The 60,948-nt window shown below is 36.8% G+C and overlaps 4 protein-coding genes, 1 long non-coding RNA gene and 1 other non-coding gene across 8 annotated transcripts in view; 4 read left to right on the top strand and 2 right to left on the bottom strand.

Moving 5' to 3' along the window:
• The window catches only part of LOC120486064 (uncharacterized), a 13,897-nt gene extending 9,265 nt beyond the window's left edge, over positions 1-4,632 (bottom strand). Inside the window, exons 1-4 of the mRNA XM_089123725.1 lie at positions 4,322-4,632; positions 3,730-4,050; positions 2,838-2,909; positions 1,532-1,648 (exon numbers count right to left, since the gene is read on the bottom strand). Coding sequence (XP_088979851.1) covers positions 1,532-1,648; positions 2,838-2,909; positions 3,730-4,050; positions 4,322-4,382 — 571 coding nt within the window. The 5' untranslated portion in view covers positions 4,383-4,632. The remainder of the gene's footprint in view (positions 1-1,531; positions 1,649-2,837; positions 2,910-3,729; positions 4,051-4,321) is intronic.
• A 23,005-nt stretch (positions 4,633-27,637) lies between these two features.
• On the top strand, positions 27,638-36,512 carry ppp1r26 (protein phosphatase 1, regulatory subunit 26). 2 transcript variants are annotated; one of them, XM_039681760.2, is made up of 4 exons: positions 27,638-27,796; positions 29,618-33,091; positions 36,020-36,137; positions 36,356-36,512. In XM_039681760.2, exons 2-4 carry the CDS (start codon positions 29,682-29,684, stop codon positions 36,407-36,409), a joined length of 3,582 nt encoding a protein of 1,193 aa, XP_039537694.2. In that variant the 5' UTR covers positions 27,638-27,796; positions 29,618-29,681; the 3' UTR covers positions 36,410-36,512. The 2 variants fall into 2 exon arrangements, with proteins under 2 accessions (XP_039537694.2, XP_088979594.1); XM_089123468.1 differs by lacking the exons at positions 27,638-27,796; positions 36,020-36,137; positions 36,356-36,512 and adding an exon at positions 27,915-28,204 and having other exon boundaries at positions 29,618-35,150.
• Positions 36,513-37,010: 498 nt separating this feature from the next.
• On the top strand, positions 37,011-39,954 carry mrps2 (mitochondrial ribosomal protein S2). The gene is made up of 4 exons (XM_039681762.2): positions 37,011-37,071; positions 37,309-37,413; positions 38,153-38,282; positions 39,148-39,954. Exons 1-4 carry the CDS (start codon positions 37,047-37,049, stop codon positions 39,680-39,682), a joined length of 795 nt encoding a protein of 264 aa, XP_039537696.2. The 5' UTR covers positions 37,011-37,046; the 3' UTR covers positions 39,683-39,954.
• A 995-nt stretch (positions 39,955-40,949) lies between these two features.
• On the top strand, positions 40,950-45,377 carry LOC120486057 (uncharacterized). The gene is made up of 2 exons (XR_016147786.1): positions 40,950-42,068; positions 42,160-45,377. It is a non-coding gene; the product is annotated as an uncharacterized LOC120486057 (long non-coding RNA).
• Positions 41,924-42,053, top strand: LOC120486076 (small nucleolar RNA SNORA17). The gene has a single exon (XR_005624102.1). It is a non-coding gene; the product is annotated as a small nucleolar RNA SNORA17 (small nucleolar RNA).
• dipk1b (divergent protein kinase domain 1B) lies at positions 44,510-59,880 on the bottom strand. 2 transcript variants are annotated; one of them, XM_089123825.1, is made up of 6 exons: positions 59,662-59,880; positions 57,837-58,092; positions 52,572-52,706; positions 50,999-51,106; positions 50,441-50,617; positions 44,510-47,938 (listed from the first exon to the last, which is right to left on the bottom strand). In XM_089123825.1, the coding sequence occupies exons 3-6, from the start codon at positions 52,626-52,628 to the stop codon at positions 47,126-47,128; spliced, it is 1,155 nt and encodes a 384-aa protein (XP_088979951.1). In that variant the 5' UTR covers positions 52,629-52,706; positions 57,837-58,092; positions 59,662-59,880; the 3' UTR covers positions 44,510-47,125. The 2 variants fall into 2 exon arrangements, with proteins under 2 accessions (XP_088979951.1, XP_039537833.1); XM_039681899.2 differs by lacking the exons at positions 57,837-58,092; positions 59,662-59,880 and adding an exon at positions 56,125-57,010.
• Between the last annotated feature and the right edge of the window lie 1,068 nt (positions 59,881-60,948).

A 60,948-nucleotide genomic window follows, 5' to 3' on the forward strand; every position in this document is an offset into this window, starting at 1 on the left:
TGTAGTTTGCGTGCAGCGTGCTAGACAGAGTCTGTCGGCGATTTTTCTAAAGTCATGCAGTGTGAAACCTTCTGTCGCCGATCCATCGTCCAGTGTGAACACAGCAGCGACTGAATGCTGGCCAAGATAGTCATGCAGTGTGAAAAGAGCAGCGACCTGACTACTTTGAAAATCGTGCAGTCTGAAAGAGCCATTAGTTCTTTTACTTGGTCCTCCATGAGTGCGACCAAAGGAGAAACAACAAAGACCACGTCCCATCTTAGCGACCATCGGAGAAGACTGATAAATTAAACTTTTGCCGAATCCTGTAGGAAGGACGGCAAACACATCTTTCTGATCGACAAATGCCTTGATTGCAGTTCTCTGTTCATCTTTTAAAATGGATGCACTGTCGATTTCTTATACAACAGACACGATAGTGGAATCTATACACCTCAATTCTCCAGCTGCAGTCATCTTTGAGGGAAACCAGTTCAACCCAATCGCTCTTTGATAACGTGATGATTACGTTACTGCAACTGCAGATCATCTGTCCATCATCGTATAAAGCCCGCCTTTGCAATTTGATTGGCCCGACGATTACTGAACCGATCACAATTACTCCTCAATGGATCGAGTCCAGACCCAATTTCCCGACCAACAAAATGTTGTCTGCAGGGTTTGGGCTGGCATCCAGACTAACTGTCCGTGGGTGGGGATGCAAAAATGCGGAAGTACAATCTGAGTGTGGCGAACTGGACGGCCTAGGGACAGGAGAGAATGGCGTAAGGCCAGAGGTTCGATTGCTAACGAGCAACACTGTGAGCACACCGGTCTCGAATCTCTCATGGAGGAGCGGAGGCATAAAGGGGGAGCGACGGTGTAGATGATCAAGAGAGGAACAGGCCTGCTTTTGTTTCGATTTTTTCATATTTTGTTTTGGCAGCCAGCAGTCGTCTGTGAGGGGCTGCTGGCAGGTATTTTGTTTGTTTATTATAGTTTAAATAAAGTTTTATTTGATTGTTCTCCGGTCCCTGCCTCCTTATTCCCTGAACTTTGCTACACTGAAGTTTTTACGAAATCCCTGGAGCATTCAATACTCAGCAGAATGATGCATTTTGCATCATCTGGAGGACTTATCGCTGACGAATAAACAGGAATTTCATTTGCATATATCGTTATTATAACAATAGACTACTAAACAGGTTAAATATAGAAATTCTATTTGCTTGCCATAAGCAAAGTAACTGTGGGTGTAAAATAGTGATTTTAATTAATGTTAGTTTTTAAATGTAATCAAATGATTTATTTTTAATCATTTGTGCGTTATTCTTGCATCATCTGGGAATTGTTATCCTTGAAACTGTAGATTATGCATTTCATTAATCTAAATGTGAAGCATTTAGTCAATTTACAGTTTTCAAATACATATCTGCTCAAATCAAATGTTTCAATTTTGCGATTCTTCATTTTGGTTTGTTTGGTTAAAGACTAAACAAACAACTAAACTACGTTGTGAATTTTGTGCTGATACTGTATGTTGAACAGTTACCTGGTTTTGACACGGTTGCTGGTTTGTGGTCCCTGTTTAGGTAAAAGAACGCCATCAGCAGACAGACAAAGGGCAGACTTCTGAGTATATATATTATAACAACCTTACGTGAACTACCTGTGAGAAAAAAAAAAAGATCTTTTTAACAGTGGATCTTTTGAGGGAACTCTACAAAACTACAACTACATAAGAAAAGTAAGTAAACCTGAAGAAAAGAAAAAAAGAAATTCATTTAAAAAGATAAATAAATTTTACATTTTTTTTTCATATTCATATTTTAAGTAATAAAATAACTGTATATTTATATTTTTTGTCTAATGTGTATATGTGTATATGAAGAGTTCAGATGCAAAAGCCTCTAAATGCCATTTGAAATTTTCTTCAAGAATGTTAATTTTTATCAAGCTTGTATATTTAAGTTCAGTAATTTCACTTAAATGGCAATGAAGATTACCTATGAATTGCCATTTAAGTGAAATTACTGAATTTAAATATACAAGCTTGATAAAAATTATTATTTTAGAAGAAAATTTCAAATGGCACTTAGAGGCTTTTGCATCTGAACTCTTCATATATATACAGTATATATATATATATATATATATATATATATATATTTTAATCAGTATTCACATAACATCTTACACTTTATTCTGAGAGGATCCAAAATCATAGTTTGCATCTTTTGGATGTATTTCCAAAATCTTATAAAATATTATTTAAAGATAATTAATTCTGACACTTGACATTTAGCATTCTATTTTAAGAATGCATTATAAATGTAAAAAATATTGTTAATTTATTATTTATTATCTTTATTAGAAAGAGACAACACCGTTTACACCTGTATTTAGCGTCATCAATTTGTGACCCGAGAGACCAAAACAGATCTTAATACCACATCGCAAGGCGTCATATTCTGACGCTTTTGCCAACATCCAACGCACATGGCACCCTTTAGCGTCAATATAATAACACGCTTCGGTTATGGGTAGGTTTAGGTCTGGGGTAGAGTTAGGGATAGACCACTAGGAGGCGCGTTCTGGCCCATATATATCTGCGTCTCATATTGAAACTAAAGGGTGCCATGTGCGTTGTATGTATCCGCATTGGCAAAAGCGTCAGTATATGATGCCTTGGGATGAGAACGGGCTGTAATACCAGGTGCAAACAGGACCTGAGAGTGACAGGAGAGCATTGAGACGACAGTCACACCCTGACTCAAAACCAGATCCCCTGTGTGACCCATGACTCCACACAAACAGACAACATCTGCTGCCCCACAGAAAAAGAATCGTGTTATTGCCTGCTGTTACGAGATCCTCACTGGCTGCTGGGAGTCTGGTGGGAACCTGGACCATTATTGGTGGGTTGGAAGCTATATGAACAGTGTCAGTAAAAGAGCAGAAGAATTATATCATTTTCATTATGCAACAGTCCATAAATCTGATATTGCTTAATTGACGCAGCAGGAAGAAATGCATGTCTTCCAAAATGGTGGTCTTTTAACTGCAACGCTATTGTAACTGGGTGAAATTTGTGTGATACAATCTCAGTTGTTGAATGAATTCGAATCATGATTTATTCCAAAGAATGGTATTGTATTTCCGGAATCACTTTTTATACATAACTACACTCATTATTTTTATTTGAGGTTTTTTTTTTAGCATAGATCAGTTGTAAAAGGCTCTTTTGTGCTAAAATTCTTTCCAGGCTAGTTTTATTAGCAGCAGGGGATTTAAATAATAATGAATATTGTTGTGCTCAAAGTTTACACCTCCCTTGCAGAATTTGTACAAATGTTAATAATTTTAACAAAATAAAAGGGATCATAAAAATGGCATGTTATTTTTCATTTAGTACTGCCCTTCAGAAGCTACAGAAGACACTTCCTGACTGTTGAATGTATGGAAACTTGTTTTTAACAGGGTAATTCTTTTAATTCAGCTATTATTTCGTCTTGTGGACTGTGTATTAACATCTTTTATGTGAAATAGCGTATTCAGAACAGTACTAAAAAGACACAACATGCCATTTTTATGATCCGTCTTATTTTATTAAAATTAACAGTTTTGCAGATTCTGCGAAGTATGTCAACTTTTAAGAACAACTGTAACATAACTGTATACCTCTATAGTCTTGTAATGGTTTGGAATTTCTAGGACAATATTGTGACAATAAGACAATAAGAATCTTACCAGTCATTGTGTTTTGTAGTTGTCTGACCCTGACAGATAGATCTGTTCCATTTCCTTTTACCTTAAGCAGGACTGGAATGTCACGAGTCACTTCACAAACATAATGACCTGTTTGATTTTTAAGTATGTTTGTGAGGTGGAGCGTTGAACAGTTCTGTGTTTGATCATTTACTCCTGAAAGTTTGGTCTCATTGATGTACCAAGCAACTTTAACACTAGAATTGTGTATTGTCTTCCAGCAGCAGGAGATTTGAGCAGAATCTCCCTCATTCACAGGGATGTTAGATGGGGTCTGATTCACAGTCAGCTCCTCACTTGAACCTGTGAATAACAAATGATAAACAAGCCATAAACATTTTCTAATTTAGCAGACACTTTTATCCAAAAAAGCTGACAAATGAGGAAATATGTATGTGTTCGGACAATATTTATCAATATACTGTACATTTGATATGTATAAAACCTGTGGGCTGTACAGGGACATCTAGAGAAGCATACAATGAGATGTATACGCATCTCCAAATGTCCTTAACTACAAGATAAAAAAGACACAAGGATTTGAATAACTGTTTAGGCTGGATGAGGCTCTTACCTGATGTGAAGCAAATGTGGGAAAACATGAGAGCAAAGATGAGAGGGCAGGAAAACTTCATTTCTAAGCATTTGATCACAAATGCAAACTAACAAAAGCGCTGAAACACCCGCTCACATTAAAACACACCAACAGTCATTACTTCCTGGACTTGTATCTGTGCCCCAAGGTGTGATCTCCCCCTTCTCTTCTATCTTCTGGTAATCTGCAGTAACTGTAGAAGATCATTGTTGTAACATTTTCCAACGACACATTTTAATTGTTCTCAATATTCTCAAAATGGACCTTAACCTAATACTCCATACTCATTGCTGTGTAAACTCAATATGTGACTAGTTTGACAAATATAAAAAATAAAATTTTAAACATCAGGATGAAAAACAAATAACATCAACATGATGAACAATGTTCTACTCATTCTTGATAGAATCTCTAAACCCATCCTTTCTGAGAGCCTACTTTGCTCTGATTGGTCAGATCATCCAGTCTTATGTGATTGGTCTACTCTGCTCTGATTGGTCAGATACTCCAGTCTGTTGTGATTGGTCTACTCTGCTCTGATTGGTCAGATGGCCCAGTCTGTTGTGATTGGTCTACTCTGCTCTGGTTGGTCAGATGGCCCAGTCTGTTGTGATTGGTCTACTCTGCTCTGATTGGTCAGATGGTCCAGTCTGTTGTGATTGGTCTACTCTGCTCTGATTGGTCAGATACTCCAGTCTGTTGTGATTGGTCTACTCTGCTCTGATTGGTCAGATGGCCCAGTCTGTTGTGATTGGTCTACTCTGCTCTGGTTGGTCAGATGGCCCAGTCTGTTGTGATTGGTCTACTCTGCTCTGATTGGTCAGATGGTCCAGTCTGTTGTGATTGGTCTACTCTGCTCTGATTGGTCAGATACTCCAGTCTGTTGTGATTGGTCTACTCGGCTCTGATTGGTCAGATGGCCCAGTCTGTTGTGATTGGTCTACTCTGCTCTGATTGTTTTCAACATATAAATCTGAGTCCTCATCCTTTGGAAGTGCATGCAAAGTTCCACTTCCACATTGCAGTAATCATTCGTCCACAACACAAACCATACTAAAACTAGGACGTATAAAAGTAGACGTAGTTCGCTGGCAGCCAGTGAACAACATAAGCTGGCATTATGCAAATTTGTTACAAACCTACACAAGTTCAAACAGGAAGTAAAACTGGAATTACTAAAGACTCATTTCAGTTATTAGGCTACTTTTGTGACAGCAATTAGTCACTATGTGAAAGGCAAAAAGCAAGAAGCACTTTAATGTTGACCTTTTCAATGACTATTGAACATCTAAACGCATGCTGGGTATTTCGTTAAAGACATTATATTCTCCTGTCTCTTTGCTAACATTCTCCTGCTGACTTTGCGTGTTAATTAAGTGAGCTGCTGTGGTCTGAGCCCTTCAGCGCTGCTGTCTTCTCTGATGCACCTGTGATGCAGACTGATTGATTTCCGCTGGTTTGACCACTGCTGTACTTCTTAAAAGAAACAGCGGATGCAGTGATGTCCTGAATGATATGAGCTAGTCATTAGCCATTGAGATAAAGACACTGTGGACGATTAAAGCTGCAGTCAGCATTTAAACAACTACTTCTGCTAATCAAATCTGTACAACAGCTTTACACATTTGGGAATGCAAAACTGACACACCTCAAAATCTTCAAGATCTGAGCTCATAATGAACTTGGCAAAATAAACGCAAATCAAACGTTTTTAAAGATGGACTACACCTAAACTTCATCCATTTGATCTCACAAGTATATTGGCAGGAAGTGGTTACAACGACATCTTGATAAACAGGACAACCACAATGGCTTATGAAGAGAAAAGGGTCCACAGTGAGTGAAGATCAGAGCTGGGTGGGCTGGTGGTTTTGTGTTAGATATCTTTTAAATTGTTTCAAACTAGCCTGGTAAACCTTTGTGCGTGTTTTCTCTTGGTTTTGGTTAGGTTGATTTTCTGTTTTGTTTGCTTTTTCTGTTATTAGGTCAGTTTAATTATGTTGAAATTCTCCCATGAAGTTCTGTTGCTTTTTCCCCATTTATAAGTAAATATAATTTGGTTAAAACTTTAACTCTTGTTCTTGAAGTGCATTTAGAAACTATTTTTCCTCACCAGGTTGGACAAAGAGACAGAATTACATCCTCCCAAAGTACAGAGTGGGTGGTATGTATGATTTTGCACACCTGTACCCTGGGTAGGATAATTTTTTTATGCTCAAGTCAAATGTGTTCATACAGATGATAGATCATATCACACTTTACCATGGGAATCACTACAATGATTAACAGGAAGTCAAGTTAGAGTGACTAAACAGTAAAAAAGCTGTATGTAAGTCAGAAAGTTTTGGTAATGTTTTTGAAAGAAGTCTTTTATGCGGCTGTAAAACTGTGAAATTGTAAAAAATATTGTTTTCTAGTTAAATATATAATTTAAAAATGTAATTTATTCCTGTGATCAAAGCTGTATTTTCAGCATCATTACTCCAGGCTTCAGTCAAGTCAAGTCACCTTTATTTATAAAGCGCTTTAATACAGATTGTATCAAAGCAGCTTCACAGTGATAACATGAAAATAATACAACACAGATCAATAATATTGTTGAATGTTAAATGTCCCCAACTAAGCAAGCCAAAAACCAAGGCAACAGTGGCAAGGAACCAAAACTCCATCAGGGACAGAACGGAGAAAAAAAAACCTTGGAAGAAACCAGGCTCAGTTGGGGGCCAGTTCTCCTCTGGCCAACGAAGGAACAGTGGGTGATTCGGGCAGCATTACAAGTCAAATTGGATTGAAACATTAAGAGTATTTGTCCATTTGCATCTGTTTGGAAGTCGGAGTAATCACGCCGGTTTGGAGAAGAGTTGTCGAGGATTAGTGCCGATGACTGTCGTGTCGATGAGGCCGGCACTTAAAGGGTTAGTTCACCCAAAAATGAAAATTCTGTCAGTATTTACTCACCCTCATGTTGTTCCAACCCCGTAAGACCTTCGTTCATCTTCAGAACACAAATTAAGATATTTAAGATATTAAGATCACTCCTGCATACTAGTCCATAGGCTTCTTGAGGGACTGGCTCTTGCTGTCCCCGAAAAGTCATTAAAGACATCGTTAAAATAGTCCAAGTGACTACAGTGGCTCAATCTTAAGTTTATCAAACGACGAGAACACTTTTGTGCGCAAAAAAACAACAAAAATAACGACTTTATTTCAACTATTCACTTCCTTCTCCATGAGCCTGTATGTCAGTTAACGTAGTGTGATTGCGTAGAGCTACGTCACACGTAGGCTCACTATTGGCCGACGCTGGTCATGTGTGTGTGATGCGTGTGACGTACAATAACAGAAGCTTACGCTATTAACCTGACTCGCGCAGAGGGAGAAATAAACGAATAGTTGAAATAAAGTCGTTATTTTTGTTGTTTTTTGGCGCACAAAAGTGTTCTCGTCGTTTGATAAACTTAAGATTGAGCCCCTGTAGTCACTTGGACTATTTTAACGATGTCTTTAATGACTTTTCGAGGACAGCAAGAGCCAGTCCCTCAAGAAGCCTATGGACTGTATGCAGGAGCGATCTTAATATCTTAAATATCTTAATTTGTGTTCCGAAGATGAACGAAGGTCTTACGGGGTTGGAACAACATGAGGGTGAGTAAATACTGACAGAATTTTCATTTTTGGGTGAACTAACCCTTTAAGGATGAGTTGGGATGGGTCCAGGCGCAGGTCCACCATAGAGGGTCTCTCGGGATAAACAAAGAAGCTAATATTAGCGTAGACGCCATCGTTCTTTTCTTTTGATGTACCAAGTATATCAGGATTTACGGGACGTGTTCCCGGTTCCGGCTGATCTAAACTATGCAGCCTATTTTTGAATTTAGGAAGTCTATAGTGTGTTATGCTAGGCCAAACAGATGTGTTTTGAACTGACCGAGTGTGTCTGCTTCCTGGACAATGTTAGGAAGATTGTTCCAGAGTTTTGGTGCTAAAAAGGAAAAGGATCTACCACCAGCTGTTGATTTTGATATTCTAGATATTATCAACTGGCCGGAGTTTTGAGTTCGCAATAGACGTGAAGGACTATAATGCGATAAGAGCTCGCTCAAGTACTGCGGAGCTAAACCATTTAGTGCTTTATAAGTAATCAGCAATATTTTAAAAGTTATACTACGATGTTTAATAGGCAGCCAATGCAGTGTTGACAGAACCAGGCTAATATGGTCATACTGGTGACCACTGGCTAAATGGTTCAGTCACATGATCCTTCAGAAATCATTCTAATACAATGATTTGCTGCTCAAAAAATTATTATTTTTTGTATTACGAGTGTTGAAAAGAGTTGTGCTAAAAAAAAAAATTGTTGAAACAGTGATACATTTCCTTGTATATTCCCTAATAAATAGAAAGTTCAAAAGAACAACATCTATTTGAAATGAATGAATCCTTGCGAAATAACAATTTTAATTTCTTCCAAAGAAATCTATCAGTAATGTATGTAAATTGTGTGTACATATACAATTTAAAATGTGTCACAGTTTTTCCACAGAGTGCAATGTACCATGTTATATGAATATGATATTCTAGTAGTACCAAGGTATACACTAAATGTGTGTGTGCAGTGTTACCATCTGATACCGACTGTGGCTTTAAACATCTTAGTATTCTCAGGTGGAGAGAATCAAAACAGGATTGGTGATAGTTTTTATTAGCAAGAACACCTCTGCCTATATTGGGCTCATAATATAAAGTAAAAAAAAAAAATAAGGGCACAGACAAACTGAAATACCCTTAAAGACAAAGCTCAAAGAGGGCAAAAGGCACACTTCCTGAGGGGTTTTAAAGGCCAGCTACTGCCTCCCTTAACTGACTCCGCCCACATCAGTTAGCATATTAGTGGGTTGCGCATAAATAAATAAGGTAAAAACATCGAAAGGCTTAGCATAATTATGCTAATGCGTATACATCCAACGCACATGGCACCCTTTAGTGTCAATATAACACGCTTCGGTTATGGGTAGGTTTAGGTCTGGGGTAGGGTTAGGGTAAGACCACTAGGAGGCGCCTTCTGGCCCATATATATCTGTGTCTCACATTGACGATAAAGGGTGCCATGTGCGTTGGATGTATATGCATTGGTAAAAGCGTCAGTATATGATGCCTTGGGATGAGAACGGGCTGACTATGCATACCATGAGGCCATGGGAGAGGATTTATGAATGGCAGTGAAGCAACACAACTGATGCTGGTAGATTACATGACAATGACAACATGGTGAATGTAGTACATCTGGATTACATTCATACTACATATTCAGAACATACTTTCTTAGCCGTCGGAAAGTAATTACTTATTCAGAAGAGTGTGAGATTTTCGGACACAGCTCAACTTTAAGACAGATGATGAATTTAGAATTGCATACTAGCATACTACTCCTATTTATGTCACAGTCTTAGAAAGTTATTGTAAAAGTAGGAAGTAGTATACACGTACGCAGTTACATACTATATAGTACTGTATGTAAAAAACAGTGCGATCCGAGTAGTGTCCAAATTCAGTATTCCTAAAAGAGTAGGCTAAAAGATGACCCAAATGATGTACTACCTCATACTAAGTGCACATTCGATTGATAATCTACTAACCCATGAGGCCACAGGACAGGATTAATGAATGGCAGTGAATATATGAATATTTTATTCAAGTGAAAATATTATTTAACATCACTGAACCAACCTATATACATTAATTTATACCAACAAACTAATTTTTATGGATTAAATCAGAAATAGCTCTTGCAGGATACCTCTTTTTGCAGTGCTCGTTTTTCTGTAAAGCTGTTTTGAAACAATATGTATTGTGGGAATCCTATATAAATTTGATTTGACTTGAATTTTCATTTAAAATAACTGATTTTTCAATGCAATTTTTTTGGGCACCACTCAATCGCATTATCCTTTTCCTCTCAAACTCATACGCCTCATATCATAGTATGATTATTATTCCTTTCAATGTTTTTTTAAAATCCATCGGCAACAGCATCTTGACATGAAATCATCAATGCAGCTCCACACAGCGGTTTAACTTTTGATTTCTGACAGCACCAGAGCAGGAGACTCTGAGAAAAAGATGATGATCTCATCTTCAAGTCAAGAACCTTCCTCAAGCCGTATGCACCTGCTCTTCCACTGTCTCCTAGCAACCAGAGAGAGAGAGAGAGATTGATTCTTGAGCCTCTTTACGGGCATTGGGTGTCTGATCGTGGCAGTTAAATGGTGGCTAATTGAATTGTGTTTTTAGCTGAGCACTTTCAAGGGCGACGCTACATTTGCGCTCACGTCTCACAGCTTGAGCGTTCCCAAAAACATCCTCACAAGCACTTAAGCCAAAACCATTTAATTCAATTCAGCTCTATTCTGAGAGGCCTTATCGACATGAAAAATGATCATGTGTTACTATAATACTTGCAGACTTTCATTCAACAGAATGATGTAGCTGATTAGAGTTACAAAGCATTCATAATGTTTATCAATAGAAAGTGACCAAGCCAAAGAAATAAAATGCACAAATAAAACAGAACATTCCAGTAAACAGTTTTAGACATTGTATGCCCCTTTTTACACGTAATCTAAGGTTTAATTGGGTGTTCCCAGAATGTGTCTGTGAAGTTTCAGCAGAAAATACTACACAGATCCTTTATATTATTCCATGTTGTACATTTTTGAGTGGAAAGAAAACCATGCTGTTTTCATGCATGGTCTAAAAGGGTTGTCTCTATTCGCTTAATGAGTAATGGCTGTGTTTTGAGCTTTATGTGGAATAAACCAATCAGAGTCTCATCTCCCATTCCCTTTAAAAGCCAGTTGTGTTCGCGCCATCGCGTATTCGCTATTTACATGATGGAATTAAAGCATGCAAGCAGACCATCTACGGGACAAGCCGGATTCCACCACATCTTCATGTACACAATAATAATCTTTTCAATTGTAATCCTTTTATTTTTCATATTTAAAAAATGTTTGTGGCTCTGCGCGTCCCTGTGTGTTTAATAAGCAGAGTGTATGTGCATTGTGGACCCGCATATGCGCACATTACTAATGTTCCCTTAAAATAACAAAAAAAATTGGCTTTAAACCAGGTTTCAGTTGGTCAATGGCGCAGTCTATTTCAGTTGCCTCAAAATAGCAACACACCAACAATGCGCCTAAACACACCTCGTTCTTAGTCCAGCACAAACAAATAGGCGCAAATGCATTTGCTATTAATGAATAACGTGGAGCAGGACGTGAAAATGATGAACTGTGTCAGGCTGAAACTCGTAAAAATAAAAAACACTTGCGTCGCGCATGCATGGCGCTGCATTGCACCATGTGTATGATTGGGCCCTTTCAACTTTAGCTTTAGCAACTTTAGCTTTAATGATTTCGTACTTATGGTGCTGTTAAAGGAGTATAGTTCACTTAATAACTTTTGCTGATAATTTACTCACCCCCATGTCATCCAAGTCAAGATATCCATGACATTCTTTCTTCGGGCGAAAAGAAATTAAGGTTTTTGATGAAAACACTCCAGGATTTTTCTCCATATAATGCACTTTACTGTTAACCAAACGGTTCAAAGTCAAAAAGACACTTTCAGTGCAAACTGCAAACTGTTCAAAGGGCTTTACACGATTCCAGACGATGAATAAGGGTCTTATCAAGCGAAACGATCACTCATTAAAAAAAGTTTTATCAGCTCAAATGGTCGCCTTGCTCTGTTCTGTGATGCGTGTTCGAACTTGTGTATCAAAATGAACGAATCTTTTTCCGTGTCATTTGGTTCATTCAACGAACGAAATGAACGAATTGACTCGGCAAAAGATTGTTAATTTTTAGTAGATCCTCGTTAAAGTCAACATGAAATCAAACTACTGTAGACCTTACCTGGACTTATTCTGCACAATTCATAATTGTTTCATTGTAAAGAAAAAAAAATCATATTCATTCCACAAAATTACATCACGGTCAATCCAAGAAATTTCAATAAATTAATTTAGTCTAATTTAATGAAAATAAAATATATATTGAGTACACATTTAATACACATTCATTTAGGCACAATTCAAGTGCATGTTCTTATAAAAAAAATATTTACATTTTTAATAAAATAATAAATAACATTAAAATAATGACTTTCTCCGCAGATGTAATCAAGGCCATATGAGTGAAAATAATATTATTTAACATTATTAATAATACTGACCAACAATATCACAACCTAACTAATGTTAAATGCGATAATGCAAATTCCCATCCTACATTATTTCTCAATGAATATTCAGTTTCATTCAGAAATACCTCATAACACAGAAGATAAAAAGTGTTTTAAATGATGTTTCATGTTTAAATTGTGTAAAAAGTTGCTGTAAGGTCGATTGCACGTGTCTCTTCACCCGGTATAGTTGTTTCCATCTGCTTATAAATTATTCACAGAACTACAGGGGGAAACGTCTCCCTTGAAGGACATTGTGTAGAAAATAAATCCAACGTAAAAGGAAATGCATTTGTCCTTAATCCCCAATGTAAAAGTCCACAGAGATGTTTGTGTCAACACAAAACTTCAGTTATTTGGACAACATTAGTCTCACTATACTTTTAGTCTCACTACACATTAGTCTTAGTACACACTGACTAGATACACTACACTACTGAAATCATGACTGTTTGCATATGCATGTTGGTTGTTGCCTTTGTTTTGCTTGAGGTTCCCAAAGTGTAAACATTGGTCATTTCCGAGTTCCTTTACAGCTTTTGCCCTCTGAATGAACTTAGAATTTCCACATGTGATATGATTTACTCTCTGATATGAACACATTTACATTCATTTTCTCAGTCGCTCAATGTCTGTGCTATGGGGCAGAAATACTAAAGTAAAATGCTATTAGATATTAAATATCGTTAAGCGCGCATGCACAAACAGATGTTCCCACATGAGGTGATTTAGATCTCACTAAGTGCTTTTAGTGTCACAACATTAATCACTGTAGCTACAGCAACACACACATTATCCCATGACGCTTCCTGTAGCCATACTAAAACGGCATATTCAGCATCCACTAATATTCGTGGAAATGGAACAATATAATTGGCAGATATAGCTACACTTTTCTTGTAACCTGACCCACAAACACACACACACACACACACACACACACACACACACACACACACACACACACACACACACACACACACACACACACACACACACACACACACACACAAAGAATGGTCAATTTTGATACATTGGAATGGTGCACACATCTACAGAAGCAACATCTTTTGGGATTTAATCCTTCAGGAGTTTGACTTTAAACGTCCACGTTCACATTAACATTGAATTATTTGAACCTAGAGGAGAAGGAGCAAACCACTCATTTTATTATTATTAGCAGAAGAACATTACTATCATCACATGTGAGCGCCTGATAATGTCTTTATTGCTTTGAGATGCTCACTTGTCCTTCCTGCTTTTGTCACTGATTAAATTTTCCTCCCTCCCTCCCGTCAGGGGGTCTGCCTGTGGATGAGACCATAAAACCATATATTGATTCCCGGTAATGTGGAATTTTATATGGAATCATGAATTTAATGCGAAATATAATCAGTGAAACAAAAGAGGCTTGTTTTATCTTGCAGCTGAAAGGGGATTTTATTGTGTAAATGATTCCCTATTCAGAGCCATATAAGTCAAGGATAGGAGAACAGTGCCTCCTGTTGGCCAATCGGTTTACTCAACATACAGGTCCAGGTTTGCTTACTATAACACTACTATCTAGCTATTTCTGCAGTATATTGTATGTATGGCGTTCATAGTAGCCTGAATTTTCTTTATGCACAGAATGACCAACAACATTTGCTTAACAAATGTGCAATGCACTTGACTTGGCTTTCCATTTCCAGAGTGATAAATGGGCAATAATATTAGTTTAGGTAGAAATGCTAGATACACAGCCTACTATATGTCATGTACAATGTCATTCAAATGTTTATGTTTTTGTAGTTTTGTAAAGTCCTGTCGTCTCTTCTGCTCACTGACGCTGCATTTGTTTGATTAAAAATAGCCTACATTAAAAACAGTAAAATTGTGAAATATTATTCAAATAACAGTTTCCTTTTTGAAAAACATTTTAAAATGTAATTTATTTCTTTGATGCAAAGCTGAGTTGTCCGCATCATTCCCCCAGTCTTCAATGTCACATGATCCTTCAGGAACATTTCTTATTATCAGTGTTGAAAACAGTTGAGCTCCTTATTGCGTACTGTGATACATTTCTTTTAGGATTATTTGATAAATATAAAGTTTAAAAGAACAGCATTTATTTGGAATGTCTTTACTGTCACTTTTAATCAATTTAATGTCTCCTAGCTGAATAAAAGTATCCATTTGTTTTATAAAATCTTACTGACCCCAAATAGCCGCTGTGTACGTCCTATACTATCATACAGCATGAATTACTTTTAATAATATATATATTTACAGTTTCTCATTACATTTAAATAATCAAAATAGAGAACAAAACAGATCTTTACAAATGGAAGATCAACTTTGCATTGCATTGCAGTCATATGTCAAAGCAAGGAGGCATTTTAATTGTTTATTTATAAACAAGTGTTTTCTGTCAGTGTCGGCTCACTCGGATGGAAAGATGAAGTAGCTGACTTGCGATGAGAGAAATGCACTTTTCATACAGATTACATAAGCAGAGAGTCTGGTTTTTTTTTTGCTTTGAATTGGTTAAAAATAGACATTTCAATATAGATATATTTCTCAGGTCTGTAAAGTAGGCTACCTTAGGCTATACGCTGAGGTACGTTTCATTTATGAGACAAACTCTAGTTCACGCGCCGGCGCCTCCATGTCGTGATTTATCTCTGCTATTTACTTATTATTTATTAAATCCAGGTAGTTGGTTGATGAAACATTGATTAAAATTAAAATGCAATGAATACAAAACAACAGTTTTGTGCTTTCTGTTTGAGGTATCTGCATGTGAAAGTTTTAGTGCCGCTTCCAGTCTTTTTTCTTCATAATGTGAACACGAAAAATAAAATAAAATAATTATTTTATGTTCTGGGGAGAACCAACCCTTCTTCATTCGGTAGTATTACTTTTTTTTTCGGTAGTATTTACTGTTTGTGCAGTGTAATTCACAGAATTAGGTAAACTAAAACAATATTTTGCCACCTAAAAGTTGGTGTTTTGACAAAAGCCTCAGAAACTCAGGCACAACTCAGTCTGGTTATTATCATTTACGTCGGAACCGGTTCCCTATTGGCACCGCGTTTCGGTACCCAACCCTATCCACAATGCATCCGTCTGCGTTTTCAGTACCTTCGTCCATATTTTCAAAACGTTTCTGCCGGTGAAATCAAAAGCACTGGCACTGATCTGTGATTGGTCTGTTAGCGCATTAGGTCCAACCCCCTATGGGCGGGTTTGAAAGGGTGGGATCTAGTGCTTATCCACAAGTTTCCGAGGGGCTCCTGTAAAAAATAAAGTGGGTGAAACTTCCGGTGAGGCGGCGGAAGTAGCATTCCAATGGTATTTTGTGTGTTAGTTAGCGAAGAGGCTAGCTGTTTTTCAGAGAATTATTTTACTATTTAAAGACGCAAATCTTTATGAGAGATGTCGTTACGGAGCTCATGGACAACATGTGCTGTTCGCGGTTGTATGTATAAAAGGACTAAACTAATTCAGTGGCTTAAACGTGATTGTTTTAAACACAAGCTGAAAACGAAATCAGAGTGATCCTGCCAACGACTGTAGTTTCCATCACCTCCCAAAAGACGACGAATCTTCCTGTGTACATTTGTTTAAATTCGTAATATTCTATAAACTTTTATCAGCATGTGTTTGGCTGTTCGCTACTGATGTTGCACCTAAACTCAGGATCAAAGCCGGTGTTGACAGAATACCAAATGTGCCAGTAATGTATTCAAGCAGCACATTCATTTATAATTTTGAATAAACTCCAAAGCACAATGACTAAGTGTGTATTTTTTATTTTAATTGTTTGCCAGCTCGCACAACTGTCTGTCACCATGCCTTGATGAGTATTGATTATTAATAATGTTATTATAATACTCCCAATCAACTACTGCGGAGGGTAAAGGTACTGTTATTTCACCCTTTTTAATTTCGTTGAGGTTGTGTTCCCACATCGTTAGCTAGTTTGGATCGCTATAACTTGAATGACTGTCAACTGTTGAATGAACGAGTGTCAAGCATGTCAAATCGTGCTTTGTTTACTTCCAACCGGAAGTCGCACCCACTTTGGACGCAAGGCCTCATGGGGCGTAGGAAACTTGTGGATAGTCTTTACAGAAATCCCCCATCTTACACTTCCTCCTACAATGACGTAAAATGACGAACGTTTGCGTCATTGTAGGAGGAAGTGAAAAAGTTTCAGGGGAAAATGAGAAAGTGTTGCACGGTCATCAATAGTTTTCAAAAGTGTTCAATAGTGTGACTGGATTTCTAACAATGGAAATCTTAATACAAATAGGTGGAGTGTCCCTTTAAACATTGTCTTTACAAAATTTCTGGACCAGCAATTTCCAATTACAAGAGAAGCCTATGGAAGAGTGAGACAGCTCTCAGATTTAATCAAAAATATCTTAATTTGTGTTCAGAAGATGAATGAAAGTCTCACAGGGTTGGAACGACATGAGGGAGAGTCATTACTGACAGAATTTTCATTTTTGGATGAACCAAACCTTTAATTACAATATGCTTCTGAGAACATCAGTGAGTGATGACTTAAACCAATCAGTGAATTGTTTCTTTCTTTTGATTGGTTCATTGAAATAAACTATCCAAACAAACTGATGGACTGAAATAAATTATATTTCTCAGAACTAATCAAGTGTTCTTCATTGATGTGAAGCACGCATTGAAAACAACAGCTGAATCTTTTCTGCATCACATGAAGGAGCAGGATATAAAATCCCTCCTGCTGAAACTCTCAGTGTAATGACCGGATGTCTGTCCTCAGCGATACGCTCACTAAACTCTGTCCTGCTGCGACGCTCACACTGACCATCCTTTTCCTCACTTCCCTGCTGTGTGTGTGTGAGAGTTTTATTCTCTGATTTGAGGCAGAACAACAAGAAAACGTTATTGAATAGTTCTCTTGATACCAAAAGAAAGAAAAAAAATTAATACAGCTACTGTCCTTTACCAAGATGTGGGGCATTGCACAGTGACTGCAAATTTCTGTAAAAAAAAGATTAAAAAAGTTATTGCTTTGATAGAGACTGCAAATTGCAATACAAATAATATAATAATGTATTGATATAATAATTAAAATATTCTTAAACAACCAAGCAGGAATGTTTTTACAAATCTATTTCAAATTATTTTCTCATATTTTTTTTATGGATATTAATATTTAATTTTACTGCAACACCCATATTTTAAATGCTTGATGTGCTTCTTTTAATAAATCCAAACTAACAAGTAATTACTCGCCCCCATGCTGTACCAACCCCGTAAGACCTTCGTTCATCTTCGGAACACAAATGAAGATATTTTTTATTAAATTTGAGAGCTGTATCACTACCACATAGGCTGCCTAAGGGATTGAAATTTGACGGCCCAGAAAGTCATTGAAGAAAATGTTTAAATATTCCATGTGACTACAGTGGCTCAAGTATAAGTTTATCAAGCCATGAGAATACTTTTTGTGCGAAAAACAAACAAACAAAAAACAACAAAAATAACGACTTTATTCGACTATTACTTTTCTTCTTTGTGGGCCTTGAGACGAGAGTTCAAGAGATTGCGAGAACTATGTTATTTTTCAACTACTTCTTGTTCAGTTCTCGCGCATGCGTCGTGGAAATCTCTTGAACTCTCGTTCAAGTGTCATTCCCTTAGGCAGCCAATGTGGTAGTGATACAGCTCTCAAATTTAATCAAAAACATCTTCATTTGTCTTCCGAAGATGAACGAAGGTCTTACGGGGTTGGTACAGCATGGGGGTGAGTAATTAATTACTTTATTTTCATTTTTGGGTGAACTATCCCTTTAATCCACTCGTTGACGATCACACGTTGATCTGATTGGTCACAAGGTAGTTTGTGACGTCAGAAACAGCGACTTCAAACCGTGTTTTTGAGACTGTCTTTGGTTCACTGCAGTTTTAAAGAGAAAATACTCAGGTGGTGTTGCACATGGTTTGTTCATATTAAAGTCCCCGTGAACCGGAAGTTGCAAACGATTTTTCTCCAGTGCTGTGACGTATTTCCAAGTGAAACGGAATATTGAACAGAGGGCAGGGTTTTACTCTAGCGCTCCTCCTCTCCATCTCTCGCTCATAGTGAACTAACGGTTTGAGGGGAGTGGTTAAGCGTTTCCCCACCCAAGCTGTGAAACCTACGTCATCAGAAAAAGAAACCATTTCAGACCGGAAGTAACTTTTCAGATTTTGATTAAAGATTACCAAGGTAAAACATTTTTTTATATATATATTTACTTGCGAGGATTAATTGTTCACCACAAGACTAATAATATACGCTAACAAAGTAAATAGGTTAAATTTTGATTTCACGGGGACTTTAAAAACACCACATAGACAAACAAAAATTTTAAATGCTTGATTCTGATTGGCTGTCAAAGTTTTTATTGTTCATCAGCTAGAAAAAAAATCTATGTGAAGTAATTCCAACTAACTATCTTCGATTACTTGTGGGATCATGAGACTTTTCGTTTGTAATCTGGGAGTAAGCCTAGCAGCCTGCAAAAAGCCTATTGTACACTTTTTTTTTTTTTTTGCAGTGAAAAACCTCTTTTTTTTTTGTTCCCAAAAGAGACTTTCAGTAAACAGCACTTCTTTTTTTTTTACATTTTAATAATTTAAAAAACCCTTTTCTACCATAAATAAACATTTCCGCAATGGAAATGTTGCATGGATGTTTCAAATTTCTTCATGGAACCAGATGCAAAGAATCTCTATTTTAAGAGTATACTTTGTTAAAATAAACATTCCCGTATTTAGGTGTGTATATTCAGGGGAAGACAAAGTCTGTTCAAGGGGACAAAGTAAAATTTTGTGTGTGTGTTTTGAAGTTAGTCTGAACAAGCAAAGGCAAACATCATTACAAAGTTGGCTTTGATAAAGCTGTGTGTGTGTGTGTGTGTGTGTGTGTGTGTGTGTGTGTGTGTGTGTGTGTGTGTGTGTGTGTGTGTGTGTGTGTGTGTGTGTGTGTGTGTGTGTGTGTGTATGTGTGTGTGTGTGTGTGTGTGTGCGCGCCCTACTGCAGGGTCAAACACACATAGATTAATTTATTCAAAAGGCATATTTAACAAAATCTCTGCTGAGTTAAAGGTGCCCTTGTAACCGGGTTTACAGGGACGTTCTGCCAGCAATAAATCACTCCAAAAACATCCATAATCTAAAAGACAATTATCAGCAAGATAAATCTGCCGCCGTTGAAAACTTTGGCTTATATTTCATCAGAGGAAATTGGCAGCTCGAACCACAGGGAAACAAACTTGTTTAGCGGTACATATCTGATTTCGTTCATTGGACATTGCTTATTTTCTCTCCCTCCCAATCATTCACTTTCCACTCTTTTCTCATATTCACTAAATCATTGGTAAATGCTAATGATGCTCCTGGGCAATTTCCTTGAATTTCTCTCGCTCTTACACCTCACTTGAATACTAACATATTCATTTAAATACTCATCACTTCCACCTTTCTGCTTAAACGTCTCTCTTCCTCTCTCATTTGTTTTGCTGATTGACATTCAGATACAGTGTGACAGACCAGTTATTCTGCAGACTGTCTGCTCTTTTCCTTCCATGTGATTGGTGACTGACCACAGCTATATATAGGGGAAAAAATTAAATGCAAGATTTTAAGTTACAGTCGGCTTAATTTACAAATATTATGAATAACTTTTAACCCAGTATTTCTGTGAAATATATTTGTAAATATCCATAGGCCTATGTGTGGCTGAAAATAATGTTTTTGAATTGGTTTCAACTTTTATGCCTATATGTCTACATGACATCTGCTCTTTCTCAACACAAATGCATATTTGAATGTTCGGGTGTGATTTTGTGAAATGTTTAATACACACGGGCGAATCATTGTCATTTAGGAATGAGATTGCGTAGGTGTTTGAATCAAGATATTTTAACGATTAATCATGCAGCTCTACTTTAAATAAATTTCATAGTTGTGCATACAGTAACTATATTTCCTCACAAAATAATGTTGAAGAATAATGTTGTATCATTGATACACTTCTACATCATTGATAACCTTCCTATTTCTCCATTAGTAAAATGCAATTTTAGTCCAGTGACACGGTTCTTTATTGCCATTGATGGATCAATGAAGAACCTTTAAAGGGTCATGTTATGCTTTTTTTAACTTTAGTTAGTGTGTAATTTTGCTGTTTGAGCATAAAAAATATCTGCAAGGTTACAAAGCTCAAAGTCCACTTCAAATGGAGATCTTTTATTAAACAGAATTCACTTTCCAAGAACTACAGCGAACAACTCATTTGTATATACTCATTTAAATAATCCCTGCCCATGGAATACGCAAACAAGGGGACGAGTCCTGGTTGAGCTGCTGCTTTTTTCCACTCCCTTTCCAAAACTCATTTGTTTGACCTTCCTTAGGCTGATGAACTTAGAAAGGTTCAAATTGATTTTAAACACTGTTCCTGAACATTATAACTCCAACGTTTATCTGTGTGTTAAACATTTTACAGAGAACAGCTTCCAGAAACTATGAGAGTACAATACAGGCTACACACAAAACAATCTGTTGTTTGTGGATCACAACTTGTAAGTATGTCTTATTATTTGTAGTTGTGTTTTCTATTACAGTAACAGTTCCAATTATACGTTTTATGTTGTTGCTGATTTAAACAAAGGGCAGAGCTGTTTGGCCTGCTGGCCAACAATAGCGTTGATAGTGTTTGTAAGCCCAGCCCAAATACTCACACTCGGGATCTTGGCCACTTGAGAGCACATGAAGTAGGCCTAAGTGTGCAAGACTGTCCCATGTCCCAAAAATGCCAAAGCACAGTGCCCTGAACCAACGCATTCTCACCCCAAGGCGTCACCTTTTGACCATCCTTCAAAATTTGACGCTTTAGGCGCCCTTTGGCGTCAGTTACATGACGCGATCCTATGACGCGATCCTAAAGGAAAAGCGTCAGTTAGATGACGCGGGTAGGTTTATGTCTGGGGAAGGGGTAGGGTTACACGCGATCCTAAAGCATCATCTAACTGACGCTAAAGGACGCATAAAGCTTCAGATATTGAAGCATGGTCAAAATGCTTCCCAATGCGTCAGTGACGCCTTGGGGGTGAGAATGGGCTGCCTGAACGCACACTAAATCCACACTATCTTGAATACGGCTTCGGAAAGGTGTTCTAAGCTAGGCGTATCCCAGCATGCATTATGTTGCATGCCCTGAAATCAAGAGATGTGGAAAACATTCCACTGTAAGTTAAATTGATTAGATATTACATTTAATTAAACATAAAGTGTTGCACATTTTATTGGTGCAAAGAGGAGTAGGCTATTTGTATTTTGTACAACATTTGCAACTGCTTTTTATCATTCAAAAACCCCCTGCAGTCATAAAACTCATCTTTGATCAGCAAAATTACATATTTAAACGTTTTTTTAAACAAAAATGTTTCTTCATGCCTTAGCTTGAATATAACTCTACACCCTTTGCCTCATTTAGGATACGCTGCTCTATTAATATGCAAATTAGTCCTGCCTCCACTCACTCACTAAAGCTCAGAGGTCCACTCGTTGGCAATCACACTTTGACCTGATTGCAAAATAATTTGAGAAGAAACACCAGCGAACAAAACGCGTTTTTGAGACTGTCTTGGTTCACTGCAGTTTTAAGGAGAAAATACTCATGATTTACTGTTGACTTATGAATTTGCACATGGTTTGTCTTAAAGCATATTAAAAAACACCACATAGTATAAACAACATTAAAAGCTTGACTTTCACCACAGGGGGACTTTATTTAGAAGCACCCTAATTTTAAAATGAAAGTAGTTACTGTACACAGGGACTACTGATAGTATCGAAAATAAATAAAGCTCTGTAAACACTTCAATAAGTGTCAAAAACACACACTTGCAGTCTTCACGCCTACTTGAACACTTGGGCAAAATACAGAAAATATGTCATGTAAGTAGACAATTGGTCACGTTCAAAGACTGCAAGTGTGGGTATTTAGACAGGGCACAGCTTTTGTAAAGAAAAATTAACCATGGTTTTACCTTTAAAGAGGCTATATGCAGCTTTTTCCCCAAAATAAACATAACAATAGCCTTTTTATTTTACCATTTATGACTCAAACATCTCCTGATGAGCATACTGACACCTTGTCCGCTCACAGTGGGTGCAGCTATAGACCTTATTCAGAGCAGCGCCATGACAGGTATGAAAGTGAGGCTGTGAGGGATAGACTTACCGTGTTTCCAATGGCATCCGCTGTAAAAAGCTGAATAAAGCGGCTAGATTACTTAAATTTTCCACAGCTTACATTGTCGGGAGTTGTTTGTCAACTGACATTTCTTGGAAAGATATTTTTCCAGTGTTTCATGAGCAGAACAATCCGAAAACACATTAAATAACAGTACAGGCCATTGAATGCGAGATTCATTAAAAATCAAAGATGACGCTGCCGGGAATAAGGCGTATAAGACTGTATCCTATTTTTCTTATTTTCTGTCGGGTCGGACTTTTCCCGCGCTGTCTGCGGATGTGACGTCAATCGCGTTCATGTTACGTATTTTCCGCAAAGCATCCAGGCGGCGCTATATTTGAAAAAATGCAGCGCGTCAAAAAGCTGGCCGATGCCCATCTTTATGCAAATGAATAAGGTCCTTCTCTATATGAGTTCGCATCTATCACGGGTTTTTTTTTTAGTGTATTCAGTTGTAGGCCTACAGTTCAGTCGATGATGTTGTTTACATCCGTGTGCCTCCATAACGGCCGCTTATCCGGGTTACCGCCCAGAACGTGACGTCGTGAAAACCCTCAGCTCACTCTGCCAGCCCACCACTGCTAGTCAGCAAGTAGCCTAAACTCGCAAACAGAACACTTATCTCAAACAATATATGTATTTAACTGTTCTTACCTCTGTAAACATAATGTTGACTTCCTTGCACCAGATGACTTGTGAAGTGTGCACGTACGAGCGCGCGCTGCGAGAGCTAGCAGAAAGGGAGAGCAGTTCTGTTTTTTGGCCACAGGTGTCAGTCGCGAGTTTAAATTTCAGGAAAACGCATGTAGCCTCTTTAACTTTCTGTTGCACAAAATGTTCTTTATCGAGGAAAGGTGTTCTTTTGGTTATTGAATGTTCTTTAAACTGAGAAAAAAGGTTGTTTTAAGAACTAATCACTCAAAGGTTCTTTGAGGAACCAAAAGTGGTTCTTAAGGCATCACCATGAAAACTTGTATGTTTAACCCTGTGATACATGAAGGTCACTAGTGGACAGCTATTCAATTCTCACTTTCTTTTAAACGCTCTCGTTTCAATGGTGTAACTGCATCCACTACAGCTGCGTTCACACCACCAGCATCACAATCCTATTCATTTCAATAGAGAGCTGGCGATTTCTAGTGACACGAGCGAAAGTGACTGTTGGCAACAGGATGTAGACATGTCCAGCGATGCGACAAAGTTGAGATATGTTTAACTCTATGCAAATGAAGAGCAACTTTCGGGAGTTACAAACAATAGGAGTGAAGTCAGTGGAGCACATGTGATCTGTCAAGGCAAGATGGAAGAGAAGTGCTGTCTGACTCCGGGCCTGAATGGTTTCATAAATCCAGATAGACTGGAGCTTGCATTTCATTATTATATTTATAATGCAGAGTATTCACTGTAAAAAAAAAAAAAAGAAGAAAGAAAAAAAGAAAAAAAGACATAGCCTTATAGTTTTATTTTGACCAGCAGTGGGAAACCTCTGGAGAAATGTAGTTTCTATGAACTGTAAGCTATACAGTTCCAGATTGTTGTTGTTTTTTTGCCATAGGTCATAGTATACAAATATGAATGTGTATTTTAAACATAATTTAAATGAAATTTTCATTTTCAAGTTCTAATGCTCAAAAGCACGCAGAAGTTAATTGTGTTTCTGACTCAGGTTGTCATAATTCATGCATCAGAGGATTAAGAGTACATTCAAAAGTATGCGTATTAGGTGAGATTTATTTGTGTGCCTTGTTAATAAATTCAGTGCAAATGTCAGTCATCTGCCAGGAAATCTTGAATTTGAAGGTGCTGCTAAAGTATAAAGCCACATATACAGCCCTAAATAAATCAGTCAAAATGATCAGAGAGAGATGAGGAGACAAGAGACAGTGTGTCTAGGACTGTGTAGGTATAATAGGCAGACGAGGAGAGACAGCAGATAAAAATTATAATGACAGGAAACACATCTGAACCATCCGCCAAATCAATCTGAAAATCACACCCATTCTGTCTCCATCTCTTTCCCTCCCACACCTATGCTGTCTTCTTCATGATGCACACAAGATCCCACTTCTACAGTGAAACAGACACAAGTCCAGACTTTGCCAGTATTAAACTACTTAGATCATAAAACAATATATTCATGAGGGAATGGAAGCTGTGGTTACTCTGCTAAGACAATAGTTTGAACTAAAAAAATGACGAAGAGAAGTGAAGTTTTTTCTAAGTAAACCATGAGAAGAGCATTCAGAAACTCCAAACATACAATAAAACATACCAAATCACCTAATGCTTTTCTGGCATATTCTAAAACAGCCAGTGTGCCTCGATTCTCACACTAGTAAACAGCGCCACTATGTGTTCAAAGATTGCTAAAACATCCACACAATAGCCTATTTTTTTTTTTTTTACAATAGCCTAATTCCAAACAATAGGGATCTTCGCCCTCGACGTCACGACGCGGTTACATGTGCTCTGGTTGGCAGAAAAGTAATGGCCCTTTGCCGCACAGTAGCCTATTATAAAGTCATAATTTAACCCAAAGATTGGGTACTGTAGGCTACACTCAGTGTATCATCTGTGTACACACACCCTTATAGATTAAGGGCAAATTATTGTATTTTCTTTGATACATTTTTACGTAGGTATATGTTGACCAATGTTATATATCAGAGGTAAGATTATTTTGATTCAAAATATAGCCCATGGACAAATTCACCTTTGGCTAAGCCTGGTACACATCCCAAACACATTCATTCATGTGACTGCAGGAATGTCCATCAGAGCTGTTGCCCATCAATTGAATGTTCTCTACCATAACCCGGCTCCAAAGGCGTTTCAGAGAATTTGGCAGTACATCCAACTGGCCATCTTTTTTTAAAGTTAAAAAAATAAAAATCAGGATGAAAAAATATGCCATGGGATATTTTTGAAATGCTATACAACTTCAGTTATATACAACTTCATCTCACCATTTATCTTATTTGCTTGCCCAATTGGCTTTATGCACAGCTGCACTACTTCCTGAACTTAAGCCAGCTCCTTGTTTCCTGTCTGCTATTATTGGCCAAACTTGATTAATTCAGGTGTGTCTGATTATTGTTGCCATGACTACTGAGGTAAGGGACACCTGAATTAATCAATTTGACCAATAAGGGCAGACAGGAACCCTGGCTTAAGTTCAGGAAGTAGTGCAGCTGTGCATAAGGCCAATTCTAACAAGAATAATGCTGAGATCATTCGCTAATTAAAATCATTAAAGTCTGATTATAAACGTAATAGGCATATTGTCCAGTAAATTAATGACCATGAATAGCCAAAATATTATTTTTTTGTATGGAATATTGCAGCAGAAGGCTACTTATTATAAATGATTTATCCATGCACATTTTTTTTTAATTCATGTCCCTTTGTAATCTTTAATTATAATTCAATTTTATTCTGAAAGTTCAACTCCATATTCACTACATATAGGGAAGGTTTTCACAGTGGTGCCTTAAGAGAGAGAGAGAGAGAGAGAGAGAGAGAGAGAGAGAGAGAGAGAGAGAGAGAGAGAGAGAGAGAGAGAGAGAGAGAGAGAGATTAACTGGTAAGACTGCAACAGCAAATTTTGAGAATATGCAAAAATAAATAAATAAAAATACAAAAGAGACTGTCGCTCAAATGCAACACACACACACACACACACACACACACACACACAAAATTAACTTAATTAGCATTTTTTATGTTTATTTCTGTTCAATCAATTGCTGTTCCCTTCTGAAGTTTTTATTACTTAATAAATTAAAATGAATAAAAAAGATTTTAATTGCAAAATATCTGTATAAAGTGTTTTGAATTATCACTAACCATCCCTCATTTTGTTAAATTATTGGAATAATCAAATACTGAGTAACAAAAATGTTTGCATTGTGTTCCCTTTCTAACCAAATGCTATAGTTTGATTGATCATAATGCAAAACCTGATACTTATCTAAAAATGTAAAAAAATAAAAATAAATAAATAATAATAAATAAAATATCTAAATGTATATCTAAATAAAAAAAAAACGAATAAGATAGAGAAATAATGTCTAAAACAACAAAATGAATCAAAAAGCCTTTCTATGGAAGCTATAGGCACCCTACAGGCTGGAACAGGACATTGCACATATGTAACTATTTTTAAAGCCATTGCATTATTTATTGAATATATATATATATATATATATATATATATATATATATATATATATATTCTAGTGGGAAAATAGCTCATAAAAATTACATAATTAATGGAAAATATCATAAAAACTAAACTATTATTCAAAACAATAATCAGAAAATATTCTAGAATAAAAATATATTTGAATGGTTATCCTGGGAAAAAATAAAGTTAAATTTTAAGGTTTCGTCCGTTTTTGACCGAGAGGAAATTAAGTGTAACCCGATTTAGAGGGTTAACAACCTTTCAGTCAATCATTGTCAAATAAAAACAATTTTCCACACTTTTGAATAGTCCGTAATGCAGTGACTTAAAATATTTAAAATCATTAACATTTGACCCCTTTTTTGTCCTGATATGTACATTCTCTTCTTAAGCAACGTTATATATTATGGTATGCTTTTCATGTCCAGTAGTACCCTATTGGACACCTGTTGTTGGCTGATTTTTAGTCATTATTCAGTAAATAAAAAATAGCCTATGTTTTAAAAAGAAATTCATAAGTAGTCACAATATAGCTACATAATTCATTTCATAGCACAGAATCAGTCTGTTCAGCAGTACTGTGTCTTTAAGTGATTTCTGAAGGTAAGTCGGAAGGCAGAAGGGGTGCACGAGACGGCTGCGCGCGCTTGCTCCCGTATGTGGACACTCCAAAAAATGTGTTAAGAATTACAAAAGGTGGATCTTCTACACTGGACGATAAACGCAACAGCTGTTCATCAGTCGTAAGGTGAGACTCATCCCGTTATGTGTTGCTTGTATACAGTGGGCTGTTACCACTGTGATGTTTTACGTTAGAGAGACACCATACAAAGAGGGTTTTACGAAATGAACCGGCGAGAAGTGAAGAGGCCCCGCGAGCGTCTCACCGCTAACATGTCAAGGCGAACTTTAGCTTTCCTCCTTCCCTCACTTTACTAGATTTTTGGGGGGCTGGTTTATTAATAGTCCAATTTAGACGGGCGACCCCCGAACTTCCATCTAAGGGACCTTCTTTTGACTTTAAACGTCTGTAAACACTGCCGGAGACACCGTGGCCGGCAGGCGGAAGACGCTGGTTCCTCTACGGTGTCTCTTAGCTCCGCTCCCCGGTCTCGGGTGCAGGCAGAGCCGCGAGATGCGCGCAGGGACAGCGCCGGTGAGACGGAGCTTTGACGGCAAAACACACTACAAGTTTCTCGTACGGAAGTGTAAAAGAGACACAATGTCTCTATTTGGCGGGAGTTTTATTGTAACATCATAGTGGAGGGAGTTATTTTTTCATAACTTACGATAGTTTATTGTCTCGGGAGATGAAGCTGTTAAAGGCGGTGGAGGGGCCTCGGCTATTGCGCTGCTCGGGATCGTGGTGTGTAGCATATGCGCCTACAAAATTAGCAATAATATTGCCATTGTGATTCCTCTTAGCGATTCTGGTTCATTAACGGTTGCATTCGTGATTCTTTTAGTTGGCTTACTAGGCTAATTTCGATTAATAAGTATTTAAAATAAGAAATGGCACTCCTGTATTCATTCCACTCAAAGCCAAACAGTGTAACAAAGCACAAGTACATTGTACACAGCATTTTTAGGAGGCGTTATAAACGAAATAATTCTCATAATTGGTTTTTAACAAATAAAAAACTAATTAAATATAAATTCCTTTATTCATTTCATTCACTCATTTCAACTCAGATATTATCACTGAATAAAATGTTCTCTATTGTAAACGTTGTGATATCAACGACACGTCTGTAAGCTTTAAGTACAACATAACGCACTGACAGTACTTGTCTCATTTAAACAACATGTGTCTAACAACAGCTCCTTTGCCGAAAGTGTCACTATTATAAAATGTAATATTAATAATAATAACTATGTAAAATAATAATATCATTCAGAATTGTGTTTGTCATTTTTCTTTGCTTTAGTCACATTAGGCCTTTATTAGGTCACTGAAACACCTTGTACAATAATTGCAGTTATTACATTTTTTATGAAAGAATCATGTAAAAAGTTTATCCACGCTTTCTGTTTGCTCTTCTCTCCACTGAAAGTTCTAGGGCTTTGTTAATGTTCTCATAATTAAAGTTGCCACTGTTATTGCATGATTTGTAATGTGCTGCACTTTATTTGTACCATTTATAATTGTATTGATCTATTTACCTTTTTTAGAATTTAAAAGATAATAAAGAAAATGTTTGATAAGTGAGATCTCTGATTATATTGCTTGAAAAGTCCTGTAATTTTCATGCTTAAACCCTGCTTTAAGCATTTTCATTCAAAAGGTAAAATCAAAAATGTACATTAAAATTCTAAGCAAGTTGGGAAAAATAATGAATACATAAAGCTAATTAAAAAAATATGAACAGACTGTATGTATTTGAGAAGATAATCTGCTGTATTGTATGATATCAGTTCTGTCAGTTAACATCCATTAACCTGATCAAATCAAATTAAAGTCCATTACAGGTCATGTTTTGATTGAAATTAAATGATTGAAATGGTGGCTATGGCCCTGCCTGAAGCTTATTTCTAAGTAGTTAAAAGAAATCTGTTTCTCTGATTTTAGAATGTGAAGATCACCAGTGGAGATTCCCAATGCACCTACATCCCTTCCATTCCGACCTTCTAGAATGTTCCTGAAGACGGTTCCTCCGGTGGTGGCTATTCACTCGGAATGGAGGTCCAGTAAGAGCTGCAGCCTGCCTCTCTTTTTCAATGACAGTGTGTCCGACAGCGACCTTGCCTCTGTTAGCGGCACCCCAATCCCACAGAAGATCCAGATGATTATAGAGAGCCTTCACAGCACCCAGTCTTCGGACATGAGTGAAAACGGGCAGACCGAAAAGGCTGCTCATTCCAGCCACGAGGCTGGCTACAAGGGTCAATTGCGATGTATGGACACTGCAACAAGATCCCGACGAGCAGGGGCAGACACTAAGCTACAGTCCGCCATGGTTGATACTGGCGATGATTCAGATAGTGACGATTCTGTGGACCGGGGCATTGAGGAAGCTATTCAAGAGTATTTAAAGGAGAAGGTGGACCACAAACGCAAAGGGGATATGGTGACAAGTTCACCCCCAGCGGCCAAACTTCCACGGAGAGAACCAACTGTCCCAGATGCTGCTAAACAACACACACATTCCAGTAGTGCCAAAGTGTTAACCGCTAGCAATCATATCCAGAAAGCCTTGAGTGGGACACTGGCATTAAAGAAGAAAGTCATCAAGAAGAAGCTAAGCAAAGAAAATCCCTTTAAGAAAGCTGACTCAAGTAAAGTTTTGCCTGTTAAAAGTCTTCCTCTACCCAGAGCAAAGAAAGGATCTTCCTCGTCATCCGAGATGGACAGAACTCCACCTCGTCTTGTCATTAAAGAGGAAGAGGAATTGCTCGATTCAAGCAGCGATGATGGAATCGAAGAAGAGATTCAGAGATTCCAGCAGGAGAAAAGAGAAAAACAGGAAAGTGATAAAGATGTCCAGAGACCTTCACGACAAAGGGTGGACTCTGATTCGAGCAGTGATGAAGGTATTGAGGAAGCCATCCGTCTCTTCCAAGAAGATAAACACAAGCAGAAGAAAAAGAAGAGTCCTATCAAACCTCCCCAACTCCTGTCTCTGCAACGTAGCAAACCATCCGTCATTTCTCCCGAACGCATAAGCACTCAGCCACTCAAAGCGCTGTCGAAGAAGAACAAGAAGAAGAAGAAATTGATAACCAAGAAGTCTAATCTCCCTACACCATTGGCCGTAAGCCACTGTTTGAATAAGTGTACATCCCAGGGCTCTAAAGTTAAAGGGTTTACACCTCCCCCTTCAAACTCAAAACAAACCCACACAGAACACCAGATCCACTCCAGCCTGAAGGTCAACACTGCTGAGCTGATGTGTGCAGAAGCCATTCTAGACATCTCCAAAACTGTCATGCCCGAGGTGTTTGAGTCCAACTTAAGCATCACTAACACAAATTTGCTGCAGACTCCACCATTCCCCATTGTTGCACCATCTGAAAATAAAAGCGATGAGAGCTCCGTTGACAGTGAGGATGGAATTGAACAAGAGATAAGGGAATTTTTGGAGCATAAAGCAAAAATGAACAAAGAGCTTCCGATAACAGCAGGTGCACCTCCACCAGCTTCTGGTGATTCCACAGCAAGCAAGGAGCCGAAGAAGACGACGACGAAGGAAACCCAGCCGAATAAAGCAGCCAGGCTCTCCCTGTCAAAAAAACGCAAGTTTAAAGAGGAACAAAGCAAACTTGACAGAAATAGTGACTTGGTATTAAATGTTAAAGAGGAGCCCCCAGGGACACCTCTGATTTATAGTGACTCCACCAGATCTGACCTTTCTACCATTCCCACTGTGACATCACATTCAAGCAGTCTAACCACCATAAAAAATAGCAAACCGAAGCAGAACTCCCCACCTTGCAAGGATTCGGATGTGAGTGAACCCAAAGACAAAGGTTCCACTTACAGTACGTCCAGCCCAAAGACTGTGATTGGCTCTGAGAAAAACGACAGCAGTGACAAAAGCAGCTCCCTGGACAGTGATGAGGACTTAGATGCTGCAATTAAGGACTTGCTTAAGACAAAAAAAAAAGTCAAAAAGAAAGTGAGGGATATGAAGTCAAGAAAAAATGCCAGGCCTTCAGAGGCGTCGTCTTTGGATGTCATGAAAAAACAGAAACCTTTCACCGACCAAAAGAGTATCCCAACTGCCAAGCTTGTTAAGTCTGGCATCTTGAAAGGTGGCAAAGAAACACCGAACGTCCAGCCTAAAACCGACAAGGGTTCTAAAAGCAAAGTTGTTAAAGGCAAATCAGAACTCCAGAACATCAAACAATCTAAAAGCCCTGCACAAACTGAGAAAGTGACCGGGAATGATGGGGTTCCCAAGGCCTCAGATGGGGACATACCTTCTTCCAGTCCACATGCAGAAGATAATGATAGTTCTGTTGACAGCGATGATAGCATTGAGCAAGAGATCAGGAGATTTCTAGCTGAAAGGGCCAAGGTGTCCGCACCTCTCGCTGCAAACATCAAACAGGAAGAGGCCGTAAACTCTTTGACCTCAGCTGCAGAGTTTGATGTTAAAACAGAAATTGAAAAGACTCTTATTGAAACTCCAGTGTCTGCTTCAACGTCAACCTCTGGTAGTAAAAGTGAAACCATAACCACACCTACAAGACCCAAGGATGCACCTGCAGAACTCAACAAGAGACCAGTCCTGACACCAGGCAGCAATTGCATTATGGGTTTCAGGAGGCCCGAAAGTCAAACATTTGAGATCTCGACCCCAAGAGATCCAAAGAACGGCAGCTCCCAGACAGGAAAGGACAGTCCGACAAGTCATGGCATCAAACCCAACTTCTTCACAACACCCTCTGTGAGGTCCGAAGCACCCCCTTCATCAGGTCATCAACACCAAAACTTGTTCCTGTTGAGACCCGTTAACAGCAGTATGAGCGACGTCAAGGACCCTTCCCCGGCAGACTGTAATGACGTTCCTGTCAGCCGCCACAGTAGATCAGCCACTAGGATACCTTTAAAGGATGTCATTAGCTCTCTTTGTCCCTCACCTCTTTCGAAACCTCGAATTAGTTCCCCTGCCGTCATCACTGGTGACCTCTCGGCCTCAGCATCCCCGGGGGGCAGGACAGAGGGACTTAACTTGCATAACCGCCTGAAAAGGGAAAGACACCTCTCTGATAGACTACACTTATCCCCCGCCACCTCACATCTGTGCCAGCCCTCACCAGTACCGCAGCCCCACCTGGGTGATGAAGTAATCCAGGTACAACGGGACCAGAGTGCTTTCCCATCATTCTCAGCAAAGACAAAACTGCAGGGCATCCAAGCTGAGTCCACAGAATCCACTGCAAGTTTAGGAGAAAAACAAAGGGAGGGAGAAAGTGTTAGCAAGGAAGAGAAAAAGCAGGAAGATGAGGAAGAGAAATGTGTTGATGAGACAGATGTAGAGTCAGATGAGGAAAGGAAAGATCAGAAGACAAAAGACAGGAGGAATCAGCCCACTAATCAGTGAGTACTTGTTCTCTCCGAACACACACACATATCAGTTGAGGGAACATGGTCGCCAAAAGCCCAGTACCAATCCTTGCTTTTGTTCCATCTAAGGTATGAAAGACTTCCAACAAATTGTTGCGGTCTTTAATTAGAAGGGTTAATGAGAGTTTTGGTCATTGGTTTGGGTGGAATTATGGATCCATATCTGATCCACAGGTGTTCTGCAAGATTCCCAACCATACAGCCGAATTTTCCTTCGGCTTTAAGCGTTAGTTGTTTTTTATTTTCAGCATTTAGCCTGACGGACTGCAGCGTCTCATCCTGCATTTCAAAATTTTTGTACTGTATTATTTAGGTTCCAAGGGACACCACGTAGGACTTCTTTGAGTGTACCACATCATTTTTTGTATGTTTGTACATTTATAAATATATTTAAAAGCAGACATGTTATAAAGTGAGATTACATTTTTATTGTTTTTGTTGTTGTTTTTTCTCTGCAGCATTTTTGAATGAATCCTGCTTTACAAACTTTGCTTTATACTTTGAAATTTTGACTACGAAAAGTAATTGTTATGAAAAACCGCAGGTTTATGAAAAGATAAAAATATATCCGTGAGTTTACATAAGAGTTCCACAGGTCCAAAAACTATGGAAGCTTGTTTCCGCCATAGAATGGAAAATATAAAAGGTAATTGCGACTTTTTTTCTCACAATTGCGAGTTTACTATATAAAGTCAGAATTGCGAGATATAAAATATGAATTGCTAGATAATTGCTAGACTTTATATAACGCAATTCTGACTGTAAAACACGCAATTGCGACTTTATATCATGCAATTCTGACTTTTTATCTCGCAATTCAGAGAAATAAAGTCAGAATTGGGAGATATTAACTTGCAATTGTGAGTAAAAACTCAGAATTGTGAGACAAGTCACAATTATTTGTTTTTGTTTTTTTTATTCAGTGCGGAAACAAGCTTCCATTAAAAAAATCCCAAATCCATAGGAGAGAAAAAAAATTCCCCGGAAAAACATGTCTGAAAGGTAAATAAAACTGTGCTAATTGCATCTTCCAGTACTTAACTGTAAAAAGGACTGCAGAATGTAGAATGTTCATTTGCAATGGTCCTTAAAAACTACATTTTTTGTAAATATTTTGATGTTTCAGAGTAATTCATCCACAATAGAATGACATAATTTTGACCTCTGACCTCTGAGAGGGAAGTCGCCTCTTAGTAACATTAAAATGTTCCCTGAGGATTCTCAATGATGAAAATCTCCTCAGTGCAACAGTGAAGGACTAAGATAGACCTCGTTTGTAAAACACAAACTAAATGAATTTTTGTTAAATGAAGCCCTACTTGTGTAAATCGTTCTATTCAGTTTAATGTGGTGATCTACACAAGAACAGTTTAACAAACAGTTTACCAAGAAATTTGTTCTGCGTGTGTTTCTTAATGAGCCCTTTGAGTTTACATACAATATGTATATAGAATGTGTATGAAATACAGCCATTTACTTGGTATGAAAATTTTACAGAAAAAGGCAGTAGCATTGTATCCTTTGCTCTTTGAATTAATTGCCCTCAACAGATGCATTGATTTCCCTTGATGTGCCCTTTTAACATTTTTTTTGTATGTTTGTTTTGTATTTAGTCAGGAAATCTTTATATTCTTTTGTCATAACTAGGTTATTTTGTACCACTGGACTTAAACCATTTAGAGATTTATGTCAGACTGCAAATTACAAGGAGGAAACTCTCAATGTTTCGATATTCAGTTATCTTTTTGCATGTTTGCATACGTATCAAAACACAATTGTCATATCTCTCTCTCTCTCTCTCTCTCTCTCTCTCTCTCTCTCTCTCTCTCTCTCTCTCTCTCTCTCTCTCTCGCTCTCTCGCTCTCTCTCTGCACCTGTTTCTTAGTTCCTGTTTCTGTTGCTTATTATATGTAGGTGTTTTCCTATGTAAAAAGAATGTTATTTATTTTTGTTTATAGAAGAGAAGAAAGTAAAGACTCATGCTGACTATGCTGGGCATTGCCAGTTTTCATAAATATTTTGCAAAAAATAACTTTTTTGGTCCCCTGCTCTGCACAGAGAAAATAAACTCAAACTGTATCTCTGAAGATGTATAATAAAATTGACTTTGAGACACAAGGCTGCATTGTTCTTAACCGTGTGTATGTGCAAATGTGCATGAACGTGCGAGTTCCAGTACATGTTTATGATCAGTATCTTCCATAGCTTCCTCTGCTATATCTTATTATACAGTTGCTTCCTTTCTCACAGATGTCCAAGGAAACTAAAGTTAATACCAGTTTATGATAAAACTACAGTTTCCTTGCGATGTAAAAATAAACTACAGTATATCAACATCGTGTAACTGACCAGCGAATATTCAAAATATATATATTTTTTATATTTCTGTCCTGCTAAATGTTCATGTTTTTACTCTAAAGTATTTAAACACTCATCAAGACGTAAAAAGGTTTCGGATTGTAAATTATTACTCACAAAAGAAGATTGGAGGATTTCATAAGAATGTAATGTACTACAATTTTTGTTGCATTATACATCAGACCAATATTATAAATAGATTTATAAAATGTTAACAGGAAAGATGCTTTCTGCTATCCAATTATGTTTTAAACAGTTTGCATTGTAAATTTTGATGTTTTGTTTTTACTCGAATATTTAAATTCTACATTTGTTGCTTTATCTTTTACACTGTAATGTTAAAGTAAATGAGTAAACACGCATCCAGGTGTGTTTGCAAAATGCATAAAAGAAGATTGGAACTTTAAACCGAATAGTGTTTTCAAAAAAGATCATGCTTTGTATTTTATAGTATCAGCAATCAAATGTGTTATTTGCAGATGACAGATGCAGAGACTGGCAGTGTATATGAATGTGTAAATATGTGTCTTTTGTTTGCTCTAGGTTTCTCTCCACCTCTATAGATCCAGGGATCTTACTAAGCCCATATATCGCTCTGGACACGGAGGAGAGGTGTCTGAAATTCCAAACCAGACGCCTCCTCATTCAAAAGCAGCTAGAGGTATACAAACACTATATTAAAAATTCATACTTTTACTGGCACACACACTGATGTAACACTGATTTAATACACTCATTACTGGTAAGGGATAATACAGTATAGACATGTGTGATTGTTGAGTTTTTGAAGTGATCAAGTCACGGACTAAATGTCCAAGCAAATATGGCAATATCAGGCAAAGTATGTTTTTATGTGTTTTGCATATGTGTGTGTTGTAGGACAAAAAAACAGTGAAACGAAGGCTGCAGTTTGTGGTCAGTGTGCCCAGGTAAATACAGCACTTAGATAATACAGGACACATTGTTCACTAAATTGCACATAAAACAACAACTGATGGCTCACACAATAAATGTTTTTTGTGTAAAGAACTGTGAAAATGTGATAGGCATTCATGCAGAAATGATTTAGATGCTTTCTGGTTGTTACACTTTAGTGGAATTTGTCCATGTTTTGTTTTATTACAGATAAACTGAAGACACTGGAAAATAGAATAAAAAGGAGGTTCTAGTTCAACAGAATATTGTAATATGACGTATATTTAAAACGTAAGAATTGCATTTAAATGTAAGTGGAAAAAAAAAATACATATATATAAATATATATATATATATATATATATATATATATATATATATATATAATTGTTGCTGCACATTATTTAGTTCTGCATTTATATTTGTTTTTATTTTGTTTTATCTATCGTTTTTAAGTTCTGTCCATTGTAATCTAAATGACACTGTATTTTTGAATAAAGTTTTTTTGTTCATTTCGAAGCCATTGTGGCTCTTGTAGTTCATGTGGTGCGTAACGCTAAAAGTTTTTATAAGACCAATGCATTGCTTGGAACAACACTACCCACAATCCTCTGCGCTTTTCCGCAAGCCCAGTGGGCGGAGCTCGAAAGGAAACATGGCAGCGGGCGTCTTAACTAGAGGTGAAATAAAACGTGTTTTTATGTAATGTTAGGTTTTATTGTGTTAACCATATTAAAATAAGATTAGTTATTGACACATAATTACTTTGCAATCTTGCTTGTGATTTGTAATGACACAATAAATTACGTGTGAAACTACGTGACCATGGAGTTTCTGAGAAACCATGCACGCAATATACTTTTGTTAAAAAAAAAAAAAAAATCCAACATTTAATGAATTGAGTATGATGATTTCAGTAACGCAGGTTCTCAGAAGACCTCGGTTGGTCTCTCCTGTGTTCTCATGTCACGGACAGACGTTCAGCTCCGCAGCAGCTGGAGTCAAATCAACGAGAGACACCGGTGATTATGATTCTTATTATCATCATTATGAAACCCAGCGACCTAGAGATACAATTTCTGTCTGTGGGCTTTTCAAACCGGGAACCACGATGGAAATGTTTAGAGGAAATACATTGACTTAAAAAATGAATGATATTAAAATACAAGATTATATATATATATATATATATATATATATATATATATATATATATATATATATATATACATACATAAAATATCAAATTAGGTTAAAGTTAACTATGTATTAAGTATAGCTAATTTCATTATAATTTGTTTAATTATTTACATATTATAACATATATAATAACCTTTTTAATTTTAGGATGGTTGTCCTTTGCATGAGGAGGATGATTATATTTGAGGGTCTGTGGCATTGAAAACCCTTGGAATATAACAATTGTCATAGGTTCTCGTATAACATTTTTCATAGGTTTTGCTTTGCATTTCCAACCACAAGATCTGTCACCACATTTTACATTACTTTATTGTTTAACCACAATTACATAAATGAATACAGATGTGATGTATCTTGCATATAGAAGCAGCTCGATTTAGAATGATTCCCCTTTAGCTTATTTGGTGTATGAACCTAATGTTAATATGTTTCTGATATGCACGCTTTTTTCTGTAAAGCTGTAAAACAATATTTAAATGCCCTATACAAAAGCACTTGACTTATACAATGAGAGTGAGAGATATATTTATTCATAACTAATATGCAGTCTTACATATGCAGCTGCCACAGAGAAAATCCAGAACTTCCCACTTACTCAACCAGACTATTTCCGCTTGTCTGAGCTCTTCACCATAAAGGACCTGTTTGATGCCCGTGTGCATCTTGGACACAAGAAAGGCTGCCGACACAGGTGGGTAAATCACGTGTGGTGTCTTTCAGTATGAGTTGATATACTAATACATTCAGTTTGAATGACCAATTACTGGAGGAAACATGGAATATTTGTGTTTATGTTTATTTAAAATGTTTTTAATTAATTTCTTACACAATTCAAATATCTATATGTATATACACAGTACTGGTCAAAACTTTGTAAACATTACTATATTTAATGTTTTGAAAGTCTATAATGCTTATTATTTGATAAAAAAAAAACATACAGAAAAAATTTAAATAATAGTTTTCTACTTTAAAATATAATTTATTTCCATGATGTAAAGCTTAATTTTCAGTATCATTACTCCAGTGTCACACGATCCTTCAGATATTTAGATTTGCATGACAGAAATGTTATATTTTAAAGTATATAGAATTGTAATATTTCACAATATTATTGTTTTTTCTCTGTATGTATGCATATATGTCTATATACACACATGCATATACACACACACACTCAGTAGTGTTTTTAATGACCCTACAAGAGAGATCACAAGGATGAGGAAAATGTTTTATATATATTTTTAATATTTTAAACATGAAGGAATAACAGAACAATAAACTTGGTTAGCAAAAAAAAAAAAAATGCATAGAAAAACAAAAAGCTCAGGAAAAGCATACATCGACTACATCATAATTGGTTATTCATATTTAGTTGGTTCTCTCTTGTATTTTGCATGTGTTCTTCATAATATCTTTATTCTAACAAAATCTTAACAGTTTTTTTTTATAATCTGCCAATTTTCTTAGACTGGACACCACTTTTGGCTACTAATGTGTTTAAATATATAACCTGAACTTTATTTGAGATCACTAAGCTACGTTTCTCTCTCTAGGCTGATGGAACCGTATCTGTTCGGCTCTCGTCTGGATGTTGACATCATAGATCTGGAGCAGACAGCAGAACACCTCCAGCGGGCGCTGAACTTCACGGCTCACGTGGCGTACCGAGGCGGGGTCATCCTGTTCGTGAGCCGCAGACGGCAGTTCGGGCACCTGGTGGAGTCGACGGCGAGGGAGTGCGGAGAATACGCTCACACACGCTACTGGAAGGGAGGAGTGCTCACCAACGCCCCTATCCAGTTCAGCCCCGGGGTGAGACTTCCAGACCTCATCGTCTTCTTCTCCACGCTCAATAACGTTTTCCAGCAGCACGTCGGGATCCGGGACGCAGCCAAAATGAATATTCCCACCGTCGGGATTGTGGACTCTAATTGTAACCCCAGCCTCATCACGTACCCAGTGCCAGGAAACGATGACACTCCTGTTGCGATTGAGATGTACTGCCGGCTATTCAAAATGACAGTGAACAGGGCAAAGGACAAGAGGAGGCAGATGGAGCTTCTCAAGGGTATTTCAGCCTCAGGATAGGAGGAGCAACGAGCTTCACAGTGCTAATCACAGTGTTCGTCCACATATAGAAAGCTCAGTGGAAAATGAGAAACTGCAGTTCAAATTCAGACATATTAATGTATTTTTCTTATTCAAGTTTAATACGTAAAAATTAACCATCCCTGAACTGAAGATGTCCAACAACTGTAAAAATCCAGTGGCTTCAAACTGAATATTTATTGGTTTTGTTTTGATTTCCATTGCTTACTTGTTATGAACCCAATAAAGTCTCGCAAACCCATAGTGCGATATTTACTTGGCGTGCTTATTTTTGAAACTAATTTTTTTAAAGAAATTAATTAATTTTAACCATCCGATAAGGTCTGTCTTGCAGTTTGTTGCCACTCATAAGTTTAATGTCAGTACTATATGTACGGACAGTCCCAGTTTTTTGTGTTCTGTTCCTGTTTTACTGCTCGTTCAAAATAACCTGCAAATACATTGCAAAAAAAGCCTGACCAACAAACAGCAGCCTGCTGGTTATAGGAGCAATTGTATAGTGATTATTTTCACCAACAGATGGCGCTGCGTGCTACGCTGACTCTACTTGGTTATTATACATATAATACATACATATATATATATATATATATATATATATATAAACTTTGCTGGATTTATGATGCCGAAGACCGCTGAAACTTGTCATCACAAACGTGTCATTTCCATATATTTAATTTAATATAAAGAATTACACTTGCAGCCTAAAATGCAAAATGACAAGCAAAATTAACAAAACATTTGAAGTTAAAAAAAAGTTGTAATTCAAGGCTATACAGTATAAAGAGCTTGTGAAAATGAAATGTTTTATTTTGTAATGTGGTTTTGTCATTGTTGAATTTGAACTGCTTGCTTGGTATATAGTTAACATTATTAACTGTTTTGTGTGAGTTTTACTGGTGCGGTGAATTGTATTAAAACCAGACCAAAAATCCTAATAATCAAACCAATTCATTATAATCATTAATGTTAATAATAATATAGGGAACCCACAACAATTAAAAAACAAAAACATGTAATTAATAGATCATAACAACTGAGATTTCAGTAATATTAACTTTGACAACTTGACAATGAAATGAAAATACTCGTTCTAACTTCTCTAAGCGATATCATTACTGAAATGCTTGAATATACTTAGTTGTGCCTTTAATGTCCCAGCAGGCTGCCATACTTCTTACTATAAATATCTTTAGCCACTCCTCTGGACTCGCTGGGTCTTTTTCTTTCTGCAATGAAGGTGAGAACATCTACATATATCTTGATTTCATAAAGCAAAATCATTTGTGCGTTAGGATTTTATTATGTAGAGATTGGCATTGTATGTTATTTATTGTATTGTATAAGATCTTGCCACATTAGATCCTATGCATTGGAATACTTAGTAAGGGTAATGAGTGTGGCGTCATAAAAAGTTATATGTAATAGTATTTATGATGCATTAATTAATCGTATTAAATAAGGTCGATTGGTATAACGTATGCAATGTTGTTCACAGACACAACTCACCGTCCTGCTTAATAATGGCTTAAACCCTTAAACCGCCCACGTGTTGCATGCTCTACAGTGCAATATTCTGGATTCTGATGTTAAAATCCTGGATTTTGATGTTAAAACTGGATTATGCTGTTAAAATCCTATAATGTGACCGTGCTGTCATGTTTTAGTACTTTTATTCTCAGATACATAGACACATGGACGAGCCAGCGCGTGTTTCAGTAGAGTGCTCGTGTCGATAGGGAGCGTGAGAGCGCAAGACACGTGATTTGTGACACTCACTGCTGTCAGTCACAATGCAAAGTACTGTAACCAGAGATATCTATATAAAGGTTAGATATCTCGTCCACGCTGCTGGCCAATGGAGGTCGACGTCTGCACCTGGCGGCCAACTTGTCACAGGCAGCTCGCTCACTCGCAACGTGTTAAATTGATCAAAATGACAGTCTAATAAATGCAGTCTAGGTGAGCAGAAAAGACTTCTTTGAAAAAATTTAAAAATACTACTACTTTACTAGTGTAAATAAACTTTATATGTAGCATTTTTCTAATTAAAAGTAAAAGTGTTTTACATAATATATTCAGCAATAACAATAACATACAACTGCATTATACATGCATAGAAATACAATGCCAATGTTTGCACAATAATTCTGTACAAACAGATTTTTTAAAAAGTTTTTGCTAAAGTCAAGTCCATTAGTGTGTTTGTGTTATCTGGGTTTTGCCCTGTGAGACGTAACTCTGGCTGTGATGCCACTGTTGTGCCAAAAGTGGGCAAAAAGAAACTGGCTTGTGATCGACCCTGCTGTCCTGCACGGTGGACCTGGGGCTTGGAACGAGGCCGGATAACCCAACCCAGACCTCAGTGTGTGTTTGTGTCCATTAGTCTTAGTCTGTTAAACTCTTTCCATATACTCCATTATCCCCATAACTGTTTTTGTAGTTGAATATTCTAGATTCTAACTGTGCTTTGTGAACTCAAGACAGAAATGGAATGGATGAAGAATGGAGCTCCATTAACTTGTGACTTAAAGTGCCCCTATTATGCTTTTTCAGATATTACAGTTGTGACCAATCACAACAGACTGGACCATATGACCAATCAGAGCAGAGTAGACCAATTACAACAGACTGGGCCACCTGACCAATCAGAGCAGAGTAGACCAATCACAACAGACTGAACCATCTGACCAATCAGAGCTGAGCAGGCGCTCAGAAAGGAGGGATGTGAGAGGGATTTTGGACATTGTGAGAAAAAGGGTGATGCTGCAATGTATACCAGGAGAAAAGTAACGTTTTTTAACATGTTGCATGTAAACCTGTTGTAGGAGCCTCCAAAACAACATTAGGAACCTTTAAAATAGCATAACAGAGGCACTTTAACACAGTACTACTCCTCTTAAAGACCTTAAAGATCTTAAAGACCTGACAGTTTGAATAATAGACCAGTCTGTAATCTTTTCCATTTCCAAACAACTTTGCATGACTGTCATGCTGTTATCTGCAATATGTTTAGGTTTTAATTTATTCTAATTCAGATAATCAGCTATTTAATTCAACATTTTCTATTTAATTAAAAAGTCTCGAGATTCCTGCTGATAAAACCGTTTGATTTTGTGTGAAGTGTGTTGTGATTTTTACTTACTCAGAGGTGGATCTTTGCTTCAATCTTTATTTTGCTTTATTAATTTCAGAAACATGACAAATCAAATGGATCGAGTCAGCTGATCGAAACATTTTCATCTGCTGTGTGCCACATGTGTCTGACTCAACTCGGGTTGTTGATCTCCACCTGCTCTTTGGGCCAGCTGAACAAGATCACATGACCATCATCCACAACATCCTTCATTCTGATTGGTCAGTTGTTTTAACGAGCCAAGTGGAAAGTTGTTTTCAGTCGCATCAATAATCCAGTGTCAGTTTAATTCACAGTGAACTGGTCACTATCACAAAATAAATGTGTCTTTCTCCATAATTGATCATGAAAAAAGTAAAAGTTTGGGGTTATGAAGATATAGTTAAAAAATTCTGCAAGGATGCATTGTTTTAAAAAAAATTCTATTTCAAATAGATTCTATTCTTGCAAACGTTTTATTCAATATTGATAGTAAGAAATATGCAAATTGGCATATTAGAATGATTTCTGAAGGATCATGTGACACTGAAGATGCTGAAAATTCAGCTTTACATAGTAACGCAAGTTCACATTTTAAATATGAAATGCTTTAAATACATGTAAAATATGCTATAATAAATATCTGCATCTAGAGTCAGATTATTGTATTTTTTAGGAACTAATAAAACAAGTCTAAAATTTAGACTAAAGATTTTTGGTAACTTTACAATACAGGTGCACTAATAAGGATTAATTCATGCTTACCTAATGCACAGATAAAACTGAATTGATTTGTAAATAATGATTATCTAAGCTATTCATTAATGATTACCACATTAGGGACTAATTAAGAGTCTGTAAGTTTAATGTATTAGTTTATACATGAATTGTTATTAATTTAATATGTAATTGTGGATTGATTCCATACTAATTTTTTAACTAATAGTGTTAATAATGTTAATTACCAGTATGAGAGGAACACTAATATGCATTAATACATGATTAATTACTTCATTGTTAGTGCAAATTCATGTGCAAATTACTACAATTACTAAATGACTAGTTAACAATGATGTGCCCCAGCAAGTAAAGTCATAACATAATGATGCCTTTGCAAATCATTAGCTAATGATTAATTAAAGCAGACAACTGGAAGTTGAAGTGCATAGCTTTGTCTAATTGTGGTAATTAACACATTAATTTACACTATTATTTCATAAAATATGTTATTAAGGAATTAATACACAATGACAAATTGAATTAATAGCAATGAATGCATTACTTAATCTATTAATCATATAGACTCTTTATTAGTTGCTGATGCAGTAATCATTAATTAATGGTTTAGTTCTTCATGAGTTATACATTAACTCATGATTATCTGTGCATTAGTTAAGCATAAATTGATGCATTTTAGTGCATCCATATTGTAAAGTGTTACCAGATTTTTTTATTTGAGTTTTCAGTCTTTGCCAGTCCAGCATGTGAATGTACAAGTTTTGCTTCTGTTAGTAACGCATCCCTTTAAAGCAGAGGTTTTGGGAGACCTCCTTGACTAATGCAGATTCCTTGTTTCTTTCTAAAGGTCAGGTAAAAGGATACGTGCATTTGGGTTTGACCTCCCAAGAGCTGTACATTTTGTGCCAGTACTTCACACAAAAAACCTATTTAATAAAACACACGTACGAAAATTTGAGTTTCAAACATTTACTAAGTGAATAATAGTTGAACAGGATGATGGAGATAAAATAAATATTTAGGAGCCTGAACAAAGCCAGATGCTAATTGTGCTGCTCTCCACACTGAGACAGAATAAAATAAGAAATATGACTTAATAGTACACAAAATCACTTCATTCAACAACATGAAAAGCCTAGCACACACTAGAAGACATAAGCTTGTTGCCCTTTCGAAATCAATTCTCGCATAGGTTAAGTATGTGTGTGAATCTGTGTAAGAACCACATTTCAGGATTGTTCCCACAAAGCCAGGCAGGAGAAAAAGACGAAAACAGGAGTTTTTAAATGTTCACTTGGTCACATGTCTCAATGTAAATATAAATAAAGTAGATGTACTTCCTGTTGGTTATTTGTGAAATGTGCACGTCGTTTAGTATTGATGAGATGCAAGATGTTTATAAAAGTGTCTACTGTGAGTTAAGTATAAGTGTTTCCAGTATACACACGCACTTTCAGGTTTATATGCAAATATGTTTTACATACCTGCACATACAGTCACTAGACCGTGATTCCTCAAACTTTACTTTATGTTCATCACCATATTGTTTAATGTTAAAGGGATAGTTTAATAAAATGAAAATGCTGTCATCATTTGCTCGCACTCAAGTTGTTCCAAACCTGTATGAGTTTCTTTGTTCTGTTGAACACAAAAGACGTTTTAAAGATTGTTGGCAATCAAACAGTTGATGGACCCATTGACTTCCAATTGAGTAGGAAAAAGATTCTATGGAAGTCGATGGTTACTGTCAACTGTTTGATTACCAGCATTATTTAAAGTTACACTGTGTAACTCTTTTAGTTTATTCTTAGCTAAAAACACTTAGTTCTTTCAAAAATATATGTGCTCATTAATGTATATTTACTTTGTTCAAGTAATAAAGTATTCTCGTGAGTGTATAATATGCCATTGAAAATACATACGGGTAAGGGGTTCTAATGTCGGTCGCCATGTTGCCCCTCCATCTTGAAAGTACATTAGCCAAAGAGGGACATACCTGTTAGTTCAAGCTTCGCCTTTCGCGTTTATGTTTGAGTTAACACTCATGGACGAGGTCGAACTGGAAGCCATGTTAATCTTGGACTACAGTGGCCACCGTAGGAGTTAAAACGAAATCGGAATTGAGAGGAACAGAAACTAATATTCACTGGGTGGTCATATACCTTTTCACCGCTAGATGGGGGTAAAAATCACACAGTGTCGCTTTAAAATATCCTATTGTGTTTAACAGAACAAAGAAACACATACAAGTTTGACACAACATGAGTGTGAGGGGAGTAAATTATAACAAAATGTTTATTTTTGAGTGAACTATCCCTTTAATAGTAATCATTTTCGAAACACGTTCAAACATAAACCCACATACCCTGAGAAACACAGTAAGTAATCTCACCGTTCAAGCATAGCAAATCCCATCACAAATGCTTTAGACCGCTCAGAAAAGGAATGTCCTTCCTGTAAAACTACAACATGAGATAAAGCATCCTCCTAGAATACACACACTCTCTGTAAAAAGACATAGGCTAAATATAACCTTTACTCATTCCTTTAACTCATACTCATTACAGCGTTGACGTCTTGGTTGAGTTACAGGTTTTGGCGTAGAGTCCTGACTTAAAAGGAAGGGTGCTTCCAAACGTTGCTAAAGATCCCTCTTGTTCCATGTTTAAAGTCAAAACAGGTGTGGATGTAGTTTACCCTTCAAGAAGCAACTCACAAAAACTGTTGCAACCAAAAATTGCAGGTCATGCTTAAGGGTATTACAGTTGTAGGGCAAGGCTGTTCTCTTGCAAACTCTTTCCTTGGGTGACTAATTAATGGAATCAACCTTTTATCTTTGAGCTTGCAGCCACAATCCTTTTAACCAGTCCTTCACCGAGCAGGACTCAAGGTTTTGGGAAGGTGTTTTGCATGGTCAAAGAAAGTCTTTCAGTTGTCTTTGTTCCTAATTAGACTCTTAACTTCAACTTGGAAATTTCGGCCAAAGGAAAGAGTTTTTCCAATAGTTTTTCTATAGCTTTAAAGGGGTTTCAGATGAATAACGTAAAATGAAACCTAATAAAATAGAGGGTGGGGATGTAGAGCAAGACCAATCTCTCCTTTTCTCCTTTCCTTGGTTACTTCTACTTGGAATTGACCCTACTATTATTGTGCTTGCAGCTCTGGTCCTTAACCAAAAGTTGACCAAGTAGGATTTAAAGTACAATTTGGGAAGGTGTAGCACAGTCAAATGTTCTCCAATTGTTTTTGTTCCTAACTTCACCGTAAATCTTTCGGGTAAAGGTGAACAAAAAAGTCTTCCGAATGCGTTTCTTTAGGATTAAAGGATCTTCGTTTGATTCGCTTGATGAAAATAGTAGGTGGGGATGTATGCCCTTTCTGAGCATACACTATATTCTTCTTCAAAGACGATTGATGGTCAACAGATTTTAGGTCCATAGTAGCTGGCAGAGTTCAGCTGTTCTGTTGGCCCCTTCAGAGGCTGCTGTGCCGACCCCACTTTTGCTCTCAGGAAGTCTCCAATTCTCCTGCTCTTCGTTGCCTTTCTCTTGATCATCCCTATGTTGGTCTCAAGAGTACTTGGTATCCGAGATCTTCTTCCACAGTAGTGTTTTGAGGTTGTTCAGAACGAGGGAATGATGCACCTCCATCTGTGATGCAAGCCCACTGAGAGTCACACAGGTGCGCAGCTGTTTCTCTAGGTCCTCCCTCAGGTCTGATGGTGCTCCGAAGAGTAGGAAGTCCTGCAGTAGCGCACACACCTTGGCCAAGTTGGGCTGCACCACCTCCACATTGCACTGCCTTGCCAATCGGTCGCATGTCGCAGTGCAATCTCGCCCGTAAGTGCAGTCGGCATTTGCCTCGCAAGTTCTCCCTCGCAGGAACCCCTTGATGGTTGCCTCCGATGCTACGCTCTGAAGGTCAGCCATTTTGAAGTCATAATTTGCATTGTAGCCAACCCTTCTCGGGCTTGCATCGCATATGTAGAAGCTTCCGTAAACGCCATGAAACACCTCCTCCACGAACTCCAGCAGTCCAATGGTTATTCGAGCCCTGCGGGGCCACGCAGGAGCAAGCCACTGGTTTAGAGCGACACCTAGCGCCTCAGGAAATACTGGCTGCAGCCAGCCAGGCACCTCCAGCCTGAAGAGGGCGCTGTGTGCTACGTGTTCGGTCACATAAAGGTCTCCACAGAAGCCTAATAGGTGAGGAGCATGTTCTTTATCCTGCAGTGCCACCATCAGAACAAATTCATTGATCTGAAGCAAAGCCCACACGGATTTCGCCTCTGCTAATGAAACTTTGCCATTACCGTTGACATCAGCTAGAGAAATCACACGGGTTACAAGGGTGCTAAGAGACGATTGCTCTCCAACGCTGTCCTGTGAAGGAAGGAGAGAAGAAAGGGAAACATTAAGGAACGGGGAAGTATTCACTCTAGAGAGCATGTACAAGATAAAAATAATTTATTTGCCAATTGTGTAAGGTGTACACTAACAGACGCTACTGACTTCGGTACCAAGCCGGTAATTACATTTTAAAAATGTGACGAATTTTCGAGTCCGTCAAGAATTTTGAGAGCGCTGTTGAATGGATTATTAAACACTTCTGATTGGCCATTGCATTCACACGCTCAACATATATGTCTCTAATGATAAACGCTTCAAAAACATGTCTTAACCGAGCGCTTATACGGATACACACGGGAGCGTTTGAAAGCAGGCGTCTATCAGCGGATCCCTAATATTTTCACTGATAGACAGATCCACCTGCTTTCAAACGCTCCTGTGTGTATCTGTGTAAGTACTCGGTGAAGACATGTTTTTGAAGCATTGTTCATTGATTGTAGCCATTCACAGACATATATGTTGAGCATGTAAACACAATAGCCAATCAGAGACATATATATGTTGAGCATGTCAACGCAGTAGCCAATCAGAGACATTTAAGAATCTGTTCAACATCGCTCAAAATGCTAGAGGGAAATGCTAGTATCTTCACATTTTTTAAATTTCAGTACCTACACTAGCATCAACATTAACAGACATGGACTAAAAGCCACAAAACTTTTATTTCATGAGAAGTTTACAGTAAATGACAGTCTTTACCAAGTACACATGTATGCGTGTATACTGAAGTGTGCATGGCCATTTACAGCATTTGTGTACGTTGTACGTTTAAGCGTGTGTGTTTGTTGTTCTACCCCGTGACACTGAAAGTGAGTGTATTGTTCTGGCTGTGACCTTTTAAAGCTCCTTCAGTTATTTTTGGCTTCTCTTCCCTGTTACCCCACTCCCTCCCCTGCTCTCTCTCCATTTTCACCCTTCTGCAAGAGAATAAGGAACAGCCGAAAGCTTAGAGAGGCTTAGACTGTCTTTAGCTCAGTTTCTGCTTTGCTCTGCAGGACATTAACATCTCAAATATCAGTCACAATTAGGGCTGGGTGATACAGCAAATATTCTTCATATATTCCTGATCATTGAATGGTGATTTCATTTAATCAATATTGAAAATCATGGCATTAAAGGAGAAATCTGGCGCAAAATGAACCTTTGGTCTAACAAAACATTGGTACCTAGTCAACCATTCTCTGAGATTTGTTTTCATGATAATCATGTAAAGAGTTTTATCTCTAAAAACTGTTAAGCTTATAACGCTAGTATATGGGGGCATATAATAAGTAAAAAGAAATCACTAGTTAATACCACTAACATGGCTCAAAATAGCCCCACACTAACACAGTAACATAATGAGGGTCCCTAAATACAAAACGAAGCATTGAGAACTTTGTAAGTGTACAGACTGTTTAATAAGAAGATACTTTATAAAGACAGTACACTTCGTGTGTACAGGCAGGAGCCATCTTTGGAAAACAGTCTTGACAAGTCGAACCACGAACGCCGTTCATACAGTTCAGAAGTTCGCTGAACTACATACAGTTCAGCTTACTTGGCACGTCGTTCATGGTTCGACTTTTCCATAGATGGCTCCACCTGTATACACGAAGTGGACTGTCTTTGTAAGTGTACAGACCGTTTAATAAGAAGACATGAAGAGTTCAGATGCAAAAGCCTCTAAATGCCATTTGAAATTTTCTTCTAAAACGACCATTTTTATCAAGCTTGTAAATTTAAGTTCAGTAATTTCACTTAAATGACAATTAATAGGTAATCTTCATTGCCATTTAAGTGAAATCACTGAACTTAAATATACAAGCTTGATAAAAATGATCATTTTAGAAGAAAATTTTAAATGGCACTTTTGCATCTGAACATATTTTATGAAGACAGTCCACTTCGTGTATACAGGTGGAGCCATCTTTGGACAAGTCGAACCACGAACGACGTGCCAAGTAAGCTGAACTGTATGAACAGCGTTCGTGGTTCGACTTGTCGAGACTGTTTTCCAAAGATGGCTACTGCCTGTATACACAAAGTCTTTATAAAGTATCTTCTTATTGAACAGTCTGTACACTTACAAAGTTCTCAATGCTTCGTTTTTTATTTAGGGACCCTCATTATGTTACTGTGTTACTATTTTGAGCCTTGTTCGTGGTATTAACTAGCGATTTCTTTTTACTTATTATATGCCCCCATATACTAGCGTTATACACTAAACAGTTTTTAGAGATAGAACTCTTTACATTTGATTATCATGAAAACAAATCCCAGAGAACGGTTGACTAGGTACTGATGTTTTATTAGACCAAAGGTTCATTTTGCACCGGAGTTCTCCTTTAAATGGTAAACTTAAAACAAGATGGGATTAGAAATGTCTAAACACAACAAAACTGGTTTCTCTGTCAACTGCAGGTCTGGTTTACTCTGATATTTGCTTTTAATGTGAAAAATTGACAATAAAGGAGCTGTAGTAGATGAAGAGACCTTGAGGAAGGAATGCAGCATCGCTCTGAATTCATCCATGGATGTTCCGCGTGTGGGTTTATCATAGAGGTTGTTGTCATGCAGTAGTGGAGTGTCAGGATCCGTTTCTCCTCTCATGCTCTCTTCAATACCACACTTCACCAACAAGGATTTCTGCTTCCACACAGCACTGTACACCTGCACCACACACACACACATATATATATATATATTAACGTGTGTGACATATGTATGCCTATTTAGAACCATAATTTAAAAAAATAATAATAAATCACATTGAGGCAAAAAAATGAAATGAAAAAAAAAATACAAATGTCAATAAATCAAATAAATTAATTTCAAAATATTAAAATAATATAGTAAAAAGATAACATTGCAGTATAGGAAAAATCACCATTGAGGATAATGCATGTAAAAAAAAGGGTAAATATTAATTTAAGTCCAGATTTATTGCCTGGAGAAAAATACTTTTTTTATGGAAAATAAATGTGATGCAAAAACCTGGAAATTATAGTTTCTTATTTATTTTCTTTAAGAATCATCCATGCGTGCATTTACCTGGTGTGTTGGTGATGTTGAAAGACAGTGTTGAAAAGACAGCGTTTTCTCCTCACAGAGAGACTTACACACTGATCCCGAGATGATGCCTCTGCGATAATGGTCACACTAAAACACACACGCACACACACACACACACACACACACACACAGGAAAAGGACAGGCATTAACCACAAATGTCACATACTGTATATACTACATCTTGCCATCTATTCTAAATTTAACAGCCTTGTTCCAGCCACTGGAGGACAAACGGATCATTCATGATGTTATGATGGATTGGTGCTTGGGCAGATAATGACCCACAAATGCACAGATCACTCTAAAGGCAGCGTTTTACTTTTTTCTTGTTTTCATTTCTGATACAGTATCTATCAAAGTGGCTGTCAACATGCACGTTGCAAAACAAAAGCTGAAAAGAGCTTCCTTTCTCTGGGCCTCACCAAGAGTCTAAACTATAACCGTGACGCACAGATATAACAGATGTACATTCTAACATCACTTTGAGAGGCGCAGAAAGGCAATTCGTTTGATACAAGACGGTGAGAAGATAAGATCTTTTTAAGAAAGAATATGTGAATATTTTACATCCTGTAGCTGAATATCGAATTCGTGATTAAACTCAATCACACCACATAATTAGCATACTGTTACAATAAAATGGAGAATTTTGTAGCCCTCAATCGGGTCATGGGGTCTATACGACCCCAATCGACTTTTACTTAACAAAAAAAAGGTTCCCTTCATCTCAGTGGAATAAGATTTTGTGACTTTTCATACATTATCTATCTATACACACACACAAACTGGGCTTGATTTGGTTGTTCTGAAGGTATGTAAAAAAAATGAAATGAATGGTAAATGTGAAAAGAACTAAATAAATTTTGTTCAAGTGTCAAAAAAAAAAATCTGGCATAAATCTGAAACTTTTTACACAGAAATGAAGGCCTAGTACTAGTGCATAAATGCAATGCATCATAAAAATAACATTTCATATGCTAATGCTAAAGCTAATGGTGTAATTGAGGAATTGTGTGGTATATGGATACAAAAGTACTTTATATCTCCAAAAACACAGCATTAATGAATAGATGAGAAGTAAAAAAAAAAATGATATATTATTTTTATGATTAAAAATGTATATTTTTTGTACAATTACTCAATCACTTGTTGGGGTGGTATCGACCCCGAAGCCCAGAAGTATAAACAGGAAACGAAGACCATTTGAAGGTTAAATGTGGTTTCAATAACAGCATAATTATGAACTGCCAACTCTCTCACTTTCTCTTTTTAATTTTTCAGTTACTGTATGTGCAATGACTTCCTGTCAGTGACTAATACAAGAGGGCAAAACAGCATAAATATACCCCATCTGTGTGTACAGTATGTACTAAATGAGATTGCACTGAGGTGTTTGTCCATCATCCTGAATCATCATAAGACACTTACTCTCTGTCATAAGTGGCAAAACCTCTCTATTCTACGCAGATTCCACCTAAGTGGCAGGGAATGGGGCTCATGGGAAGAGATGTCCAGCTCAACTTATGCATTATGGAGGACGCAGTGACTTACGATGAGCATGGTACAGACGTGTCCTCTGCAGAGCTCGGAATAAGAGGAATACTGCATGTAAATCACCCAGCTGGCCACCAGAATCCCAAACCACGCCACCAACAGGTACTTGACCTTTACTGCAGGTAAGCGGGACTGAAAGAAACAAACATACACTCAACAATATTTCACATGACATATATAAGCTCTTGTTTACATTACATTTTTTATTCGATCTTATTTCCAATTTCATGTGTGTAAATAAATTAGATAAATATCCGAATTTTTCAATGTGCAGAGTAGGCTAATAAAAAATAATTATTTGTATAATATCAATCTTAACTCAACCTTTCATTAAATCAATAATTTATAGCCATTTATTTCTTTCCTTACAATAAATATATTAAGTATTACAAAGAAAGGTCAAACATTTTTAAAAAATAAGCGAAATGTAATATTTATTGATGTACATAATAAATCTTAATTCAAGTATTGTCATAATTTTATGATATACAGGCAAATTATTTAGAATAATTTATTTACACAATAACTACATTAAGTATTGCACAAAAATGTGCATATACAAATATGTAAAAAATATAGTAATATTCATTTAAATATATTTTTCTTTTTAAAATACATTTCAAATTTAAATGTTATTTTTATCGATGTGCATTATGTCTCAAATGTTTTGCTTGGAACAGTGAAATGATGACTGGAAGTCTTATTTTTATATAAGAACAAATATATTCTTAAATTACATGTTGAAACCTGATGATGACATTGTGATGAATATGCCAGGGTGGTGGAGTGTTTAATGCAGGATTTGTGCCACATTTAAAAGGTCATTTGAAAAACATTTTTGATTTGAGCAGAAAATCTGAATAGGGCAAGTTGGCTTGTGATGGAACGATAGCGTTGCTACTTTGAGAGAGAAAGCAACAGGGAAAGATTTGAATGGTCATTAGCATGTGTCCTAACAAGATTAAACATCTTCTCTTGGACAGTTTTCAGGTGTAAAAGGGCACTGAATGCCGAAGGCAGCAACGGTCCTCTGTGCTCGACTGGGAAAGTGAGTGAACACACATATCCGATTACTGCCTGTTGATACAGACAACTGTTATTAGACACCTAAATTCACTCTGTGTGTGTGTTCTCTGAAAACAAGGCCTGAACAATCAATCCAAAAAAAATCAGTTTTTAAAATACATTTGTCATGCAAAAATATGCACTGAATTAATTTTTCATTGAAAAATTAACATTATGTCATCGTTAACTTCAAAACAACATTGCAATTGAAATGACATGCAAATACAACTAACAAGGCTTTCAAAAGCATGTAAAAACACCATGCAAGTATCAAAAAAAGAGGTCATATGACCACAATCATGAACAATTTCACCCTATCTCGTCCTGACACCTGCATTAGAGTTCACAAAAGTAGAAATGGTTGTATGCATGAACGATTCATTCTTTCGAGTAAAATCTTTTCAATGAATCCATTGATCTCAATACTAGCCAGAGTGATTTGTTCACCAAAAAGACAACAACAGACACCCGCATTGATAAGCTCTTGTGTGAGGGGCTTATGAGATCGCCACAACTTTGATTTAAACTAATATGAAGACATTTTATCTCTCTTTGGTCATAACTTATGAAAAAAATAGGGCAGACACTCAACAAAGATGTGTTGACAACATGCATTTGGCCACATTATCAAATGGAGTATACTTTGATAGCATACTCTGGGCTTTAGAATTAGGGTTTAGTTTTAGATTAGGGTTAGTTGCATGCAAGTATGCATATTAATGTGTAGTTATATTACAACAATAATTAGATATAACAAATAGTCAGTTCCTTACACAAAGGAACAAGACTTGGAATGTAGCACACAAGTCATCCGGATCACTTTTATGTGTTATTAAGTTTTTGCATCATTCTTGAAGACCGAAAGCCGCAGTTCCCATCCATTGTAATTGCATGGAATAAAACACCAGTAAAACTCTAGTGCTTTTGTGTAACTTCAGGCTGAATCTCTGCTGTTTTTGTTCTCTTGTACGAGAGAAAAGAAAGATACATTTGAAATCTGTGCCATCTTCAGTGCAAGGAGTTGACCTACACAGTTTTAACCGGTCACAGTGCGCACTTCCGCTGTGTGCACTTATGAAAGAGAGATCTTAGCGCGGATTTACAGAAATATTGTCAACATAGAGTGTGTGCATTAAGCATCAGTCGTGTGTATGTGTGTGAGATCAGCTAAAGATGGGAAAACAGTATATTAACTGCAACATTTAAAATGACAGATCCTCTTTCTTAAGATTTATGTAACCTTTCTTTTAACAATAGAGACGAAGCATCCAATGCATATAAATCAGGAGATTCAGTGATGGTATCAAATGCTCATAACATACTATGTGATAGAACAGGGGTGACTGGGGCTAGTTGTCACACTGGGTCACAAAGACAGTATTTCAGGAACTTTTAAAAGTACAATTACACAAACGTATGTTTTCAACAGAAGTTTTTGATATGTTTACATAATACATATTGCCTTTAACATATTTGTTGTTTTAATAATAAGTGTGCAATATTTTTATATATATATATATATATATATATATATATATATATATATATATATATATATATATATATTAGGGCTGTCAAACGATTAATCGCGATTAATCGAATCCAAAATAAAAGTTTTTGTTTACATAATATATGTGGGTGCACTGTGTGTAATTATATTATAAATACACACACATGCTTGAATATATTTAAGAAATATTTTCATATATATATATATACTGTATATAGATTTATATATAATTTATATTATATGTAAATATTCATATATTATATATAAATAATATTTTTTTCTTAAATATACATGCGTGTGTTTATATATATATATATATATATATATATACACACACACAAAATAATTATACACAGTGCACCCACATATATTAAGTAAACACAAACTTTTATTTTGGATTCGATTAATTGCGATTAATTGTTTGACAGACCTAATATATATATATTTTAATTTATTTATTTTCCGTGTATTGTTGTTTAGATTTTTCTGAAAAGCCTAAAATAGGTTATTTACTAGCAGGTTCCCCCTATAAGTGGGCAAGGTGTCAAAATGTCAACATATTTCTGGACAAAAATGTAAATAAGTAAAACAGAAATTGACTTTTAAAATTAAACCTGCCATGAGAAATGTCAACATATTTCTGGGCAAAAATGGTAAAAATATTTAATAGCTAGCAGAAATTGACTTTCAAAATATAACCTGCCATGAGATAGCTATAGCCTATCTATATTAGAGTAAAAATTCTAACTATCCCCGGTTCCCCCTCTCATAGAGCAGAATGACTTCCATTTTTATGTCTCATGGTATTTACACAGTATTCATGGTAATACAATGCCCAGGAAACATTACCTTGATAAAAAAAAAATATGGTAATGTACCATGGTACTTTTGTGCTACTGTGTCATTTCAATTCCTTTAAAAGGTTTCCGTGGGAAAATTATTCCCAAACATCGTCATTCGAGTGAATAAAGTTACCTGTAAACCCTTAGATAAGGGACAGAAGAGCACCAAGTGCACCAGCCTGCGTAAACTCCTCGGCATCTTCACACACTGATGATGCGCAGCACAATTACAGATATTCCCCTCCAAACACGCCGTCACTTTCTCATCTCGTTTTCTCCTTTACAGACGACACGCCAGCGGTGTTCTCCGGCACAATAAAGAGTCAAAATAATCATCTGCTCTTATTTTATAGCACCGCGCTTTTGTTTCAATATGCAATCGGCCGTGTGATGGAGAAACATCCCATGCTGGTGGTGCTCAACTCAAGGGCACGCGCGCGCACACGCATCCATTTGCACGCGCTGCATCCAGAGACGCGCGAGCTCCAGGCATCATCCTCGCGCGACCGCGACGAGATACGACACGGCCAAAGATGCTTTAAAAACTAGGACTAATATTTGCAAGATATTTAAGAGAGATGTTTGATTCTGCTTAGGATACGCGCGAATCGTGTGGAAGAGACGGTGTGAGAATGAGAATCACTGACGATCAGCTGGAGATTCGGCCTCTCTGACTCTACAAAGCGCCTTAAAGGGGAAGAGACCCTGATTTACACTACCGACAGAAAACAAACAATACTGTCCCTTTAAATACGACTTATTACAATAAAATAAAGATAAGATAATCTTTTTAAATTGGATCAAATACATCTATTTCGATAAAAATACATTTAATGTCGCTTTAAAAAATAATAATAATACAATATAGCATACTATCCCAGAACACAGACAACTGGATATAATTCATTTTAGCTATCCCTTTAAATGTGACATTTAGAATCGAAAAATGTATTTTTTTCGGTTTTAAAATATCTTTAATTTCGTTTTTTTTTTTTATTAAAACACAATATAAGAATACCCCTTGAATTTGAACAAAGACAAAAATTATATTTCAAGGATATTAAAACCTATACATGAGGCTAAATAGAAAGACATTTTGAATAAAATATATATAAAATAAATTATCAACATTTTATATAGAACAGAAAAGAATAAGGAATCCCTTTAATAAAATAGAATAGAACAAGAAAAAGATAAATCTATCTTGAAAATCAGCAGTTTTTTGCACATTCTTATGTAAATTTGTAGTCTAAAAGTAACTGAAGTGTCAAATGCATTGTTGGCTAATAATTCTAGAATATTTCTGAATAATAGAAATGAAACTCAGCTAAATTCAATTATATTTTAGTCAGTTAGATATAATTTATAGTATATTATATAGTATACTTAATAGTATGGCCACAGCGGTTAAAAAAAATGCAATTATTTTGCAGAAGAAAAATACATTTTTTAGTTGTGTTTTGGAAAAGCCAAATGGACGAATGGCTGTATGAATGCTTCTTTCTCATAACTAAAAAAAGAGAGAGATTTAATTACCCTAAACATTTAAAAACATTCAAGGACATAACCAATTTATATGAGAAGGACCTCAAGCTGACTGAAGATGAGCTATCCACAGGTTATTTCAAAATAAATTCCACCGCAACAACAACCCATAATGAAATGAGAAATGACCATCCAGAAGATAATTCTTTTTACAATGAACTCGGCTGGAGAGATACATAATATGGCAATTTATCTGTAATAAAAAAATAATAATAATAATTTAAAAAATAATATTTTTAAAAATAATATTTTTATTTAAAAAAATAATATAATAATAATAAAAAAAAATACCTTACTCACCTGCTAAACCATCACTCAGTTATCTCCAAAAAGCCAAACCTTTGCTGGTTCTTGTTTTATTCTGAGCTCTGTTCTCTTTTTGCCAGCAGTCCCTCCTTCCCCGGAAGTTGGAGATTTAGCTGATGTCAACCTTTCTTGCTCATTGTGAAAACTAACCTATACCACTCGCGCAACATACATGTGTCAAAGTAGCCGGGGCAACTTTTCTCTATTTACGGATATGACGAGGCACAAACAGGTGACGTAATGCAATTTCCTGAAAAAAAAACAAAAAAAAAACATCCCGCTTATATAACACTTATAAAAGGCTTACTTACAAAAACAAGACTGACTGATGATATTGACTATATTGTTCATTATATTTTGTTCATTTTGAGCGAAAAAAATATAATGTGCAGGCCTCTTTCAGGTTGTTGTTGTTGATTGTGTCACTGGTTGTCCTTGTCTTATGTCAAGCCTTCACATTCCCTCTGTTAGTCTTGTACATTTACATTTATTCATTTAGCTGCCTGGCGCTTTTATCCAAAGCGACTTACAATTGTTATGTCAGAGGTCGCACGCCCTAAGCAGTGTGCTTAGTTCTTATAATGTAACAAATAAATCTAAAAATCTACTTTAAAAAAAAATCAGTAGTATTTTCTGTTATATTTTACTTTCTAAGGAAGTTAAAGGCAAAATTATGTCCATTCATTTCTTGCAATACATGTTACGGCCAACAGAGTGCGGTAAAGCTTCATGGAAAATTGTGCTAAGATAAATCAGAAACAATAAGGAGTGCACAAGAAATAATCCATATCGATATAATAAAACAACTCATCTTGCTAAATTTCTGAATAACCTCCATTAAATAAAAGGCCAGAGTGTCTCAACAGTGTGGCAACATCTATGAGGACAAAGTTTAGCTGAAAATTGTCACCGTAGCTGGTGATGACATGATGTGCTCCCTTGACCATTACTCTCTGACGTCATGATCGGAAGCAGAAGCTCTGCTGTGATTGGCTGTTTAGCTCAGCTGAGAAATTGTCGCTTTTTTTTTTTTTTTTTTTTTGAAAAAAGACAACTCTTTCCTTGTATTAATCGATAATAAATATAAAGATTGTGGTCACTTTTTTAGTGACTCAGAATTTGTTTTGGAGGCAACAATTTTCAAATTGGCATAGCCTAATCATTATATTTTACACATTGATGCAGGTATCTTGAAACTAAAGCAATGGCACTAAAAGGACGAAACTGTCCGAGAATAAACACACACACACACACACACACACACACACAGGCCCAGAGCTGTGACTGTGGTCAGGTCACATTTAAACAGCTAAATGACTCTGTGACCACATGTAGCACTGAAGAAGATCTGCTGGATCAGATTACACACCCTGATTAATCATTTAATCTTGTTAACTGCAACTCCTTTCATCGGTAATCTGGTTGTTCACTTCTCAGCGCTTGGCATCATGATTTTTCCTAGCATTCTAAAATGACAAGAAAGCCTACGTTTTCTGGTAAAACGTTTTGCAATAGCACATTGTGCAAATCAAACTGTAGCCTATGGACTATAGCAGGGTTACTGTAGTAAAATATCAATAACACTGTGACTGGTCTATTCAATAACTCGTTTTTATTTTAGTGCGGAAAGAGACATTTTTGATAGGCTACACTGGATATTTTTCTCACTTAAATAAATAAATAAATAAATATCCCTTTTTATTATTTAAACAGCCTATAAAATAACCACAAAGATGTAGCCTAGAGGAAAAAGTATAGACAGCATGACGCCTTTTTCACTAACGTTAGTAATTTACACAGTCAAATAAGATGTAAATACTTTAGTTCAGTGCCGGTGGGATCCGTGCTCTAGACTTGTCCCAGTAACTGGATCGTCCTGTTAACTGTGTAAGTCCTCAACTGTTCCAGAACGTTCCATTGGGGTATTAAATAGGCCTACTCCAGATGTTGCCACAATCTAATATGTCGAGTAAACTATAGTTTGCAACAAACACACATGAAAAGGAAATACAAGCAACCAGTACCCGGAAACACACACATGGGAGGGATTCAAACTTACAGCAGGCTCTTTTGTGCATAAGACAGAGCGTGGGGGAGTCCGAATCATTTGAGAGAATCGGTTCGTTTCAGTGAACTGGTTCAAAGAAAATGGTTAACTGGTTTGATCAATTAATCATCACTCTGTAGCTCAGACCTAAGGCGAGATCTGCTAAGAGCAGGGAAGAGGACTTTTAGTGGCTTAGGAGTTCCCCTAAGCAGCTGCACAAAATGTATTTTTTACTTTTTTTTCTCAGTTTTCTGTGTTTGTAGGATATTTGTTAACAAGCCTTCATAAATAGACCAGCCAGCAATCACAGAAATTGATAAAAGCTGAGCCGTGTTACCCTCGTTAAGACCACACTGAGTTGTAACGTTGCAATTTCTACAGTCCCTTCAGATAGCCTAGGCCATCTTGTTTTCAATGGGGTCCATATGGGAGTGAAAGTACACAATATGCCAGCTAGGGTATTAATATGAGCAAATAAGACACAAATCATTATTTGAACAGGGTATAATGAGCAGGGTGTAAGTTTTCACATATTTTAGATTCCAATGTTAGGCTATAACCCCTACAGCTTACTATTCATTTTCCAGATATTTTCTTGAATGTGAAATTTGATTTACAATTACAGTCTGCATAAGATTAGACTGTATAATTATGTTTATTGATTTGAGGGTACATCCTTTGCTCATTATCACCATAAGTTCATTTTCATCAAACTTGTAGGATCAACCAATCACGGCTTTTGAAATGATGACTCATACCTAGCAACGGGGTCAACCACATCTGCTCACTAAGATTGGATTTTCCATCCATTCCTTGCTCAGAGTTCACTGAAAATGTTTTGGAATCACTTCTAAGCTAAAACTCCTGGCGTTAGGAGTTAGGAGCTCTCTGAGAGGATTCTCAGAATCTTTAGGGATACAGGGTCAGAATAATATTTTTTCATACTAACGATGTGTTGTGAACATTTAAAATTCAATTTTGTCTTTTTAAATTCTGCTTTTAGACACAATAATAACTTAATCATTCAACTACAACAATAAAAATATTGCATTATTATTA

This window comes from Pimephales promelas, chromosome 19 (genome assembly GCF_988280905.1).
Source record: "Pimephales promelas chromosome 19, fPimPro1.hap1.1, whole genome shotgun sequence".
NCBI classification, from domain to species: Eukaryota; Metazoa; Chordata; class Actinopteri; order Cypriniformes; family Leuciscidae; genus Pimephales; species Pimephales promelas.

Bases quoted from the DNA above. Each gene is read 5' to 3' on its own strand.
- mrps2 (XM_039681762.2), top strand. From the start codon at position 37,047: ATGGCAGCGGGCGTCTTAACTAGAG. The intron at 37,414-38,152 runs GTGATTATGATT...TTACATATGCAG, and splicing joins CAAATCAACGAGAGACACCG to CTGCCACAGAGAAAATCCAG. The intron at 38,283-39,147 runs GTGGGTAAATCA...TTCTCTCTCTAG, and splicing joins AAGAAAGGCTGCCGACACAG to GCTGATGGAACCGTATCTGT.
- ppp1r26 (XM_039681760.2), top strand. From the start codon at position 29,682: ATGTTCCTGAAGACGGTTCCTCCGGTGGTGGCTATTCACTCGGAATGG. The intron at 33,092-36,019 runs GTGAGTACTTGT...TGTTTGCTCTAG, and splicing joins AGGAATCAGCCCACTAATCA to GTTTCTCTCCACCTCTATAG. The intron at 36,138-36,355 runs GTATACAAACAC...TGTGTGTTGTAG, and splicing joins TCATTCAAAAGCAGCTAGAG to GACAAAAAAACAGTGAAACG.
- dipk1b (XM_039681899.2), bottom strand. From the start codon at position 56,190: ATGCCGAGGAGTTTACGCAGGCTGGTGCACTTGGTGCTCTTCTGTCCC. The intron at 51,107-52,571 runs GTAAGTCACTGC...TGTGTGTTTTAG, and splicing joins ACGTCTGTACCATGCTCATC to TGTGACCATTATCGCAGAGG. The intron at 47,939-50,440 runs GTCTCTTCATCT...CTTCCTTCACAG, and splicing joins TGCTGCATTCCTTCCTCAAG to GACAGCGTTGGAGAGCAATC.